Below are 70,982 nucleotides of genomic sequence, written 5' to 3'. Positions count from 1 at the left end.
CTCCTTGGGTTGTGCTTCTCTTACTCTCTCTCCTCCATTGTTGACCTTGAGAAGCTTGCTCTATCTCTCAATCCCTCCATGATTCTTGCATCCATTTGAGGGAAAAGAGAGAGGAGATCTTGATCTACATTTCTACCAATCGAATCCCTCTCTTTGTGAGTGGAATCCTCTAGATCTTGATCTTGGAGTTCTTTGTGAATTTCCTTTGTTCTTCCTCTCTTCTTCCCCCACAAGCTTTGGTAGCTTTGGTGGAAGTTGGGAGTGAAGGATTTGCCATTGCATTTGGTGCATCGGTTTGACTTCTCCGCGGTGATACGTGGAGGTGAAAGTTCGTGTGTATATTTCTTCGGGAGCTTGTTTCTAGAGCTTGTTCCTCTTAGGTCTTTGGACCCTAGACGGCTTAGTGGTCTTTGTGGTGTTCTTGGGGACTCCAATTAAGTTGTGGAGATTCTTCAAGGGCAAGGCCTTTGTGGCGATTTGTTGGAAGCCTCCAATTAAGTTGTGGAGATAGCCCCAAGCTTTGTGCGGGTTCGGTGACCACCCTAAGATTCCATAGTGGATCGAGGTCTCCCCCTTTGGTGGGAAGGGTCGAGGAGCATACGGTGAGGCCTTCGTGGCGTTTGGAGTGCTTTGTCCTCCACACCGCTCCAACAGAGACTAGCACTCGCAAGAGTGTGAACTTCGGGATACATCATCCGCGTCACCTCGGTTATTCCTATACCCGAGCTATTTACTTATGCACTTTACTTTGTGATAGCCTTCGTGTTTGAAGTTATATATCTTGCTATCACATAGTTGCTTGTATTGCTTAGCATAAGTGGTTGGTGCACATAGGTGAACCCTAGTTATATAGGTTTTGTGCTTGACAAATTAAACGCTAGTTTTATTCCGTATTTGTTAAGCCATAATCGAAAGAGTTTTAAACCGCCTATTCACCCCCCCCCCCTCCCCCCCCCCATCTAGGCGGCACCCGTGTCCTTTCATCTTTGATTTCCACCCCTATGTGGAAGGGGAAGATGAGGTTCCGTGGTCCCTAGAGGCCTTGGGTGAGTTCTCGACCAGGTCTATCTATGGACGACTAACGCAAGGGGCGGTAGTAACACACTTCAAGGAGGTTTGGAAGACGAAGGTTCCGCTGAAGATCAGGGTTTTTCCTGTGGCAACTCATTAGAAGACGGTTACCCTCCGGGGTGCAGGTGGCTAAGCGGAATGGTCCAACCAATGGGGTTTGCGCCTTCTGTGGGGAACAAGAGGACTGCAACCACATCTTCTTCTCATGCCATCTTGTGAAGTTGGTGTGGGCGGGAGTTAGGGAGCTCCTGCACTGCGACTGGAATCCGGCAGGGGCTGGGCAGTTCATCAGTCCCATCCAGAGTCTCTCGGGGTCCTTACGTAGGCTAGTTTGGTTCACCTTTGCGGCTCAATGCTGGGCGCTTTGGAACATTAGGAAACTAGCTATGGAAGGGAAACTTATCAACAACCCCGCTGACGTATTTTTTTATGCAGAGATGGAGGGTTCTGGTCAAACCGAAGGACCGAGGGCTGCTGGATGTGGTGATGGGCGAGGTTTGGAGTCTTCAGGCGAGGATGAGATCCGGCGCGTGAGGCCTCGGAGCAGCTGTTGTTTCTTTATCTAGTTGTTGTGTGTGGGTTGGTCTACCGATATCTTGTTGGCTCCTGAGGAGAGCTCCTCCGTGTTTGGGTGGTGTGAGGCAGGTAGAAGCCGCGAACGATGCGTGTATGATTGTATTGCTACTATGGTTGCCGTATGGCTTTATAAATAAAGCCGGGCCTTTGGCCTTATGTTTAAAAAATGGATAGCTTGCTCTTGGTATCTAATTTCCAAAACCTAATGAAACCTCAGCAATTTGAGAGAGCTCGACCTTGACTACGTAACCATATGCAATGATGGAGAAGAGTGGTGGACATCTCTAGCTAAAACAGTCCCTCGTCTTGAGGTTCTTAGCTTGGTGACGTGTCAGCTCTATGGTCCAGTTCACCAATGCCTTTCAAGTCTCAGTTCTTTAGCTGTGATCAGCCCCAAGGAAACAGCAACATTTTTGCTGGTCGGTTTCCAGATTTCTCCATGGATTTTGAAAATTTAACTGTGCTTCAACTTTCTAATAATAATTTTCAGGTGTGGTTCCCTCCTAGGATCTTCCAGTCAAAGAAACTGAGGGTGCTTGATTTGTCCGGGAATATGGATCTTCCAGGGAGTTTGCCAAGCTTTTCTGATGCAAGATCTTTACATAGTTTTAGATTAGATGAGACCAACTTTTCCTTTTAATTTTCTAAACTGAGCTCTTACAGCAACTTTTCATCACTGCAAGAGTTGGCTATTGATGCGAAATTTATTTCTATGGAGTTTCTCTCTTCATTCAATATTCTTGGGTCTTTAAGCCAATTGCAGCTAAGTGGTGATTTTGGGAGGACCAACCGCTGTGAGGTTGGACTGGTAGGTGCTGTTGGCCGTGTAGTTTCCGCCGCTGCCGCAGGCGATTTGATTGCGTTGCCGACGCCGGCATGAGCAGCAGCAGCCGCAACGCGCCCACCATGCTAACCATGTTCCTGGGAGGACCAGCCCCAACTTACGCCTCCTAATTGACTACACCAATGGTTTCTGCCGGCCCTAAATTGTCTATGTTTGTCGTTGTTTTTGTTAGGTTGATCTCTTTTTCGTGTGGGCCCAACGGCCCACCGGGCCCCTTGTGACCTGCGCCCTGATCGGGGGCGCCCAACCCATTATGGTTGGTGGGTCCCTGTCGCCAGCGCTATAAAGAGAGGTGGGGGCCGGCGGCTCGCAGTATGAGGTTCGTCGCGTTGACGTACGCTCCACCGACAAACCAATCCGATCTAGGGTTTAGCGTTGCGCCGACGGGAAGCTCCGCCGCCGCCGCCACGACCTCACCCACGCCACCGCCGTCGCCACCATGTCGACGTCCGAAGGTTCATCCTCTAAGGGAGAAGGTACGCCTCCTTTCCTCGAGCTCTCTCTCTCACAGTACAAGCAGATATTCCAACACAGTAATAGTCAAATACCCGCATAGGATCTACCCTAGTCGTTTCCTACTTTAACATTGGTATCAGAGCCATGCTAGTGTTGTAGATCGTATGTTTTCGGGTAGAAAAGTCACAAAAAACCTAGATCCCGACAGAAACCCTAACCCTAATCGGTCTAATCGGAACCAGAGATGGGGTAGAAGGGAAAAAGTACTCACCGGCCGTTGCTGAGAAGCACGCTGGCAAAGGGCACCGTCTCTGGGTCGCTTGACGGCGGTGCGCCCACCCTCGGGTGCACGCACGCGCCGGCAAGAGGTCCAGGGAGGTGCCGCTCCTATCGTCTCGCCGCAGGCTGCCAGGTTCTGGTGGAACATGCACAGAAAAGAGATAGGGAGGGGCTCGTCGCCGGCGGAAGGCTGGGCGGCACGGTTTTTTCTCCCCGCGGAGCACAGAGACAGAGACGCCGGGCATGTAGGACGCCTGGTGAGAGGAAAAGAAAGAAAGGGAAGCCCCGCTGAGCCGCCGCCGTGGTGGGCTCGCCGTCGCTGGCGTGGCGCCGGCCACGGGCGCTCGGGTTTCTTCTCTCCGCCGCCGCCAGGCCGTGGGAGACGGAGCTAGGGGAAATGATGTAGGGTTTTTCGGGGGGCTGGTCGTTCCAGCCGCTTATATATGGGCCAATATGGGCGCGGGACCGTCCGATCTAGATCGGACGGCCAGCGCGAGCTGCCACTCGCGAGCAGGCCGTGGGCCGCCAGGCGGGCCAGGCAGTGGTGCTGGGCCGCGTCTAACGGGCCGCGAGGAAACGCACCGAGGGGCGTGCAGACAGAAAACGCCAACGTGGGCTGTGGGCCGCGGGAGCAAATGGGCTGCGCACAGTGTTTTACAGCTTTCTGTTTTTAATTTTTTTAATTTTTCAGATGCAGTTTTTAGGCATTTAGGGCTGTTGTTTTTAGCCCAATTTTGTCTAGATTTTTTCTGAATAAATAGGACCAACGAAATATTTGTTCAGGCATTGAAAAGTGAAAGTTATGCCTCTGAAAAGTTTAAAAGTTAATAGTTTAAATTCATAGTTTCGGCGAGCATTTTTAAATGCAAAAGTGATGATTAAAATTCAAAGTTGAATAAAAGTGATAATTGAAACATTTATGAATCTATCATTTTATGACCAACGTTATTAATGGCATGATCATATTTTGTTGAAATAATGTGTGCATTTATCTCTGTTTCTGCCCAACGGTGATATAGTTTTATTTGCATTTTGCAATTGCATGTGTTAATTCGGACCAACGTTGGATTATAATATACAATTGTACTGTTCTCACTTATTTGTGGTTTTCAGGAGGGTACTACTTGATGAGCTGCATCAAGGATGTTCCCACCCTAAGAGGGGATAACTACACTGAGTGGAGGAAGAAGGTGGATTTCGCCTTCGTATGTGCTGAGGTGCACTGGGTGCTTGAAACACCGCAGCCCACAAAGCCAGCTGATCCTGTCAGAGATGACAAGGATGATGATGATGCATGGGATAGAAAGAAAAAGGATCATGGTCGTGTGGAGATGGCCTACACCCTAGAGAACAGAAAGTGACAGACATCCAATAAGAAATGCATTGCATTTATAAAGAACACAATTGAGAACGCCATCGTTGGCTCAATTGCAGAGTGTGCTTCCGTTGGGGAGCACTTGGAAAAGATAAAGAGCCAGTTCAAAGATGCAACCCAGTTGCTCAAGCAGCTGGTAACAGAAAAGTACACTGGAGATGCACATGGCATCAGGGAGCACATCCTCAGGATGAGCAACCTGGCTACAAAGCTGAAGCCCATGAATGACGACCTGGAGCTGAAGCCTGCACTTCTTGTTCACTTAGTCATGGCTTCATTGACAGCACAGTTTGACAACTTTGTTGTCAATTACAACATGAACCCTGAAAAATGGGACATAGAAAAGACTATAGCTATGTGTGTGCAAGAGGAGGATAGACTCAAAGCACATAATGAAGGTTCTCTAAATTATGTGAAGGACAACAAGAAAAGGACATTCACACAAAACAATAATGGCTCTCCTTCCAAGCTATATAGACTTCTGTCTGTGTTTCTCAGAGAATCGATGGCGTTGGAACAAATTAGACTTCTGCCTGCCCTAATTGTCATTGTTTGCCGTTGCTTTCACTTGGAAAAATGCAAAGAAAGTGTGATTATTTATTTCCCGTCTTTGTCAGAGAGTTAATAACTACCTATTCAGGTCTTCCATGTTTGGCACGGCCCGCCACTCATCCTTTACATGTCGCTCGGTCGCCATGGAAATGTAGTGGGTGACCTGGAAGGATGTGAAGAAAGTCTGCAGTGGCTTGCCAGTCTCTTGGCTGTTGCTTTCCAAATAGATATTCTGTTGCTTTAAAACATTTCACTTGACTCATACTCGGTCTACAGAAGCACTAGAATAGAGGATTTTTTTCAACAAAATAGTTTTTGATTAAGTCTAGAATAGACTATATTAGAATAGAATCGATTTCAGACACTGTCCAAATGGGCGGTATACCTCCACTAGATAACCCCCTCTCGTACGTCGTTTCTCTCTTGCCATCGTCATGACTCACTCTGTGCCTTTTCATGTTTACCAACGGAGCACCGTCAGAGACAAAGCAAACGAGTAATGTTTAACAAAATTTAGGATATCTTTTTGACAACAAGTATTTTCTGAATGAGGAAACTGTACAGGGAGGGCTGAATGAAAAATCTATGAGCAATTGTGACGTGAACATACCAAAGAATGAAAGAATCCACTTCATGACAGACCAATCATCACTACGAGGAGCATAAGAGTACTGAAACACTCAATTCACCGCAAATGAGAGATCGAAGATGGATCGATTGAAGATATTGGAGTCCACCAATTAGACTCCAATAACTAGTAGCCTCATCAGTACCCAAGAGATCGATCAAGTTCAGTCGCATAAAGGCACTCAGTAGACACACCATGGCAGTGTGGGCCGGCCACACACACTTTCCATGTCGCTTGGTCCCTTGGAAATACAGTGGATGGCTTGGAAGAATGAACATAATTTAGCAGTGGTCTGCTAAACTAATAGTTAATTTGTGAACTTAAATTTGTTCACTTCACTCACATTTGGTCTACCAGGTCAAGGCTGTCAGTAATAGAATAGAGTTTTTTTTCAACAAAATAGTTCTAGATTAAGAAAGGGAGAAACAAAGGTATCGAAAAACAGCTAATGTACAACTAGCTTGGAAACCTTCTTTCCACTGTAGGGTACACAATCACACATTTGAAACACAACTTAAACTTACGCATTATGCAACATTTATGTTTTTATGAATACTAAAACTGGATAATAAAAGTACATAACGTGGAGAAAAACACTATCTTGGAATTGTGACAGATATGGTCATGTCATTGAAACTGTATGACTCGAGAGCAGTGGACGACTCTTCATTTCCCACTCTTACATTGATATATGCTGGCTGCTTAGGCTCGTCCAAGATCATAGTCCCACTACTTAACATTGAAACAATATCTCCCATTGTTGGTCGATCAACTGCGTTCTCTTGTACACACAACAATGCAATGTTAATGGACCTCATCATCTTTGCTGAGTGACTATCGGGCACCAATGAGGCATCAACGAGATCAATCCACTTTCCTTCTTCCCATAATTTCCATGCCTGTTTGCAATTCCATTACAAAAATTAGGTTGTGTATCAAATGAAATTAAAAATTTACAAACTTAAGTTTGTGTGTATAAGCTCACATGTCCAAGCAGATTGATGAAATCACCACATTGTTGGTGACCAGAATTCCGTTTTCCGCTAAGGATCTCCAAAATGACAACGCCAAAGCTGAAGACATCGGACTTAATAGAAAAGATGCCCTTCGAAGCATACTCAGGGGCCATGTAGCCACTAGAAAGGTATATGATACGCGTCAAGATTACTTTTCCTTGTTAAATTGTAACATGTATAATTGCAATTCGATATTTTTTCTATGAAACTTACTATGTGCCGACCACTCTTCTTGTAGTGTTTCCTTCGGTGTCATTTGAGCTAAATATTTTTGCTAGCCCGAAATCTGAAATTTTTGGATTCATCTCACCGTCGAGAAGAATGTTGCTTGGTTTAAGATCTCGATGTACGACAAGCAACCGGGAGTGCTTATGCAGGTAAAGAAGTCCATGTGCTACTCCCTCAATTATTGCTACAAGTTTTGACCAATCCAGAAATGCTCTTTTATTCTCATCTACACATCAATTAGATATCAATATAACAGGATAAAAACACCCATATAAATGAAATAATTTGTAGAGTTGAATTAACAAGGGTTGAGAAAAAAAAGCTCGAATAATCTTTAGTCATTCTGATGCATGAACAGACGATAATTAAAGTTCACTAAGAAATGCAAATGCATACCGAAGATGAAGTAATCCAGACTTTTGTTTGGCAAGTATTCATAGACCAACATTTTCTCCTCTTCTTGAGAGCAACATCCCAAAAGCCTAACCAAATTCGTGTGCTGGAGTTTCGCTATGAGCTGGATTTCATTTTGGAACTCTGTGAAACCCTGTCCTGAATGTGAAGCAAGTCTCTTTACCGCTATCTCCAAACCCTCTGGAAGCTGGCCCTGGGGAAAAATATCTATTCAAAAGTTAGGCTCTTCCCAGCCTACATGGTAACTAATCCTCCACTCCGATTTAAATTTCATCAGCTAGGTTCAAATTCAATGTAGATAGACTTGTTTTCATACAAGAGGTAGAATTAGGTTGCTAAATAGGCCACAATAAAAGATGAAAATCTCACGAGCCTACTAATTTACCTTGTAGACAGTCCCAAAGCCACCATGTCCAAGTATGTTTTCTTCTGAAAAATTTCTTGTGGCCTCTAGTAGCTGCTCAAATTCAAACAAAGAGAACTCCGATTTTTCCCCCTGCCGCTCCCTCCTTGATCCTTGTGGAACATTATTATTAAGAAATATCATACTCGTAGCGTTATTACCACTAATTTTTTTAAAAATATTACCACCAACAGTAAAGAATGCAGTATGACGAAATAACATTCCACTAAATAATTAGCATACCTTTTCTTTGCCTTTTAAGCCGGCGAGAGTAACAGATGAAGAGGAGAAATGCTGCTACTGTTAGCGGAACTACAACTGCGGGAATTGCCCACATCATGTTCCCTAATATTGACAGACATGTAGACAATAATGCTAATTAGCGTTGAGGCTCTGACCTGTACAGTATTTTATTTGCTACTCCAACTTACTCTTGTGTTTGGTCAGAGTTGGAGCTGGTGCCGGCGGTGATGGCAGACTTAGCAGAGGTTTGGCATCATAGAACTGGTACGCCTCGTACCTAAAATAACACCGTGTGACACCCATCTGTCCACCCATGCGCAGGGCCATGGTGGAGTTGACCATGCTGAGGAGACGGCGCAGGCATGCCGAGCAGTCGTCGGTAGACAGGTCTGGTGTGCATTGCACCTGGGAGTACACCTTCGGGTAGGTCGTCACCCTCTCCATGTCCATGACCCCGGTGGCGTACCGCGTCGGACCCATGCTGACCGCCTTCTCCACGGTCGCCACCAGCAGCTCGCGAGTGAGGCCGACGATGAGGGAGATGTCCCTGGAGACATTCTTGATGTTCCAGTCCTCAAAGGGCGGCGTGCTGTCGCCATATCCTCCTGTGGTATTCGACGGTGCCGCTAGTATGTCGTCGTTGGCACTGTAGACAACGATACAATCCCTGTAGTTGGAGCCAACTCTGTCGCAATTCGTCAGGTTTAGCGCTTTATTGAACCAGTTGTCGATGCACCCGCCACAGGCGGAGCTGTCACCGCGGCATAGCGCGAGCGCATAGACGATATCGGGGGATTGGCCATAGGTGGTGGTGGTGAAATGTACCGGGGAAGAGGAGGCGTTCTTGGAGAGGGTGCCGGCGACGGCCTTCACGTTGTCGCAGAACACATCAGCAGCCACCAGAAACGGTGTGAGTGGGAGGAGCAGGATGATGACGCCAATGGCCGCCATGGCAAGCTAACACAACTAGCTGGCTACAAGACTACAACAAGTACTCGTTTTTCTTCTGCCAGATGATCAACACAGCGCGCTTATGTATCAGCAAATCACCAATAGTCACTTGAAAAAAAACCACTATAATCAGTTGCTTTCAGAACCCCTGCCCCTACTAGTCAATAAGAGTACTACATCATTACGTTGAAACCAAGTCAATAAAAGCACCAATCAGTCTTAATTTCTTTAATAATTCACTTGGTCTTGAGCAGGTCATGCCGGCTTGCGAGAATAGAAAATTTCAGGTTTGTTTTCTTCCTTCTTTCCAAGAAAAAATTGCACACTAATTAGCTAGGCTGTGTACTTTGGTAATTTATTCCTTCCAAATTCTACTCTGTTCGATTAATCTGTTCCTCACTAGTTGTGTTTCCACTGCTTGAAAGGCCGGCCATCAGCCACTTGGAAACAAGAACACAGGAAGTCCGGAACCTTTTTCAGTTATTAATTACCGCACTGGTCATGTCAGTTGTTTTCAGTTCTCACTGGTGGACACGTACCTTAATTAGTTTGAAACAGTCAAGGCAACAATCACGCTTAATGATAAGCATCATTTATATAGCATTTTCTAGCACTGATTATGGCCTTCAAGCTTTGTTTTGGACATAATCCGGGGTGCAAAAGTATGCTAAAATACTGAAAGTTGTCGCAAAGAGCAAGTTACAGTCTGTTTCTATCTTTGTGCAGGAAAGTGTGAAAAGCCATTATAAACTACCAAATTCAGTGAGGAAATGGTCATCGCTGCATCTTGCCCGTGTTGGTGATCTTTTGCTGGAAGGATTATGTATTTATGTGAAGAATAGCAAGAAGCAAGGAAAGGGAGATGAGATCGACACCACAGCTGGTCCGAAAAAGAGCAAATAGCAGAGCATATGACTGCTACAGTAGTCAGTACATAAAAGAGAAGAAAAGATAACTTACAGGGGCTAAAAGATGAAAAGCAAGGATCAATTTGAGGAGAGGAGAGAGATTACAAGGAGTTGACAGCAAAAAGGCTGGATCACGCAATGTGCATGACCTGCTGCTACTCCACCACGCGGCCAGAACTGAAGACGTGCGACACTACTCTTCGTCAGGAAGAAAGGGGAGGTGAAAAGAGGGGGCTGGAGATCATCCATCACCAACGAGAGCAGAGGGCGATGGAGATAGGGTTTTCATCATCGCTCTCACTGCTGAGTCACATCACCAACACGCCACCACTGCTGCAACACGCTGCTTCCCTACATTACAAGGTGCAAGCTCCGTCCCTTGCGTGACACGACCTGCTGCTCATCGCCAACTCCAGCGCCAGCGACGGAGACCATGGCGACCTGAAGCTCTTCTCCCTGCGGTCCCTGCTCCTCCTCCTCTTCAACAAACCTGAAGCTCTCCATACTCGCCTTCCCCTGCTCCGACACCGCACCGGCAACGCTAAGATCAGCTCCAAGTTCTTGGTGACAAAGTCCTGGCCTAATCTTTCCCTTGTCTTACCTTTCTGTTGTATGCACTGGCCTGTGGACAAGAGAAGTTGTCAAAGTTCATCAATGTTTTAGTAGTTGATGCTTGTAATACTGTCATCATGCGGACCATCGTGCTGTGATCTTGTGTTGATTGATGTCGCATCTGCTCAGTTTAGAGCATTTGTTGTTCTCTGTGTTCTTACTGAAGAAAATGCAAAAAAAAAAAAAGTCAGTTGCCTTGTGTTATGTTGGGTTAGTTTTCAGAGACAACAACAAAACTCTTTCCCTGTCTACCAACAATTGCTTATTAGCATGTACCTCATGCTTGCTTGTGATTTGTTAGAATGGTGAGATTCGTCGGTTGTCATGTGATTTCATCAAACAGTTCAGAGTTTTAATTCTTCAAAACCCAATTATTTAGACCTACCTATTAGAAACTGAACTGTTGCTAGTTTGGTCAGTGAGGAAGAACGATAAGAACACTGTATTTGCATCGACCACTTAATTCCTTGAATCCTCCACTTGTTAGAATATTTTTTTAATCTTTTCATTCATTCTTTGTCCTCCTTTCACTCTGCCTCCATTACAGCCTACCCACGTGCAGGGGGTGCTGGTTCCGTTTGGTGAGCTACTGGGCTGTCTGACTTTTTTTTTCCAAAATTCTTTGGATTTCTTCCGCCGCACAAGTACTTCCCATACATCTGAGTAAATCTGTGGGAACCTGGCAAAGGGATGTTAGTTTGGGCCCATGACCTTTTTCACTATTGTGATCTTCCATTGCTGAAATGCGTGTTGCCACAAAGGTCATCAGGACTACCCGATTAACACGCTTCTTGTGTTCGTCCTTGATGATGAAAATACATAGTCCATGATCTCCTTTTGGACAATCTCACAGTGTCTTCGGGACTTCCTTGCTCTCCAGTTCTCACCTCGGTGGTTATATACCCATGGGCATCAGCAAACTTGTGATGTCATGTGTGATTTCCAATTCTCACTCCTTGGATATTTCTTGTAGCTATGATATCATGCGTGTTTTCCAATGCAATGGTGAAATGGATAACTTCCTCTCGGTATCTAATTTCCAAAACCTAGTGTGGGAAACCTCAGCATTCGAGAGAGCTCTACATTGACTAGGTAACCATATATAGTGATGGAGAAGAGTGGTGCACATCTCTAGCTAAAGCAGTCCCTCGTCTTGAGGTTCTTAGCTTGATGGCGTATCAGCTCTATGGTTCAGTTCACCAATGCCTTTCAAGTCTCAGTTCTCTAGCTGTGATTAGCCTCCAAGGAAACAGCAACATTTTTGCTGGTCCGTTTTCAGATTTCTTCATGGATTTTGAAAATTTGACTGTGTTTAAACTTTCTATTAATTATCTTCAGGGGTTGTTCCCTCCTAAGATCTTCCAGTCAAAACAAAACTGAGGGTGCTTGATTTGTCCGGGAATATGTATCTTTCAGGAAGTTTGTCAACCTTTTCTGATGCAAGTTCTTTACAGACTTTGAGATTACATGAGACCAAATTTTCCTTATCTAAACTGAGCTCTTCCAGCAACTTTTCTTTAATGCAAAAGTTGGCTATTGATGCAAAAATTATCTCTATGAAGTTTATCTCTTCATTCAATATGCTTGGGTCTTTAAGCCAATTGCAGCTAAGTGGGTCGGGCTTTTGGTAGGACCAACCGCTGTGAGGTTGGACTGGTAGATGCTGTTGGCTGCATAGTTGGCGCTGCTGCCGCAGGCAATCCCGATAGCGTTGCCGACGCCGGCATGAGAAGCAGCACGCCTCCTACTACACCAATGGTTCTGCCGGCCCTAATTGACTATGTTTGTCGTTGTTTTCACTAGGAAAAACACAAGGGAAAGTGTTACTGTATTATTTATTTGCCAGTCTTTGTAAGAGTCAGTAGCATTGGAACAAATTAGCCTTCTGCCTGCCCTTTGTCTTTGTTTGCTGTTGTTTTCACTTGGAAAAATGCAAAGAAAGTGTAGTATTATTTATTTCCCGTCTTTGTCGGAGAGTCAATAACTAACTATTCAGGTCTTCCATGTTTGGCACGGCCCGCCATGCACACTTTACATGTCGCTCGTCACCGTAGAAATGCAGTGGGTGACCTGAAAGAATGTGAAGAAAGTCTGCAGTGGCCGGCCAGTCTCTTGGTTGTTGCTTTCCAAATAGATAATCTGTTGATTTAAAACATTTCACTTGACTCACACTCGGTCTATAGCAGCACTAGAATAGAGGATTTTTTTTTCAATAAAATAGCTCTAGATTGAGGACAAAGGGTACCGCATTTGGGGATGACTTATTCGAGATCGTTCCTTGTGGCAATCGATTTATATGTTGTTTATCTCTTGCCATCGTCACGACTCTATGCATTTTCATGTTACCAATGAAGCACCGTCAGAGCCAAAGCAAACGAGTAACTTTCAACAAAATATAGAATATCTTTTTGAAGACGAGTATTTTCTGAATGAGGAAACTGTAGTTGTACACGAGGATCGAGGGCTAAATGAGAAACCCATGAGCAATCATGTCGTGAACATACCAAAGAATACACTTCACGGCAGACCAACATCACTCTGAGGAGCATGAGAGTACTGATACACTCGATTCACGGCAGATGAAAGATCAAAGATATCAACATCAATTGCAGATATTCGAGTCGTCCACCAATTAGGCTCCAATAGGTAATAGCCTCGTCACTACCCAAGAGATCAACATCAGTCGCAAGGTGCTCAGTAGACACCATGGCAGTGTGGCCGGCCACACACACTTTCCATGTCCTTGGAAATATAGTGGATGACTTGGAAGAATGAACATAATTTAGCAGTGGCAGGCTAGTCCGTTGACTGCATCTTTCCAAATACTCCTAGTTGATTTGTGAACTTAAAATTGCTCACTTCACTCACATCCGGTCTACCAGCTCCAGGCCGGCAATAATAAAATAGTGTTTTTTCCAACACAATAGTTCTAGATTAAGAAAGGAGAGTCAAAGGTATGGAAAAACAACTAATTATGTACAACTAGCTTGGAAACCTTCTTTTTACTCTATAGGGTACAGAATCGAATATTTGAAACACCGCTCAAACTTAGCATTATACAACATTTATCATTTTATGGATACTAAAACTACACAATAAAAATACATAACACGGAGAAAAACACTATGTAGGTGTTAGAGATAGAGTTGTATACGATAATATAAGTCTTTCTATTGTACGCTAGAGTACCGCAACGTACTCCCCTTCCATATATACGTCAATCAACGATCTCGGAAAGTATCCGAGTAGTTACTCCTACCTGATCGGTGTCTCGTTTAATATGGTATCAGGCCCGGCTCTTCCGCCGATATCCAAGATCGCTTGCTCCGATTGACGTCGCCGCTGCTGCCCAAGATCGACAGCTGCCATGGCGTCTTCGTCTTCCTCCCCACCGATCAATCTCGGCCTGCCCCCGCGTGAACTCCTGACGCGAGAGAACTAACCGATATGGCGTTCTCAAGTGCTACCCGCCATCCGTGGCACCCAGCTTGTCGTCCTCCTTGACGGCACTGATGCCGCTCCGCCGACCCACATCGTCATCGCCCCGGCAGACAAGACCACCGACGCGCCCGAGAAGAAGGGACCAAACCCGGACTACGCCTCCTGGCTGTCCCGCGACCAGATCGTTCTGTCCTATCTTCTCCAATCTCTCTCTCGGGAGATAATTCCCCATGTTCATCGGATTGAACACACAGCTGGGGTGTGGCATGCCATCGAGGAGATGTTTGCTGCCCAGAGCGAGGCCAAAGTTACCAACCTGCTGATTTCCCTCACCAATACAAAAAAAACTTCAGATGACAACCTCCGAGTTCCTCTCCAAGATGCAAGGATTTGCCAATGAACTCGTCGTTGCCGATCATCCTCTTCATGATCGCCAACTCGTGTCCTATATACTTGCTGGCCTCGGCGCAGACTACAACTCTCTGGTGGCTGCTCTCAGTGTGGCGACCATGCCGATCTCTCTGAGTCTGCTGTACTCCCACCTACACGCATATGATCAGCGCCAATTGATGCTCAATGGACCAGCCCAGCCAGAGTTCGAGTCATCTGCTAATGCGGCCTCACGACAGTGGCACCCTCGTCCCGTCAACAACAACAGCAATTACCATCAAGGCAATGGCAATAGCTACAACCGGTCACGGGGTGATCGTGGTGATCGCAGAGATGATCGTCGCGACGACCGTCGTGATCCTCGCCGTGATGACCGTCCACCCTATCATGGTCGCGGTGGAGGCCGCGGAACCCCAGGAGGGGGGCGAGGCCGTGGCTGTGGACGTCGCCGCACTACTCCTTGCACTAGTAGAAAAAAGGCATTCCATACGACCCCTTTAGTCCCCAAAATATTCAAACCGCGACTAATGGGGTCTTTAGTCGCGGTTCTGCAGGTGAACCGAGACTAATGCTCCACCAACCGGGAGTAAAGCCCGTTGTGAACCGGGACTAAAAGCCTTTTTCTACTAGTGTTGGGTTGATGTTGCATGCCAAATATGCAATAAAGAGGGACACCCTGCGAAGGATTGTTGGTCCCGCTACTCCGAGAGTCTGAGGATGATGACTATGGCGACAAAGAGATTCATGATGCGTATGGCGTCGACACAAATTGGTACTAGGACTCCGGCGCCACCCATCATATTACAAGTAAGCTCAATAATCTGACATTCAGGGACACATATAAGGGCTATGACAAGGTCAACACTGCCAATGGACAAGGTATGAATATTTCCCATATTGGTCACTCTGTAGTTCGTCACCCTACTAAAAATTTTCATCTCCGCAATGTCCTACATGTCCCTAATGCCTCCAAAAACCTTCTATATGTTCATCGCTTCACATATGATAACGGTGTCTTTATCGAGTTCCACCCCTTCTTCTGTTTGATTTAGGATCAGGTCACACGGAAAATCATCCATAGAGGACGGTGTGTTGGCGGTCTCTATCCCCTTATATCATCCATGGCGTCTTCAGATCCTCTAAAGCATGCCTTTGTTGCCGCCAAGTTGTCCCAGTCCCAGTGGCATAGTCGTCTCGGTCACCCTTCTCTAATTATTGTTAGGCAAATTATAAGCAAGAATAAACTTTCGTGTGTTAGTGATAGTAGTGCTGTGTCCGTATGTGATTCATGCCAACAGGCTAAGAGTCATCAATTACCCTACCCTATATCCACCGGTGTATCTACATTCCCCTTACAATTAGTCTTTTCTGATGTATGGGGTCATGCACCTACTTCTGTTGGTCATCACGATTACTATGTAAGTTTTATCAATGATTATAGCAAGTTTACTTGGATTTATTTGCTCAAGCACAAGCCTGATGTCTATGCCGCCTTTGTCAATTTCCAAAAACTTGTTGAACGAAAATTTGATAGAAAAATTCTTATAACTCAATCCGATTGGGGGGTGAATATGTCAAGCTCAACTCTCTTTTTCAAACACAGGGGGTTTCTCACCATGTCTCATGTCCACATGCTCACCAGCAGAATGGCTCTGCTGAACGTAAACATCGCCACATTGTTGAGGTTGGCCTTGCACTTCTTGCTCATGCCGGTATGCCACTTAAATTTTAGGATGAAGCCTTCCTCACAGCCACATATCTCATCAATATGCTGCCTAGCAAAGTCATCAATAATGACACTCATGTGCATCGTCTTCTTGGTACACATCCTAACTACTCCTCTCTTCGTGTGTTTGGTTGTGCATGCTGGCCCAACCTGTTGGAGATATGCCCGAGAGGCAATAATAAAATAGTTATTGTTATATCTTAGTGTTCATGATATATGTTTACATCCCATGCTATAATTGTATTAACCGAAACATTGATACATGTGTGTTATGTAAACAACAAGAAGTCCCTAGTAAGCCTCTTGTATAACTAGCTTGTTGATTAATAGATGATCATGGTTTCGTGATCATGAACATTGGATGTTATTAATAACAAGGTTATGTCATTGTGTGAATGATATAATGGACACACACCCATATGAGCGTAGCATAAGATCAAGTCATTAAGTTCAATTTGCTATAAAGCTTTCGATACATAGTTACCTAGTCCTTCGACCATGAGATCATATAAATCACTTACACCGGAAGGATGCTTTGATTACATCAAACGCCACTGCGTAAATGGGTGGTTATAAAGATGGGATTAGGTATTCGGAAAGTGTGAGTTGAGGCATATGGATCAACAGTGGGATTTGTCCATCCCGATGACGGATAGATATACTCTGGGCCCTCTCGGTGGAATGTCATCTGATTAGCTTGCAAGCATGTGACTGGTTCACAAGAGATGACATACCACGGTACGAGTAAAGAGTACTTGTCGGTAACGAGGTTGAACAAGGTATGAAGATACCGATGATCGAACCTCGGACAAGTAAGGTATCGCGTGACAAAGGGAATCGGTATCGTATGTAAATGGTTCAATCGATCACTAAGTTATCGTTGAATATGTGGGAGCCATTATGGATCTCCAGATCCCGCTATTGGTTATTGATCGGAGAAGAGTCTCGATCATGTCTGCATAGTTCACGAACCGTAGGGTGACACACTTAAGGTTTGATGTCGTTTAAGTAGATATGGAATATGGAATGGAGTTCGAATGTTTGTTCGGAGTCTCGGATGGGATCCAGGACATCATGAGGAGGTCCGGAATGGTCCGGAGAATAAGATTCATATATAGGAAGTCATTTTCCAAGTTTGAAAATGATCCGGTGTATTTATGGAAGGTTCTAGAAGGTTCTAGAATATTCTGGAAGAAATCACCATGGAAGGGGAGGGACTCCACCAGCCCTGGCCGGCCAGCCAAAGGGAGGAGGAGTCCCAGGTGGACTCCACCATAGGTGGCCGGCGACACCACAAGGAAAGGGGAGGAGTCCCACCTTGACTAGTTTTGACCATATGGCAAGTTTTGGAGTTGGACTCTTATTCGAATCTTTGGGCAAACCTTGGGGGTTCCACCTATATAAAGAGAGGGAGAGGGGAGGGGGCAGCCACCTCTATGGCCGCACCACCTAGGGCACCCAAGGCCGGCGCCCTAGCTGCCCCTCTCTCCAAACCCTAGCCGCCCCCCTCCTCCCACCTCCCCCGTAGCGCTTAGGCGAAGCCCTGCCGGAGATCTCCACCACCACCGACACCACGCCGTCGTGCTGTCGGGATTCCGAGGAGGATCTACTACTTCCGCTGCCCGCTGGAACGGGGAGAAGGACGTCTTCATCAACACCTAACGTGTGACCGAGTACGGAGGTGCTGCCAGATTGTGGCACCGTCAAGATCTTCTACGCGCTTTTGCAAGCGGCAAGTGATCGACTACATCCACAACGAGATCAAATCTCGTAGGCTTTGGAAATCTTCGAGGGTTAGTCTCATGATCTTCTCGTTGCTACCATCTACTAGATTAGATCTTGGATTGTTATTCGTTCTTGCGGTAGGAAATTTTTTGTTTTCTATGCTACGAATCCCATCACAACCTCCGTCCATATAACAAGCGCAAACTTGCGTTTCGTTCCACACAGTGTGTTTTTCTGGGCTATAGTCCGCGCCATAAAGGAGTTAAGTGCCTTAAGGTTTCCACGGGTCGAGTTTACATCTCCCGTGACGTTGTTTTTGATGAGACGGTGTTTCCTTTCAAATCCTTACATCCTAACGCTAGTGCGCTCCTACAGGAGAAAATTCTTCTCCTTGATCCTACCCTTTGCAATTTTGAGTCAGGGGATAATGCTACTAGTGATTTATGTATGGAAAATACTCATGCTACTAATCCTTCTGCCAGCCCTGTTCCTTATGTTCTACGGGATGCAGCACGTCGAGATACAGATACAGGCAAAAATTTCAGCCAAAACGGTGCTTCCAGTCAATCATACAGCTCATTTCCGTCTTCAGGTGGAAACAACAGTGGCGCACGATCCCATGAAGATCCCTTGACGCAATCTGCTCTGGGATCACCGACGATCGCGTCGGATCGCACGACGATCGCGTCGGATCACGCGTCGGCAGGAGCTGACTCCCAGGCGCACGGACGCGCGCTTTCTCCCGTGCGGCTGTCCCCGGGCGGATCGTCTATGGCCCGCTCTTCACCCGCGCCTTCCTCCGCCACGCAATCGGCCACACCGGAGGCTACACGCGCAAATGACGATCCCACTCCGCCCGTGAGTCCAGAATCTGGCGTGTCCTCAAGTGCTGCTCATAGCGGATCCACGGCAGGATCCTCTGCACCTTCGTCCCCCGTGGTCCGGCCTGCTGTTTCTGCTGGTCCTGCTACACGGCCTACTACACGGGCCTCCAAAGGGATTGTGAAGCCCCGCGAGTACAAGGATGGTACCGTACGCTGGCTTCTGTCGTGTACAACTGATGAACCAACTAATCTTCAATCTGCTCTAGCTGATCCAAATTGGAAGGGCGCAATGGATGAAGAATTCGATGCTCTCATGAAAAATAAAACGTGGAAGTTGGTGCCTCCACGAGAAGGTAAAAATATTATTGATTGTCGATGGGTATATAAGGTCAAGCGTAAGTCTGATGGCTCTATTTATCGGTACAAGGCTAGACTAGTTGCTAAAGGTTTCAAACAACGGTATGGGATTGATTATGAAGATACTTTCAGCCCTATTGTCAAAATTGCCACTGTCCGTCTTGTTTTGGCATTGTCTGTGTCCAGGGGATGGAGCTTGCGACAGTTAGATGTCAAGAATGCGTTTCTTCATGGCGTTCTGGAAGAGGAAGTCTATATGAGACAACCACCTAGGTATGAAAACAAAAGTGCACCACACTTTCTTTGCAAGTTAGACAAGGCGCTCTATGGACTGAAACAGGCGCCTCGAGCATGGTATTCTCGGTTGAGTTCTAAGTTAATTGCTCTTGGTTTCTTTGCTTCCAAGTCCGATACTTCCCTATTTATCTATCGTAAGAGGAATGTCACCATCTTTATGCTTATTTACGTTGACGACATCATTGTGGCTAGTTCTTCTCAAGATGCAACCGACGCTTTGTTGAAGGACTTAAGTCAAGAGTTTGCATTGAAAGATCTTGGTGATCTAAATTTTTTCTTGGGCGTTGAAGTTCAGAAGGTTGACAATGGTACAGTTCTTAGTCAGGCAAAGTATGCTCGTGATATCTTGGAACGTGTTGGCATGCAAAATTGCATAGGTGTATCTACACCGTTATCTTCCTCAGAAAAGATTACTGCGTAAGGGGGAGATTTATTGGGTCCAGATGATAGTACAAAGTACAGAAGCATGGTAGGTGCGTTGCAGTATCTTACACTTACGCGCCCAGATATTTCTTATGCAGTTAACAAAGTCTGTCAGTATCTACATGTTCCTGCTACTGTTCATTGGACTGCAGCAAAGCGTATTCTGCGGTATGTTAAGCATACTATGACAGTTGGACTAACATTTATTAAGTGTAACTCTACTTTAGTCAATGCGTTCTCTGATGCCGATTGGGCAGGTTTTGTTGATGACCGTCGGTCCACTGGGGGATTTGCGGTGTTTTTTGGACCGAACTTGATTTCCTGGAGTGCTAAAAAGCAGGCTACGGTTTCCAGGTCAAGCACTGAGGCAGAATACAAATCAGTAGCAAATGCAACAACTGAAGTAATTTGGGTACAATCTTTGCTTGCTGAACTTGGAGTTCGACAGACACAGACGCCTTGTTTGTGGTGTGATAATCTGGGAGCAACATATCTGTCAGCTAATCCCGTGTTTCATGCAAGAGCAAAGCACATTGAGATTGATTTTCACTTCGTTAGAGAACGAGTGTTGAGAAAGCAGTTAGAGATTCGGTTCATTCCTTCCAAAGATCAAGTTGCTGATGACTTTACAAAACCACTGCCTGAGCCTTTGAAGACTTCAAGCATAATCTCAACTTGTCAAAGTTGTGATTAAAGGAGGATGTTAGAGATAGAGTTTTATACGATAATATAAGTCCTTCTATTGTACGCTAGAGTACCGCAACATACTCCCCTTCCATATATACGTCACTCAACGATCTCGGAAAGTATCCGAGTAGTTACTCCTACCTGATCGTTGTCTCGTTTAATAGTAGGAACCGTGACACATATGGTCATATCATTGATATTGTATGACTCGAGAGCAGTGGACAACTCTTCATTTCCCACGCTTACATTAATATATGGTGGCTGCTTAGGCTCACCCAAGATCATAGTATCACTACTTAACATTGAAACAATATCTCCCGCTATTGGTCGATCAACTGTGTCCTCTTGTACACACAACAATGCGATGTTAACTAACCTCATCATCTTCGCCGAGTGACTATCTAGCACCAATGATGCAACAACGAGATCAAACCACTTTCCTTTTTCCATAATTGCCATGCATGTTTACAATTCCATTACAAATATTAGGTTTTGTAGCAAATGAAAGAACAATTTTACAAGCTTAAGTTTGCGTGTATAAGCTCACATGTCCAAGCAGATTGATGAAATCTCCATGGGAAACACCAGTAATGTTTGTTGACAATAGAGATGGAGGCCGACAAATGTGCGGTGATTACAGAAATAATAGCAATGTTACCATCAAGAACAAATATCCGCTACCTAGAGGGAGTATTTTCCAAGGTAGATTTAAGGTTAGGGCATCATCAGATCAAGATTAAGATCAAGATCAAGAAGGAAGATATACCAAAAACAAGGTTTGTTTCTAGATATGGACATCATGAGAACATAGTAGTGACATTTGGTTCGACCAATGCACCAACAATTTTCATGAATCTAATGAATAAGATCTTCATTAAGTACTTAGACAAGTTCGTGATAGTATTTCATTGATGACATCCTGATATATTCCAAGGACTCAAACAAGAGCATGCGAAACACCTAAAGATAGTTCTCCAAATTTTGAGAGAACATCAACTCTATGCTAAGTTCAACAAATGTGAATTTTGGCTGCATAGCCTAGAATATCTTCTACACGTCATTATTAAAGATGGTATAGCAGTAAATCCTAGTAAGGTAGAATGTTTGTTGAAGCAGCAAACACCCAAGAATGCTAAGGAAATCAGAGGATTCCTAGGTATGGTAGGATATTACCGAAGATTCATCAAGGATTTTCTAAGATAGCAGGACCAATGACCAAGTTACTTAGGAAGGACACACAATTCGTATGGTCGGAACAATGTGAAGAGAGTTTTCAGAAGCTCAAAGAGAAGTTAAATTCGGATGATCCTTGACCCTAGGCAAGGGTTCTTGTAGAAGGAGCGGTGACAAGAACCGAAATGAAGAGTTGGACAAAGCCAGGGTATGGACAGGCTAAGCTGAACACTGATGGCACTTTCAAGCTAGGGAGGGGGCGGGGATTGGTATGGTGCTTCGTGACCATGACGGCGCGGCAATTTTCACCGTGTGTCGTGCTATCGAGCACTGCAGCGATGCTACTGAAGCGAAACTCATAGCAATTGAGGTAGGACTGCAGCTCTCGCTCCAATGGTCTGCTGTGTGTTTTACGGTCGAGACTGATTGTGCAGCCGCTGTCGAGCTAATCAAGGAAGGAACACTAACACATCAATCTACGCTTTAAGAATGAATTGCATTCGTGAGCTCTTGAGGGAAATGTTAGTCATGAGCTTGCTAAGCTAGGTAGGATTCAACACCGAGCAGAACTGTGGCTGAGAGGACACCCTGATGAGGTGGCCAATGCCATGAACATGGATTGTAATCCTATTTGTGGTTAATTTTTTTCCCCCGAAAAAAAAAACAACCCTTTGCAACACACATGCATATTTATTAGTGGGACGTAAAGTGAAAGACTCTGAGAGATACCTAGACTTGTCCTCCTTGTCACTCGCTGACTCGGTCAACATGACCTTGACTACCCCTTCTTTTATAGAAAATACATCCATGCTCATGGGTGCCAAGCACCCCGTACAATTAAAAAAAAATCGTGATAATTCAAAGATGATCAAGTATTGTACTTGTATAAAAATATTCCACGAGTAAATTACTATCATTGTATCCGGGGTAAAAAAGACAAAATCGAATAAACCCCATGTACATGTACTATTCACGCTATATTTGTCATAAACTTGTCTTTTTTGCCCAGGATACCATGGGAACCATTTCGAGCCCAAACAACTTTATACGAGTACAATACATAATCATCTTTTATTTTCAGGAGAATTTGATTCTTTTTTAATATTTAAAATTACCACGAATTTTGGAGTTTATGGAGTGCATAGTACCCATGTGCCAAAAATTCGCGCCCCTCTTTTATATAGTAATGTAGTCCAACATCGTAAGACCAATTACTAACTTTTTTCACCAATGCTACCATGTCGGCATCCCACAAGTGACATGTCTGGGACCGGATGATCTAGCTTGGATACCATTCATCTTCTTGGCACCATCCACTTGGTAAATGTTTCGTAGATAAACTCAAGATATTGTAGTTGTAACGTTTCTGAAGACATCCAACCATTATTTCTGAAACAACTCAACGGAAACGCATCTAGGAAAATCCATAATTGTGTGTTATTTTGTATGTTCCATGCAAAATGTTTTTCAATTATGTAGGACAAAAAAGATAGGGAAAAGATACTACATGCACATATAATGTTAGATAATTTTTTGCAAAATTAAAAGGAAAGGAGAATCAAGTATGGATGAAAGCAGCTAATTATGTACTCCAACTAGTTTGGAATTGGAAGGTACAAAATCTCACATTTGAAACAGCACTTGAACTTACGGTTATACAAACATCTAAGTTTTTGAATACTACAACATGAAAATTGAAAAGAAAAAGTAACACGAAAAAAAATACTATCTTGGTGTGACACATATAGTCATGCCATTAATACTAGATGACTCGGCAGCGGTGGAAGAATCTTCATTTCCCACTCTTACATTGATATATGCTGGCTGCTTAGGCACATCCAAGATCATAGTGTCATTGCTTAGCATTGAAACAACATCTCCCATGGTTGGTCGATCGACTGCATTCTCTTGTACACACAACAATGCTATGTTAATGCACCTCATCATCTTTGCGGAGTGACTATAGGGAACCAATGATGCATCAACCAGATCTATCCACTTTCCATCTTCCCATAATTGCCATGCCTGTTTGCAATTCCATTACACAAATTAGGTTGTGCTGCAAAATAAAAGCACAATTTATAAGCTTAAGTTTGTGTGTTCAAGCTCACATGTCCAAGCAGATTGATGAAATCTCCACATTGTTGGTGACCAGAATTTTGTTTTCCGCTAAGGACCTCCAAAATTATTACACCAAAGCTGAAGACATCGGATTTAACAGAGAAGATGCCTTTCGAAGCATACTCAGGGGCCATGTAGCCACTAAGATGGTATATGATACATGTGAATACTACTTTTCTGGTTGAATTGTAATATGTATAATTGGAATTGGAATTTTTATGTGAAACTTACTATGTGCCAACCACTCTTCTTGTAGTGTCTCCTTCGGTGTCATTTGAGCTGAATATTTTTGCTAGCCCGAAATCTGAAATTTTTGGATTCATTTCGCTGTCCAGGAGAATGTTGCTCGGTTTAAGATCTCGGTGTATAACAAGCAACCGGGAGTGCTTATGCATGTAAAGAAGTCCATGTGCTATTCCCTCAATTATTGCTACAAGTTTTGACCAATCCAGTAAAGCTCTTTTATTCTCATCTACACAGCAATTAGATATTAATATAACAAGCGAAGAACAGCTAGATAAATGAAAATAAATTTATAGAGCTGAATTAACAAGGAAATGCAGATAACCACGGGGTTGAGAGAAACAAAAGTATTGGGAAATATTTAGTCACTCTGATGCATGGACAAACGATAGTTAAACTAAATTAAGAAATGCAAATGCATACCAAAGATGAAGTAATCCAGGCTTTTGTTCGGCAAGTATTCATAGACCAATATTTTCTCCTCTTCTCGTGAGCAATATCCCAAGAGCCTAACCAAATTCATGTGTTGTAGTTTGGCTATGAGCTGGAGTTCATTTTGAAACTCTATGAAACCCTGCCCTGAATGTGATGCAAGCCTCTTAACCGCTACCTCCAACCCCTCTGGAAGCTGGCCCTGGGAAACATTATCTATTCAAAAGTTAGGCTCTTCCCTGTCTAAGTGGTAATTAACCCTTCTCTGCCATTTAAAAGTTATCAGCTAGGTTTAATGTAGATAAGCTTGTTTTCATACAAGAGATCGTATTACAAGATAAATAGGACACAATAAAAGATGAAAATCCTACTAATTTACCTTATAGACAGTGCCATAGCCACCTTCTCCAAGTTTGTTTTCCTCTGAAAAATTACTTGTAGCCTCCAGTAGCTCTTCAAAGTCAAACAAACAAAACTCCGCATTTTTCCCTTGCCTCTTCCTCCAGTATCTTGACCCTTGTGTAACATTATTAGTATTATTAATACCACTAATTGTAAAGAATACAGTATGAGTAAGGAACACCATTCCTCCACTAAATAATTACCATACCTTTTCTTTGCCTTTTAAGCCGACGAAAGAAACAGATGGAGAGGAGAAATGCTGCTGCAATTAGAGGAACTGCAACTACGGGAATTACCCACAATATACTCCTGCGTTTGGTCGGAGTCGGAGCTGCCGCCGACGCCGGCAGACTTAACAGTGGTTGACCAGCGTAGAACTGAAACGCGTCGTACCTGAAATAACAACGCGTGACACCCATCTGCCCACCCATGCGCAGGGACATGGTGGAGTTGACCATGCCGAGGAGACGGCGCAGGCATGCCGAGCACTCGTCGGCGGGCAGGTCCGGCGTGCACCGCGCCTGCGAGTACACGCTCGGATAGGTCGTGGACACTCTCGCCATGTTCATGACGCCAGTGGCATACCGGCTCGGAACCGTGCCAGCCGCCTTCTCTGCAGTTGCCGCCAGCAGCTCGCGGGTGAGGCCGGCGATGAGGGAGACGTTGCCGCCGGAGACATTCCTGATGTTCCAGTTCTCGAAGGGCGGCGTGTTGTCGCCGGATCCTCCCGTGGCGTTCGAGGGTGCCGCTAGGATGTTGGCGGCGGCGCCACCGTACGCAATGATGCAGTCCCGGTAGTTGGAGTCGACCTTGGCGCACTGCGGCACGCTTAGCGCCTGATCGAACCAGTTGGTGATGCACACGCCACAGGTGGAGCCGTCGAGGATGTCGCCGCCGCAGAGCGCGAGAGCGGAGACCACGTCGGGGGCTTGGCCATAGGTGGTGCTGGCGAAGTGTACCGGGGAAGAGGAGGCGTTCTTGGAGAGGATGGCTGCGACGGCCTTGACGTTGTCACAGAACACATCGGCGGCCACCAGAGAAGGTGTGAGTAGGAGGAGCAGGATGGTGGTGACTATGGCCGCCATGGCAAGCTAACATGCGCGATATTCGCGTTTGGCGCGCGCCCGGAGCCGACAGAAGACTGAAGACGAGATTGATGGGTGGGTGGGTGAGGAGGTGCAGCGGCTGGCGGGACGGGGACGGGAGTGTCTAGTGTGCTTGACGCTTTTTCTTCCACATAGACTAAAGCAGGTTCTTGCTTTTTGTCTGCAACGTGCGCTTATGTATCACCAATAATGTTAACTTGGAAAAAAAGAAGGCTCGAACCAGTTGGGAGCTGAATACGTAAGTCATAGTACCAGTTGCTTTCGGAACTCCCTAGTGCTGTAGTCAATAAGAGTACCCATCAGACTTGAGTCGTTCACTTGGTCTTGACGCAGCAGGTCGTGCCGGCTACCGGGAAATAATACTAGAAAATCTGAGGCATATTTTCCTTTTTCTTTCCAAGAAAAAGTTGCATATAATGAGCTAGCACCCGACTGATCAAAGCCATTGGTCTAAACAAGTCCAAGCATGGAATTCTGATCCCAGTGGCAATTTAATCAGCAGAGTTTTCCCATTGGACATGAGACCATACATTTCATGTAAAGGATAGCTAATGTTTTGGAGCTACTGTCCCAGTGGCAAGCACTAGATTTGTCTCCATATGGCCAATAATGCACTTTAAAAATATATTTGCAAGTTGCAGAAGATTCGTTTGTCTCTGTCTTGCCTACACCTTGGTGATTAGGATGGGTACTAAACAGTCATGTATATAAGATGATGGCTATTAGTCAGAAATCCAAAGCAAGATATGCGGGGTCTCAATCAGCTTAATCAACATAATTATATGGGAAGTATGCAGCAGCCTGTGCTAGTAGAAGAGTAGAGCCAATCTGAACAAATACTAGTAGATCGTATCAAATGAATTGCTTTGAAAATTTGACATCCAGGTTCTAATTGGTTCAGCAAGCCCAGATTCAGCAATTTCAAGCTAACAATCCACTCAGAACAAGAACGTGAAAGAGGTTCAATACCTCAGGCGCCGTGCAGCCGCCGTGGTAGCCTCACATCCACCGCCTCCCCGCCCTCTCACTGCAGGAAACTGATCGTTTGCCGTTTGCCGTGTGCCTGCCCACCGATTTGCCATGAGCATTCCCCAAACCCATGGTCACCCACATGAAACGGGATTCCAAATTACAACTAAAATATGTAGAGTGCGAAAGATATTTCCTTCATTCCGCAACAATACACTCCAGCATCTAGCTATGAAAGTTATGCACTACTTGACACAATGATCAGACCACTTGTGAAGTAACGACAATGACCCAAGACTAGCCATGTAGGCTGGGTCCCAGTCCACCAAGTGCAGCGTACATGCATCTCCTGCTAGTCCACGTGAACTGGATCCATCTTCTGGTCGCCTTCCTCGCATGAACCAAATGAACTGTTTTAAGTCAACAGATTATCAGGCAACGGCCAACAGAGTGGCCGGCCACTGCATAGAATATATTCACATTCTTCCAAGTCATCCAGTGCATTTCCATGGCGGGCGAGCAACATGGAAAGCGCACGTGGCGAGCCATGCCAAACATGGAAGAGTTGAATAATTAGTTATTGACTCTCCGACAAAGACTAGGAAATCAATAATCACACTTTTTTTGCATTTTCCAAGTGAAAGCAACAGCATATAAAAACAATTAGGGCAGGTAGAAGGCTAATCTGTTCCAGCATTATTGACTCGATCTCCAAGAAAGACTCATATTAAAGCAAGCACAAACGAAGACAATTTGGGCAACCATTGGTGTAGCAGTCAATTAGAAGGCATTGGGGTCGATCCACCCAGGCCCACGGTTAGCATGGCGAGTGTGCTGCTGCTGCTCCTCCTCCTTATGCCGGCATCGGTAATGGCAATCGGGATTGTCTGCGGCAGCGGCAGCAACTACACGGCCAACAGCACCTTCAAGGCCAGCCTCGCCGCGCTCGCTGACACCCTCCCTAGCAACGCCTCCTCCTCCCCTCAGCTCTTCGCCACTGTCACCACCGGCGTGGTGCACGCGCTCGTGCTCTGCCGCCGCGACACCATCAACACCACTGCATGCAAAAACTGCGTCGCCTCCTCGTTCAAGTACGCGCAGAAGATGTGCCCGGACCGCAAGACCGGCGCCACCGTCTACTACGACTACGACGAGGTGAGCGCTCTGCAACCAGGGTGTATCCTTGGCTTCTCCGGCGACGGCGGCTTCCTCAGCCCAGCATCAAGTACCACTGGGAATGTTACGTTCTTCCAATACTGGAACACGGTGAACATCACAGGCAACGCCCGCGTTGTCGCTGCTGCCGTCCGTGAGCTCCTAGCGGCGACTGCACGGGACGCGGCTGCCACGGCGAGGGGGTTCGCCACTGCGTTCATGGACTCCATTGGAGGCGGCTCCCCAACACTCTACTCCCTGGCGCAATGCACGCCGGACCTATCTGCCGGCGACTGCCTGTCGTGCCTCCAGCGGCTCGTTAGCACGGTCAACGCCACCAATGTCGTGCGCATGGGAGGGAGGATCTTCGTGCTCCGCTGCAACATCAGGTTTGAGGCCTTTTCGTTCTATGAAGACAAAAGCACGCGGCGGATTCCATTTTCATCTCCATCATCCATGGCTCCGGCACCTGCACCAGCTCCAACAGGTAAGAGTCCGTGATGAACAATCCCAGTGTGCAAAACAATTCAAATATGTAGATGATCGATACGACTCTTGATTAACTGGTTCGCACATTATTACCATTTCTTACGCTAATTTTTGCATGGATGATTAATTTTGAAGGACGTGGAATCAAACCTTGGGTAATAGCCTTATCGGTAGCTGCTCCAGTAGCACTGGTGGCTTTCTGCTTCCTCGTTTACTGTCATCGGCTAAGAACAAAGCACACAAAAGGTGAGTAATTTAATTACTGAAATACTCAACATTATGTATATTCCACTGAATATAAAGAGTCATAGTTTAACATATGTCATAGTTTAACATATTGATATGGTTTTAAATAGCCGGCTATAGCCTGGCTATAGCCCGGCTATAGCCTTTCGGGATACATGCCGCTGTGGCTATGCCCTTTATAGGCTAAATAAGAAAAAACCGCTAATAGCCGGCTATAGCCCAATTTAGCCCCTATTTAGCCTTTAATTTAGCCGCTAAACCTCCTGCATTTTAAATTTCTCTTCTCTTCTCTTTTTTATTTCTTGTTTTTCGAATTTGCGTTCAATATAATTAGATAAAACTTGTGAGTTGAATAACTGAATACTTATTTGATGAATAATTTGTATCACGAATCGTATTTGAGTCATATTTTTCCTCTTCTTTTGGTAAGATATGACTGAAATATTTCAATTTTTAAAAAAGGCTAAATGGAATAGCCCGCTATAACCCGGCTATAGCCTTTTATAGCCTCCAAAAAAATTGCGGCTAAATGAAATAGCCCGCTATTTTAAACTATGATTGATATTGATAGTGCCGGTTCATAATTTTCAGGTAAAGCGACCTTACAAGAAAAACATGCTAACGAGTTTCAAGGAGATGAACTAGTTTGGGAGATGGAAGCAGAGTTATCTGAGTTCTCAGTATATGAGTTTCATCAGATATTAGAGGCTACAAGTAACTTCTCCGAGGAAAACAAACTTGGTGAAGGTGGATTTGGCCCTGTTTATAAGGTAAATATATAACACCGTTCTGTACTCCACATTTTCTGGGCAATAGAAAATGCAGCCCAAGCTTCGTCAGAGTACAGAGACAAAATGGATTAAGAGAAAAAATATTATCCGAGGTGGCGTAAATGTACTTTTCCTTGGAACTAGGGAACCGTGCATTAATTTGTGACTCATAATTCATAAAACAACCATTATTATTGCATATTATTCATAAAATATATTTATTTTGTAGGGCCACTTTCCCGAGGGAATCGAGATAGCAGTTAAGAGACTTGATTCAGATTCAGGTCAAGGTTTCATAGAGTTCAAAAATGAAGTTGAGCTCATAGCAAAACTTCAACACAGAAATTTGGTTAGGCTCATGGGATGTTGCTCTCAAGGAGGGGAGAAAGTTCTGGTCTACGAATACTTGCCAAACAAAAGCTTGGACTTCTTCATCTTTGGTACCACATGTTTGCATTTTCAGATTCATATGCTTGATATTATCTGTCATGATGGTACATTAAAATTTTACTTGAATGATAAGATGTTACTTTTCTCTGTTATTCTAACATTGAATTTACATGCAGATGAAAATATGAAAGTTCTACTAGACTGGGACAAACGCATTGCAATAATTGCAGGAATAGCAGAAGGGCTTCTTTACCTACATAAGCACTCTAGGTTGCGCGTTATACATCGGGATCTTAAACCAAGCAACATTCTCTTGGATAGAGAAATGAATGCTAAAATTTCAGATTTTGGGCTAGCAAAAATATTTAGCTCAAACAACAATGAAGGAAATAAAACAAGAAAGGTCGTTGGTACATAGTAAGTTTCCTTTGAATCACTCCATATATGATCATTTCTATTACAATTCAAGCATATAGTAATTGGACATATGTTGTTACTTTATTTTAGTGGCTACATGGCACCTGAGTATGCTTCACATGGCCTCTTCTCTATCAAATCGGATGTATTCAGCTTTGGTGTTTTGGTTCTCGAGATCATTAGCGGCAAAAAGAATTCCCATGAATGTGGAGCTTTCATCAACCTCCTTGGATATGTGAGTGCATGTTTACACATCCATATAGCAATAAAAAAAGGTTTGTTTACTATGTGTCCTACTTAATTATTTTATCAAATTTCAAACAGGCTTGGCAATTATTTGAAGAGGAAAGGTGGATTGAACTCATTGATGCAGCATTACCTCCCAATGATCATTCAGTGGAGATTATGAGGGTCATTAACATTGCATTGTTGTGTGTACAAGAGGATGCAATTGATCGACCGACCACGTTGGATGTTGTTGCAATGCTAAGCAGCAAGACTATGATCTTAGATAAGCCTAAACAACCAGCATATTTCAGTGCAAGTATAGGCAACAAAGAAGAACCCACCGCAACTCGGTCTTGTAGTGTTAATGATGTGACTATAACTATGATAGCTCCTAGATAGTTTATCTATGAACCAATGTTGTTTTTACTTCGATGATGTATAGTGCATAAGCTTTAAGCATTATATGTAGTGCATAAGCTTTAAGCATTGTATTTAGTGCATAAGTTCTTATCTTTATCTTAATTGTAACGTATTTTGGTGGCTATGGATGTCTTAGTCAAAACCATGTTTAGTTTTACCGATTGTAAAATGATAGTATTTACACTTGGTGGCAATGGATGTTTTAGTTTTTTTTAGAAAATTATCAATGTATAATGGCAAAGTGCTTTCTACTTTTGAAAACATCAATATAACGATTGAACGGTGTGGAACTCTTCCAAATCTTGTGGGTATGTACACCACATATTGAGAAGGCATGATGATGGTCGGGGGACGTAATCTGGCTCTCGAGCAGATCTGCTATCTTTTCTTGGACTGTGTAGAAATCTTGGGGTGTCTACGTTTCCGGTTTCCCCCCTATATTACTGAATCGTTAGGGCATCTCCAATCGTTTTGGGCCGTTTGCGTGGCCGCCCGGACACGCGGACAGCGCCCCGCGTCCGCGTGTCCGTTTGGGTCGCACGCGGCGCCAAACGCGGCGACCCAAAGAGACGCCACGTGGTTCGTCTTCGTTGCGCGGCGCTGCGCCATGGCAGGCCTCGACGGGACAGCCATGGTGGGCGGTGGAACGCGCGGGAAAGATCCCGCGCGCACCAAGGTTACCGCGCGCGCGAAAACGCCATTGCCGCGCGCTCGCGCCCAAGTTTCCCGCCAGACCGCCGGCTATAAAAGACGGCGGCGGTCTCACACAGACCGCATCACCGTTCTCTCCCTCCACCTTCTCCGGCGCCATGCCGCGCACCCTGCAGGCCACGTGGGCCAAGCTCTCCCTCGCCGCCCGGGCCAGGTTCCCGCGGACGGAGGAGGAGGAGCGCGCGGACTCGCGGTGGGTCGCCGACGACGAGGCGCTCCGCGTCGCGGCGGAGGCGGCGGCGGCGAAGGAAGGTGTTGTGGGTATACTTCATGGGTGTACCATCGACAGTGCCTAGATCCGGCAAGCCCGGGTGGCCCACAGACGGTGATGAGGCATGTGGCCCATCGGGCGGCCCGATTCTTTGTTGATCATGTAAGAAGAAGTCCAGCCCAGATCGGCGGGCCGGATCCGCACCGACCTAGGAGTGACCCGGATCCGGGGAGGCCCATGAGGAACCCGGATCCGATGCGACGTGTATGGAAGGCGGATCCGTGACGTGTACGGCAAGATATTGTACCGTAGCTAGGGCCTGCTCGTAATCCGGCTAGGACTCTCCATGTAAACCCTAGATCCGTGCGCCTTTATAAGCCGGATCCCGGGAGCACTAGAGGGACAACCACAACTCATTGTAACAACGCGAAAGCGCCCGGATAATTCCGGACAAGCGACGGTAGGCCCCGTCATCGTGCGGGCGTTCCGAAGGCTGGGTAACTCGCGTACCACCGTCCCGTGTGCACTCCGCCCTATGGCCCCTACTTCTTCTCCCCTCGTGAGGATCCCTCCTCCGAGGTACCGTCGATTAGGCAACGACGGTTGGCGCCCACCGTGGGGCCTGTGGCGTACGGAGGCCGGAACCGGGAGGGTTCCGCCATGGGAAGCTACGACGACACCATCGCTGTGGGGCGCGTCCTTTACGCCGGGAATCTGCCGATCGTCCCTCCGGATGAGTGCTGGATTCCGGCTAGGACAAACCCCGTCAAGCTCTCCATCGTACCAATTGGCGGCATACACATCTTCATCGGGGAAACCGTCGATTCCGACGGAAACCCACCGGTAAGTAACGCAGACGCGACCGCCGCAGAGCCGGACGCTGTCGCGAAGATCCGATACGAGATGCAGGAGCTTCCCAAGGAAGATTCCGCCTTGGATCTGGAAATTTCAAAGCCCACCCAATCCGCCCCTGAGCGAGAAACAAAGGTGGAAGACCAATGCGAGATCCGCCCGGGTCTCCCAGTGTTAGAAAAGCAGGTGCCACTTCGTACACTTCTTGGCCCATACCGCCGGAACCGCCTCAAGAAGTCGGAGCCGGTCCTGAGCAGAAGAGGCACCGGAGCACAACGCGGATCCGGATCGGGCTCACCTTGTCGGAGAAAGCGAAGCTCCGGTCGAAGAGTCGATCTTGGGCAATCTGAGCCCAATTTCCGGCGACACCCCGTCCACGGAATCCGATGACTTCGTTCGCAAGATAAGGGAGTACGGATACGGCGATCAGCCTGAAGTCGACTCCGCCCAGCCCAAGCGAGGTTCTCGCAACGATAGCGGCCTGGGACAAAGCGGATCCGGAGACCAAGTCAGCCAATCGACCCCCAACCATCCCATCAAGGATCTCCAATGTCTCGGGTGCGACCCCAAAGGGATTCTCCCTCGGAGGAAATCTTGTCGGCGAGAGGAGGTGGCCGCGCGAGCAGTTCTTAACACACCTATAACCCCGGCGACGCCGCGGATCCTGGAGGCCCTAGAGACCGCCGAGAAAGGAAATGCTGGCCACGGCCAAGAGGCTCGCCGATACCGAAGGCTGCGTTAAGGACGGGAAGGGCGGATCATGCGGCTCGGACGGAAAACTTCGAGAGACGGGACCGCGAGATCGCCGCCACACTCGAGCGGGTCAAGAGCATGAGGGCTGAGTGGGAGGTAAAGATGACCTATGCGCGAGGCGGAGGCCGATCGAATTGTTAGAGAAGCAATTCCGCCTCGCGAGGATACCCTTCAACACGCCCGCGAGATCACCGGCCAGGAAACTCCAAAGGACAACATGCGAAACGGCGGAATTCTTTGAAGAAGACGGACGAAGAAGTTGACATCAACTATCTCCGCACACTCGTCGCTTCGACGGTGCGGCGAGCAAGGCGAATACTTCGCGCGAGTTGGAATCCAATCCGGATAATCGTGTATCTACCGCGCAGAAGGACGATGAATCGCACACCGGATCGTCGGAGCGCGGAAGAAGGGCCGAGGAGCACCCAAATCCGATCCCTGTTCCGTCACGTACGCCTCCGTCGGATCCAAGGAAGGGAAAGGACGCGATGTACTCCGGAAGAGACAAATACCGCAACCCCTCGCCTCCACCCAACGGTTACCCGCGACCCCCTCGCCGCCGTAGTCCAGCCCGGAAACACCAGGCCCATGGGGCATGGTGCGCTTGTTATCCGCGACAACGTGCTGCCAAGAAACGAAACAGGAGCGCTCGCCGGAACCTCGCCGAATCGAACAATGTTCATGAACCCGAGCCCAGAGGAGTCGGAATGAAGACCGCGGTCCGAGCCTCGCCGGAACCGCGATCCGGAACCTCGTCGGAGCCGCGACCCGAGAACCTCGCAGAGCCGGGACCCGAGCCTCGTCGGAGCCGTGACCCGGAGCCTCGCCGGAACGACCGGGGCAGCGGCGCCAAGGCGAAGGCAGCCACAGAGCCGGAGTCGGCACCGGGGAAGGCCGAGGAGATTCGGATGGCGGAAGCAAGAAGTCGGACCGCCCACCTCGCAGGTCTCCTCCCCACCACCTAGCGGTGGAGGCGGAGGTGGAGGCGGAGGCAATGGCCGGAGATCTCGCTCTCGCACAAAGTCTCCTCGCCACGGCTCGCGCGACGCGCGGGACCGCCTTAACGAGTACGAGAACCGACTACATTGGCCCGAAGTGCTTTGGCGGGATGATTCGAGAGGAACCAAAGCCAAGGATGAACCTCAAGCTACCCGGAAATCAAGCACTATGATGGCACCGAAAGGCCGGATACCGGATCGAGGATTACTACAACGCCGTAACCTTCGCCGGAGGAACCCCTAACATCGCACCGCCGCATGCTCCAGCTTGTACCTTGTAGGTCCAGCCCGGATGCGCTCGGTGACCTCGAGAAGAACTCCATCTTTTCTTTGGTTCGACACGAAGAATGCTTTTGAGAAACACTTCAGGGGCACCTACAAGAGACCTGCCACAACAAGCGACCTACGGGCTTGCATCCGTAAGAAGGGCGAAACATCAAGGAATTTCCTTACCCGATGGTTGGCATGCGAGAAACGAGTGCGAGAACGTTGACAACCGCACGGCAATGCACGCCTTCATTGGGGGCTTGCGGCGAGGAGGATTGCCGCGACACAAGCTAACCTGCATGGTCAATGCAAATCAACCGACGTTGGATGACATGATCACCATCGCTAGCGATCACACCGCGCCGACGACGACGCAGCGGTGATCTCGCAGCCCACAAGAATCCCCCGCACCAACAAAAGAAGAACCGTGACAACGGCGGCAGCGCAGCCATAAGCGCAAGAACCACGATGACCGAGAAGAGTGGCGGATCCGAGATGGTCGCCATGGCGTTTCAACGCGGAGGTCCGGGGAGGCGGAAGAGGACGCGGACGCGGAGGCGGAGCCGGCAGGGTCGGCAGCATACCTCCGAGGTCACCGTGCCGGATCCCGCGCACCGCAAACCTATGAGGAGTACGAGAGACATGCCCTGCCTGGCCCATCTGGATCCGGTTACGTGAAAGTCCACTCATACCAACCGCAACCGCAAGTGGGTCAATGATCTAAAGAACGACCCGGAGGCCGGATACAAGCGCGCCGGAAGCACCGCCCTCGCGGAAAAGGTGGCAAGGGCAAGAACAAGGACAAGGAGGACGATAGTTCCGAGGCGATGGATGAGGATGATAACTCGCCGGATCCCAAGGCAGATCCGCAGAAAATCCAACCCATTCGACAAAAAGAGCGTGGGGGCTTACCACACTTTCCTCGGAACCCCAACGATGCGCGCCTCCAAGTCGGCTACCGGATCCCGAACGCCATAGTTCCGCTGTGCCGCGATACGTCGAGGTGGTCGGAAATCCCGTGCACATTTGATCGGAAGGATCATCCCGCAATTGTGCCGAAGGAATGCTACGCCTTGGTTGTAAGTCCCCGCATCGATGGGTATGACTTCTCCAAGTGCCTCATGGATGGTGGAGCTAGCACGAACATCATGTACCTGGAGACTCTAGAGCGGATGAACCTCACCAAGGAACAGCTCAAACACGGTACCACCGAGTTTCATGGCGTGGTTCCGGGTAAGAAGGCGAACTCCCTCGGCAGCATCACACTTCCCGTGGCTTTTGGCGATGTTCATAATTTCCGCGAAGAGAAGATCACGTTTGAAGTTGTGCCCTTCAAGAGCTCCTACCACGTCATCTTCGGCAGGCCCACCTACCACAAGTTCCACGCAAGAGCGTGCTACATCTACAACAAGCTCAAGATTAGGGTCCTAAAGGTATGATTACCGTATCCGGAGATTACAAAAAGGCGATGAGTGCGAGTTAGGCGAAGCCGCCTTCGCGAGAATCTGTGATATCCGGAGAAGAGCCGAAAGGCTACAGAGCCGCGGTGGATCCGGCGAGATGCGAGACCACCAAGAAGCAAATCTCCGAGCGAAAACCTCCTTCAAGCCCGCGATAGAAACCAAGAAGCATGACCTCATTCCGGGTGACTCTTCCAAGCGAGGTTTCGATCGGAGCCAACATGGACCCCAAATAGGAAAGCGCTCGTCGAGTTCCTCCGCGCTAACATGGATATCTTCGCATGGCAACCTTCGACATGTCCGGAGTACCTAGGGAACTCGCCGAGCACTACCTCAACATAAATCCGGGGCCAAACCGGTGAAGCAAGCTATGCGACGCTTTGGAGATAAGAAGCGCCGCGCCATAGGAATGGAACTAGCAAAGTTACTAGAAGCGAGGTTTTGTAATAGAAGTTATCCATACCGATTGGGTCGCGAATCCCGTCCTTGTACCCAAAAAGAACAACTGAAATACTAAGAATGTGCATCGATTACTCGCTTGAACAAACATTGCCCGAAGGATCCGTTCCCCTTGCCGCGCATTGACCAAGTCATTGATTCGACGGCGGGGCGGAACTTCGTGTTTTCTTGATGCATATTCCGGGTATCATCAGATCCGGATGAAGGAATCCGACCAAAAGGCGACTTCATTCATTACCCCCTTTGGTACTTACTGCTATGTTACTATGCCTTTTGGTTTGAAAAACGCAGTGCTACTTATCAACGTACGATGCGGCGGTGCACGAAGGACCAAATTGGCCGAACGTGCACGCTTACGTCGACGACATCGCGGTCATGACCCGGAAAGGATCCGACTTGATCGGCGATCTCACGAAACCTTCGACAACCTCCGCAGGTACAAGATGATGTTGAATCCGGCTGAAGTGCGTCTTTGGCGTGCCCAGGAAAACTCCTTGGCTTCATAGTCTCTCACGGAGGCATTGAGGTTAACCCGGAAAAGATCAAGGCAATCCCTGTGCATCAAAAGGCCAACTTGTCTCAAAGATGTGCAACGACTAATCGGTTGTGTTGCGGCAATCGCAGGTTTGTCGGCCGTCTTGGCGAGAAGGCACTACCTCGTACAAGCTTGAAGAAAAGCAGACAAATTTGTGCGGGACGACGCGGTGATGCACTCTCCGAGGGTTGAAGGAGATACTCACCTCCCCGCCTATCTTGGCAGCTCCGGTAGAGTCGAGCCAATGCTCCTTTATCCGCAGCTACCAACAAAGTCGTCGACCTCGTCATCGTGGTGGAGCGAAAGGAAGAAGGTCATGAATATGACGTCCGTAGACTCGTCTACTACATCGGCGAGGTGCGACGGAATCAAAACAGAGATATCCTCACTTTCGAAGCTAGCTTATGGCGTGTTCCTAGGCGGCGGAAGGCGAGGCATTATTTCCAAGAGCATCCGATGTGATCGTGAGCAAGGCTCCGCTGTCAACAATTCTCAACAACGCCGACGCAACAGACGTACGGCTAAATGGGGCATCGAATTATCCGCCTTCGACATCGCTTACAAGCCAAGGACTGCGGTAAAATCCCGAGGTTCGGCGGATTTCGTTGCGAGATTGGACGAAGCTCCGGATGCAAGTCCTGGAGCCGGAACCGAGACATGGGTCATGCACTTCGACGGATCCAAGCGGCACCAAGGCTCGGGAGCCGGAGTCACCCTGAAGTCCCCTACCGGAGAAGAAGCTGCAGTATGTTCTGCAGATCCACTTCGAAGCTACCAACAATATGGCGGAATATGAGGCTCTACTACACGGCTGCGCATCGCTAAGGAAATAGGGATCAAGCACATCATATCTTTGTGGAGATTCCGACCGTGGCACGGCAAGTAGCCGGAACCTGGAACGCCGAAATTCCGTCATGGCGGCCTACGGAGACGAAGTTGACGAGATCGCCAAGAGCTTCCTCGGATACGAAGTCAAGTACGTCGGGAGAGACGACAACACGGCGGCAGATATGCTATCCAAGCTCGGATCCGGCGAGAAGCCAATTCCGCTGGCATTTTCCTGGAGCATCTCCGGATACCCTCGATTAAGGGCGCTAACCGGAAAACCCGCAGGTGGCGGTGTCTCCGGCTAGGGAAGTGATGGCTATCATTCCGGCTTGGACCCGGCCTTTCCTGGACTACCTCATCGATCGAAGTTGCCGGAGGACGAGGTCCTCGCACGACGGATCGTCGACGAGCAAGAACCTACACAATAGTTGACGGACAGCTCTACAAACGAAGTGCGGCGGGGGTATTTCTTAAATGCGTCTCCAATCAAGATGGCATTGAAATCCTCGAGAGATCCACGCGAGGGACTGCGGGCATCACGCCGCTCCCGGATCACTCGTTGCAAAAGCTTTTCGGTTAGGTTTCTCTTGACTTCTGACTAAAGAAGACGCCGATAAAATAGTCAAGACCTGCCGAGGTTGCCGGTACGCTACTCAACCAAACGCTCCGGCCCAAGAGCTGAAGACCATACCTATCACCTGGCCATTTGCGGTGCAGGGGCTCGATATGGTTGGTAAGTTAAAAGATCATCTCCTGGCGGTTTTGAGTACCTCCTGGTCGCCGTTGACAAGTTCGGCAAATGGATCGAGGCTAAGCCGGTGAGAAAAGCCGACGGTGCTACGGCACTAAAATTCGTCTGCAGCCTCGTGATGAGATTCGGCATCCCACACAAGATAATCACGAGATAATGGCACAAACTTCGCTCAAGGAGAGTTAAGGGATTATTGTGACACAATGGGGATCCGACTGGACCTTGCATCTGTGGCTCATCCACAATCTAACGGTCGGGTTGAAAGGGCTAACGGTCTAATATTATCGGGAATTAAGCCGCGCCTCGAAGAACGGCTGCGACGAGCAGCCGGAGCTTGGGCCGACGAGTTGGAAGTCGTTTCGTGGAGTTTACGAACCACCCTAACAGATCAACAGGTTTACCCCTTTTTTCCTGGTATACGGATCCGAAGCCGTGCTTCCTCCGACATCATCCACGACTCACCGCGAGTTTCCGCCTACAATGAAGAAACAAATGACGAGGCCAGACAGCTATCTGTGGACCTGATCGAGGAAGCTCGGAACTTAGCGGAATCGAGATCCGCCATCTATCGACAAAAGCTCCGACGTTATCCACGATCGTCGAGTTCGGAAACGCTCCTTTATGGCAGGAGACCTGGTCCTCCGCCTTCGACAGTGAAAGACCATAAGCCGCAATCTCCATGGGAAGGACCCTTCGTCGTTAGCAAAGTGCTTCATAACGGGTCGTACTACCTTGTCGATTTCCGCGAGTTAAGGGATAGACACGCTAACTGGCACCGAAACGCAAGCGTGAGGATCCGGATGACATCTACGATGAAACAGATCGCCCTTGGAATATCGCACAGCTACGTCCTTTCTACACTTAGCATATATTTTCCGAGTTCTAAACTACGTAATAGTTATACATGATCAATGAAATAAAGCTTCTGGTTCACTCTTTTGAGTCTTTTACCTCCTTTACTTGTTCATTTTAGATCGTGTATGTTTTTTCCAACTAAAACCGCAGAGCTGGATTTTTTCCGCCTAGGCGTGTATGAAAGTTGTGATTTTCAAAATCGTCCTTTAGGACGTAAGCTTAAGTTTTCTGATAAAGTTGTTATCTCATTGCGAACTCGTGGATTCCTAGTAGCGATTTCCGGCACCTATGCACGGGGGCTTGTTTCCGCGGTTATGGACGGATCGCCATTGGGCTTAAATCGCCGGCGGCGCGTTTCGGCTAAGGTTTTCCGGCTCGTGGAAGGTCAAGCGAGCAAGCGGAAAATAACGAAGTCGACACTTGCTTTCCGACATAAAACGAAACATGCACACAATATTTAACGGATAGCGCAGGATAAGTTTTTCCGCCCCATGCATAATCGTTTCGTTCCTAGCTACTTAAGAATTTAAAGTCTTATTACAAACCCTCGTGGGCCAAAATGATGCATTGTTTTTCCCGCAGAATAAAGTTTTCACTCCTGTTCCTTGGCCGGAGAAGTCTTGCCCTCTGGATCCTGTTCCTTGGCACCTTCGGCCGGCTCTGGATCTTGTTCCTTGGCACCTTTGGCCGGAGAAGTCTTGCCCTCTGGATCCTGTTCCTTGGCACCTTCGGCCGGCTCTGGATCTTGTTCCTTGGCACCTTCGGCCGGAGAAGACACGTCTTCTTCACTTCCTTTTCCTCGAAGCGGCAGTGCTGGTCTTGGGTTCCTCTTGGGGAGCATCCTTGGAGCCGGTCCAGTAAACCGGGCTCCGGATTCCGCAGTCGCGCCTTGGCCTCGAGTTCCTTTTGAAGTTCCGCTTCCAAGGGCTCGTCACTGCGAGGACGACCTTGTCGTAGAATTCCTCGTGCCGGATCTGCGCGCGATACGGGTGTCGTAGCCACTCACCGCATCCAGCGACAAGCCGACATCCGCATCCGGGGAACGCCCGTGGTCACTTCATCAAGATCAAGACCCGGAGTGTGTGCCAGGCACATGGTCAAGGCCATTGCAGCTGCGCCGCAGGCCGAAGATGCTTGCAGATCTGTCACCAGCTCCGGCAACATCCATCTTGCCAATAAGCTTGCGCACGTCGCAAGTGCGGCTCCTCTTGATGTTCAAGTTATGGCATATTTTGCGGGAGGCGGAGATGAGATCCTTACGGTCATCACCCGCGAGTTGCGAGAAGATCGTCTCGTGGGAACAAATTCCGGCATTAGGGTACCCAAGCGGCTCTACATAAAAAGATAATCGGGATATAAGCACGCAATTTGAGCGCAAAGTAAAAAAAGAATCGGAGCAAATATCTTGACAAGGTTCCGATATCATACCCAAGATGTTTTCATTGAGCAAGTCCCGGTCTTTGCTCCGCTGTCTCCATAAATTTCCGGAGTCCGTTGAGCTCTTTTGTCGCCTCTGATGGTCTCGCTATCGCCTTTCTTTTTCAGCTCCATTCGCCCTTCTCCCCGATATGCTCGGAGTTTGTCTCCGCCACTGCTTCGGCCTGCTCCCTCTTAAGTTCCGCCTCCTTTAGCTTCGTCTCCAATTCTTGGTACGAGGAGCGCAGGTTCTCAAGTTCGATCGAAGCTGTTGCAAGGGAGGAGGATGCGCCTATAATAATATACGTTAACAAATTTGAAGTCGAAATTTGGTTAATAACGAAGAAGGCGGAAACCAACCTTGGGCGTCCGCCGATTGTTTAGCCATTCCGCATTCTCATCCTTCAAGGTCCGGATATTTTCCGCCCGACTCGTAGTAACGCGGCGCCGCAAGGCAATGTTCTTGTGCGGCTCGTAGTGCGGCGCCTTTGTTCTGTAAAATTTAAACAAAGTCAGAGTTAAAATTCCGCCTATCGCAATGGTTTCCTTTAAAGCATCATTGCCTAACTTTTCCGCCATAATGCTTGGGGCTACTTGGTCCATTCTAAAAAACTTTCCTAAGTAATCTCTTTCTAAGCATTTAAGCGCTAACTACTTTTGGAGTTTCCGCCTACATGCTTGGGGGCCTCTTGGGGAGTACCTTTTGCTTGCAGATAAGTTGATCGCGAAGCGGCCAATGTTTTTCTTGAAGTCCTGGATTTCCGATGTCCCGGAATCCGGCTTCCCCCGAGCGTTGTTCATCATGGCGTTGAGCAGGTCTTGTTCAAGCTCCCACTTCTCCGCCTCGATCGGCTTGTTAAAAAACTTGGTGGCATACGCCTTGGGGGTGGAAGTGGTGTCCGCCGGATCTCCGAAGTTCTTCGGAAAAACGACTATGTCGCCGGCGCCTTCTCCGGCCTTCTCGGAAGTGACTTCCGCATCTCCTTGGCCTTGTGTTTCCGCCTCTTCTTGGGCAGGGCCTTTGGCCTTGGGATCTTCTTCCTCCGCATGCCGCCGCTAACCGGAATTATTTCCGGTGGAGTGTTCGGCAGCGGGGGAGATGGGTCACCGAGGAGGCGATGGTTGAGGAGTTGGGTGGGAAGCGCCGGGTGGAATCGAGTAGAGGGACCAACAGTAGGAGATTTCTTCATGTACTTCGTGATGGGCTCTGGCTGGTGGTCCGCGTGGCGCGGTTTTCGGATTCCTGCAAACAAGTGAAAGGGTTTAGACAAGAAATAGTTTCGCTAAGTTGAAATCGCATCATGCTCGGAAACTTACGGGCGCCGGAATGATGGGGCGTGTGCCCGGCCGGCGTCGAGAGCATCCGTGAAGCGCGCTCGCTCCGCTTTCCTTGAGTCAAGCGGAGGTGGTTTCGTCGTCTTTGGCTTCTTGGCGGAGGCCTCGCCGCTAGCTCCGGCCCGAGCCGGAAGCCTTGGCGCGGGGACGCTTTGTAGGTCGAGGGCCGCCTTGCGGGTGCTTGGTCCTCTTCCTCCTCATCATCTTCCGAGCCTCCTCCGCGGTGTCGCTGGTGTCGGGGACGCGATTGTTGGTGCGGAAGTTGTCCTCCGCCTTTGTATTGAGGTGGAAGGAATTTGTACAAAAGTTAGAGTTAAACATCAAAAAACTTGTGAAGTTTGAAGTAGCGGAAAGAACAGAAGCTTACCGGAGGACACCGATCGTTCGTGTAGATATCCTTGAAAAGTTCCGGACCTCGTTGGCCCCTCGGAATCTTCACCGGCGTCTTGATCCTTCTCTTCGAGAGAATCGGTAGGAAGATCATGGCGGGTAACCCGGAGAAGATCGTACGCCCGGTATAAGCGCACATCGGCGCGCGTTGTAGCGAAGAGGTGGATTCTCCGGGAGAACCAGCTAAGCGTGAGTCGGGCTCCGGTCGATCCGTCGTGGACTAGCCGGGAGATTCTCCGCGCGGCTTTCTCCAAAGTTGGGGTCGGGCGAGTGGAGGCACGAAGCTCCGCCTTGCAAGTTCTTACGGAGGTTCGTTCACAAATTGGGGAGGCCTTCGTGGACACCGGAACGGAAGCATTCTTCTCGTAGAACCATCCGGCATTCCGATGCGGACGGACTCGTGTGAATCATGGGGAGGATACATGCGATTAGGGCGGAGCATGAACGTCATGCTTCCGCGATTCACCATTGCTTTGTCCTTAGTTTCTTTCTTCACTCGGAAAAAGAATTGCCACAACTTGACATCCGGCCGGATCCCAAGATGTCCTTCGCGAGAGTCACGAAGTTGGACAAGAGAAGGTATGAATTGGGGCAAATGTTGTGGGCTGGAGCCCGTAAGTGTTGAGGATGGAGAGAAAAATTCCGAACAAGGGAGTGAAAGTCCGCGTTCCACCCAAGCCTTGGTCATGACAACTTCTCCGGCTTCGGCTTGGGGGCGTCGGAGTCACGAACGAAACTCCGGTGTGTGGAGATCATTCCCTCGTTACGGGAGCTCTCTAAGCTCCACGTCGGTGGTTGCGCAAGGCCACCATTGACCTCGTTCTCCTTCACGGATCCGGGCCTTGGACGCCCTCTTGTTTTCCGCCTCCTGCACCTTTGCTGCCATCCGAGCTTGTCCCTCGAGTTCTTCTTGGAGCTCTTGGAGGGTAGGGATCCGGTTGGGAGCGGTCTTTGGAAGATGCGGAAAAAGGTTGAGCTAGTCGATGTCGGAAACATACGGTGGCGGGAATGATATAGGATCCGGCATATGGGTTCTATTTGGTTGGGATCCGGGCTACTCGAAGAGCTACCGGTGCAAAGTGACGATTCGAGTGGCATGCTTCCGCTGCACCCATACAAAGTGTCTGAGTACCGGATCACTAAGCCTATCTTCTACACTAGGTTGTCTTCTACAAGTCCGGCGTACTTACCGCTAATGGCGCGGTGGTGCGACGAAGCTCCGGCGGAAGATGAGGTCGCCGAACTTGAAGGAAATTGATCCGCGTGACCACAAATTGGCGGCGGAGCGAGTTTCCCGATCAAACGTGAGAATCTTGGTGCGAGGGGAGCCTCGGTTCGGCGGCGCGCGAAGTGCGCGGCGCGAAGCTCGCCGGAATCAAGATCTGGCGGGCGGCGCGGCGCGAGGAGGAAGACGATGTGGTGAGAGGGGGTGAAAGAATGAATTTTTACCGGGCCGCGGGGTATTTATAAGCCGCGCTCGGAGATTCGGGATCCGGATCCAACGGTGGAAACTGAACGGTCGCGCCGTTGGATGGATGACACGTGTTTAGGTCAAATGCGGTAAAACGACGTGGAGGTAACTTAACCATGCACTCCCGAAAATTCCGGCTGAAGATTTGCATCTGCGAAAATTTAGCGCGGGAAATGAGGAAGTTGTGCGCGGGAAATACGGAACTTCCGTTGTTAAGCATAACCTAAAGGTGAAGGATTTCGAAGCCGTTTGAGTCTTTTAAGACTCCGGGTAACTCTGTGAAGATAAGATTGGCTTTGATTCGAGCAGGGAGTAACCCGGAAATGTTCTTTGGAACGTCGATGGATGAAGTCCCGCGGGATGGGAGCATTTTCCGGCTATAAGTTGGAAAAGGAAGAAAATGCAAGGTTGGAGCTCTTCAAGTTTCTCCGCGTTACCAACGTTTGCCGGAGATCATGATGGACCCGACAAGGCGGAAATTGCAGGGAAACTCGGAGAACTCGGGGCTACTGTTGTGGGTATACTTCATGGGTGTACCATCGACGGTGCCTAGATCCGGCAAGCCCGGGTGGCCTGAGACGGTGATGAGGCATGTGGCCCATCGGGCGGCCAGTTCTTGTTGATCATGTAAGAAGAAGTCCAGCCCGGGATCGGCGGGCCGGATCCGCACCGACCTAGGAGTGACCCGGATCCAGGGAGGCCCATGAGGAACCCGGATCCAAAGACGACGTGTATGGAAGGCGGATCCGTGACGTGTACGGCAAGATATTGTACCGTAGCTAGGTCATGCAGAATCCGGCTAGGACTCTCCATGTAAACCCTAGATCCGTGCGCCTTTATAAGCCGGATCCCGGGAGCACTAGAGGGACAACCACAACTCATTGTAACAACGCGAAAGCGCCCAGATAATTCCAGACAAGCAGCAGTAGGCCCTGTCATCGTGCAGGTGTTCCGAAGCTGGGTAACTCGCGTACCACCGTCCCGTGTGCACTCCGCCCTATGGCCCCTACTTCTTCTCCCCCTCGTGAGGATCCCTCCTCCGAGGTACCGTCGATTAGGCAACGACAGAAGGCGATGCGGAGATGGTGGAGGCGGCCACGGACGGATGGCACGAGACCGCGGACGGCTGGTACGAGGCCGCGGAGGAGGGGGCGGCCGCCGCGGAGGAGTCCGTCGACGAGGAGGACCTCGCGCTGGCGAACATCAACGCCGCCATCGAGGAACGTCTCGCCGACCTCACGCGCGTGACGAAGGAGCACGAGGCCACCTGCCGGGCCGGGCCGATTAGGCGACCTCCTCGGGCAGAAGAACCAGCTGCTCGCTATGCGAGCAGCCCATCACCTCGTCCAGATGCCCTCGCCCGAGCGGCGCGCCGGGAGGCTGGCTGCGTCGGCGGAGCGCGGCCGGCAAGAGCGCATGCGCCGGCGCACAGGGAACCACGAAGCCCGGGCCGCCGGCCGCGTCCGCCTGGAGGCGCGCACCGCTGTGGAACGCGCGGCCCTGCAGGAGCTGGAGCTATGCGGGAAGCGGATGGTGCCGCAGCAGGAGGCGGAGCGCGAGCGCGCCCGAGGCGCGTGGACGGAAAGGAGGAGGATGAAAGCCTCCGCCGCCGCCGCAGGCACCGCACCACCCAGCTCGTGAGCTGGAGTGGAATCCTCACGCGTACAGGCCGCCCGCGTCGAGTGAGAAATCCACGGCCCCGACGGCGAGCCGGCGAGGAGCCGCCGGCGAGGCCGCCGGCCCCGTACGTAGTAGGATAGAAGTAGTAGTTAAAAAAAATGTAATAGGTTCTTCTAAATGAAAACAAATGTTTATGTCTATGACACGCGGGCCAGGGGCGGACAAGGGGCGGACGCGAGCGACCAGCCTTCCACGGCCACGCAAACCCGGCCCAGATTTGGGCCGGATTTGCGTCGTTCCGGACGCTGCGGCCATCCGCTTTTGCGGTGCGTCCCCGCGCTGGGCCGCGTTTTTGTCCGGCTCGACCCATCCGGACGCGCGGGCGCGGGATGGGTCGGCCGGTTGGAGATGCCCTTATACACTGGAAATACATTGTGCACACATATAGCGTGCAGAGATACTCTTCAGCCTATTTCACATTCTCCCTGGAGTAAACAATAGAAAACCGCCACTTCCGAGGCTGAATCACAATTCTTTGGAACACTAGCATCTGTTCAATGCAGGGGCTTGACATTTCATCAGCTAGCCTAAGGCCTATGTCAGTCGCCACATTCTCAGATACAATCAGGTAACGTAAACACAAGCGAGATAACATCCGACTGGTGAGATTATTACGTATCCTTGGAATTTAGCTACCGAATCAAGCAGGCATCGCACGAACAAACGGTCGAACGAAGGTGGAACTGGATAATAATAATAGTTGGGCGGATCAGGTGAGAACGTCGGAATTGAACACATCTCGAACAAAGGAGCGGACATCACATAGACTGAACTGAAGAGTAGTACCTGCGACGACGCAGCGCGAGAAGGAAGAAGCAGCCGAGCCCCCACCCAGCCTGCGCACTCACGGAGCAGAGTGAAACCCAACGGCGATCTGGTGTGTGGCGGCGAATCGACCCTGCTGCCACTGCCACGGGACACCGCACGCCATGGCGAAGCAGCGGCTTCGCCTAAGACCGGAGCCTGAGCGGCGGCGGAGAAAGTGCGGCGAGCGGTGGCCGGTGAGAGCAGCGAGGGGCTCCGAGACGAGAGTGAGAATGCCACAGCGGCCTTCTGGGCATCATTACTGGAAACTGGGCTTTCAGTCCACAATTGTGGCCGGCCCCAGAATCCCAGATCATGTTTTTGTAAGTCACTGACACTGTCTAATCCAATATACAAGACCCAATGATTGTATAAAGCTAGTATTTCTTTTGGAACCCTAAAAAAAAGCTATTTCTTTGGAACCTCTCTGCAAACCACATAAGAACATCCAGGCTATGATTTACAAGATCTAGCTAGTCCATATATCAAGTCATTTACCGCGAAAAAAGAATCAAGTCCTTGATTGCAGCAAATAATTAAGGACATTGATGTATGTATAATATTGCTCCAATCAAACTATGCAATTGTTGTGTAAAGTAAAATCAGTGATGGAGGATTCAACATTTCGAGTAAATTATCATTGATTAAAATTCAACTTTATCTGAATCAATTCCCGACATGGCTTCATACATACCGTAGCGATAACATATGAACACGTGTCTCTAGGTTATTTGGTAAGATCTTGGCTACTTTAGTAGCAATCGACCTGTCAAAATTTCATTTGGTGCTGCCGAATTGCTTGTAAAACTTTTTTTTTCGCGAAAACGCAAAAGATTTGCGTTTCGATGCATTGATAGAAAAGAAGGTTAAGTATGTACATGCCCCCCCCCCCCCCCCCCCGTGGAGGGGCCAACACCCCGCACTACAACTCGACCCAAGAAAGAGACCCTATTCTAGGGGAGTAGAAGGCGAACACCCCGGGCTCCCGCGTCCGCCCATTGCCGCGCCTCAGTCCTGATGTCGTCGAATAAGGAGGGCACCGAGGGCTGTGCGTTGTCGAAGATCACAGCGTTCCGATGCTTCCAAATCCACCACGCCGTGAGCATGATGATTGACGAGGTACCTTTGCGCAGCTGGCGAGGGGTAGTACGCACTGCCAGCGACCACCACTCCACGAAGTCGCCCTCCGAAGGAGGTCCCGAGGTGGATCGAATCCACGAGAGGACCTCGAACCAGATCGTCCTGGAGAATGAGCACCCTGTGAGGAGGTGCGTCATGGTCTCCTCAGCCTGATCGCAGAGTGGGCATCTAGACGCATGCGGGAGGCCCCGCCGCGCCAGCCTCTCACCCGTCCAGCACCTGTCCAGGCAGGCCAGCCAAATGAAGAACTTCACTCTCGGAGGCGCCCAGGACTTCCAGTTTAGCTCCCAAGATGCTGAGACGACCGCTCCCTGGAAGAGGGCCTCATAGCAGGAGTGGGAGGTATACTGGTCATCCATCGTCCATCGCCAGGTCATCCTGTCTTGCCCCACCGAAAGCTGGAACCCTCGTAGCCTGGCCCATAGCTGCACGTACTGCCACATCGCGAGGGCGCTTGGTGCTCCTGCTATGTCTGGGATCCAAGCGCGATCGAGCAGCGCTTGGCGTACCGTACGCACCTTCCTGCGTCGCTTAGATACCAGCGCGTACACCTCCGGCGACATCTCCTTGATGGATCTGCCGTCCACCCATCGGTCCTCCCAGAAGAGGGCGGACTCCCCATTGCCCACCACCATCGAGGTGGATGCTGCAAAGATGTCTAGCTCCGCCTTCGAGAACTGCATGTCCAACCCGCGCCACGGTCTCAGAGGGTCTGTGCGCATTCTCCACAGCCAGCGCACCCTGAGGCTGGTGGCCAACCGTGCAAGGTCTGGGATCCCAAGCCCGCCTAGGGTAATCGGTCTGCACACCCTAGCCCAGTTCACGTGGCAGTTGCCACCACTGGCCTCAGCCCTACCCAGCCAAAGGAAGCCTCGCAGGATCTTGTTGACCTGCTTGAGCGTCTTTTTGTTTAGGCCCAACACTATCAGCTGGTGTAGCGGGATAGCTGCGAGCACCGAGCGTATCAGCGCCAAGCGTCCAGCACGCGGCATCATCGATGCACGCCATGTTGGCAACTTGTCAGCTAGTCTCTCCACAAGGGGATCAAAAGCCACCGCCGTCAGCCGCCTAGTAGACAAGGGGATGCCAAGATACTTCACCGGAAATGGCGCTAGCTGACACTCCATGAGTTCCGCAGCGCCAACAGCCTCCTCGTCAGTGCAGGCAATGGGGGATACCGAGCACTTAGCGAAGTTGGTGCGTAGGCCAGAGGCCTCTCCGAAGAGCTCTAGGATACCCCGGACTGCGTGCAACTCAACCTCATCCGGGTGACAGAAGATCACCACATCATCCGCATAAAGGGACACGGATGTCGCAAGCTCCCGCCGCGCTAGCCGTCGCAGAATCCCCAACTCAGAGGCCTTGTATAACACCTTGTTGAGCGAGTTCATCACCAGCACAAACAGCGATGGCGACAGGGGATCACCCTGTCTCAATCCCCGCCGATGCCAGATCGGGGGGCCTGGCTCGCCATTGAGCAACACCCGGGTACTGGCCGTGGCCAGCAGCAAGGAGACAAGCTCCCGGAATCTCGGCCCAAACCCAACCTTCTGGATAACCTCTAAGAGGAAACCCCAGGACACTGAGTCGAAGGCACGCGCGATATCCAGCTTGAGCATCACCCTCGGCTCCTTTTCCCTGTGCAGGAATTTGGCAGTCTGCTGAACCAACATGAAGTTTTCATGGATGCACCGTTTGCGGATGAAGGCGCATTGGTTGCGATCCACCAGCGATTCCATCCGGGGAGCCAGCCTAGTGGCCAGGATTTTTGCCACCAGCTTGGCAAAGATGTGGATCAAACTGATCGGTCTGTAGTCAGTTAGCCCTGCAGCATCTGGGCGCTTGGGCAGCAGGACTATCAAGGCTTGGTTGAGGCCTTGAAACCCGCGCCCACACATCGTGTAAAGTTTGTCGAAGGCCGCCATAAAGTCACCCTTGACCACACCCCAACACCTTTGCAAGAACTCAGCCGTGAACCCATCAGGCCCGGGGCTTTGCCCAGAGGCGGATGTCGATGACATCCCGGACCTCGTCCTCGGTGAATGCCGCCTCCAGGTCGGAGAGATCCTCTGTGGCCGTGTCTAGGAAGTCTAGGTCCAGCGAGTGTGTCCGCCCCACCTCGGTGCCAAGAAGGCCCTCGAAGTGTGCAAAGGTAGCTCCAGCCATGGCCGCATGGTCCGAGGTAACCGCGCCATTCACCCGTAAGTTGTGTATCACGTTCTTCTGGCGCCTATAGGACGCATGCTGGTGGAAGAAGGCTGTGTTGGCGTCCCCCTCCCGAAGCCAAGCAATCTTTGCCCGTTGGCGGGCCATCGTCCTCTCCAGAGAAGCCAGCCCTAGGTAGGCTTGCTTAAGGTGCGCCCGGAGTCGACGCTCATCAGGGGATAGCTGTCGGGATTCCATGGCGATGTCCAGCCTCAGCACTACCTCCCGCCCTATCATGAGCTGCAGCTTCACGCATCCAACTTTCTTATCGCTCCAGCTCATGAGTCTGCGTGTCGTTAGTTTCAGCTTAGCGGCGAGCCTCCTGAAGGGTCGGTGTCCCCCTGGACCACTTCCCGAGCGCTACGAACCACCTCGCTGAACCCATCAACACTAGTGGAGAAGAGGCCTTTGGTCCCAAGCAAATGTCCCACTGCTGAACCAAACCGGGTCCAATGTCCCCATTGGACCCGGTTCGTTTCTGCCCAGGACGACCCCACCCGCTGGCGCCTGTCCTATAGCAGCCTTTGGACCCGGTTTGTCATACAAACCGGGACTAAAGGGTCCACCGCAGGGCGCGGCAGGCCGTGTCGGGCCTGGGGACCCCTTTAGTCCCGTTTTGTTTAAAAACCGGGGACAAAAGGCCCCCCTCTGGCTATATAACCTTGCCCCTGCCCAAGTGTGAGCCACACTTAGCCATTTTTTCACTATCTTCACAAGAGGGGTGTATTGCTTTCCTCTCTTCTTCACATGCACAAGAGGTGTTCGATGAAATGCTTAAGAGGATTTGCCACTTGAGTTTACACAAATCAAGCCACACTTAACTTGCTTTTTTCTTCTTCATCGAGGTTAACAACTTTATCCTTTTCATCTGCAATTGATAAAATGCATGTGTATATATACATCGTGATGTTCTGTAATGGTTTTGATCAGCTTAATTATATCATGCAGATGAATCGGCAATGGATGTACATTGACCGACGGTTTGACGAGTTCACTGCGGGCCTGGATAATTTTATGGCCGTGGCGGAGGCAAACAAACATGGTGGCTTCATGTATTGTCCATGTGTGGACTGCAAGAATACCGTAAATTACGCTCACTCGAGTCTCATTCACAGCCACCTTCTGCGATCCGGTTTCATGCCCGATTACTATTGTTGGACCAAGCACGGAGAAAGAGGGGTTATGATGGAAGACAATGACGAAGAGGAAGAGGATGATGACGGTTATCCCAATTTCCCTGAATACGATGATACTGCAGAAGGAAATGAAGACAATGAAGTAGAAGATCAAGAGGCACCAGATAAGCCTGCTGATGATGATCTTGGCCGGGCCATTGCTGATGCAAGGAGAGAATGTGAAACTGAAAAGGAAAGGTTGGCCTTCGACAAGATGATAGAAGATCACAACAAATTGTTATACCCAACTTGCGAAGATGGCCATAAAAAGCTAGGCAGCACACTGGAATTGTTGCAATGGAAGGCAGAGAACGGTGTCACTGACTCAGGATTTGGAAAGTTGCTGACAATAATTAAGAGGAAGCTTCCAAGGGGTAATGAATTGCCCGCCAGTACGTACGAAGCGAAGAAGATTGTCTGCCCTCTAGGATTAGATGTGCAAAAGATACATGCATGCATTAATGACTGCATCCTCTACCGCGATGAGTACGAGAATTTGGATGCATGTCCGGTGTGCACTGCATTGCGGTATAAGATCAGACGAGATGACCCTGGTGATGTTGAGGGCGAGCGCCCCAGGAAGAGGGTTCCTGCCAAGGTTATGTGGTATGCTCCTATAATACCACGGCTGAAACGCTTGTTCAGAAATAAAGAGCATGCTAGGTTATTGCGATGGCACAAAGAAGACCGTAAGAAAGACGTGATGTTGAGGCACCCTACTGATGGCTCCCAATGGAGAAAAATCGATAGAGAGTTCCCAAACTTTGCACAGGATGCAAGGAACTTACGGTTTGGTCTCAGTACAGATGGCATGAATCCTTTTGGAGAGCAGAGCTGCAGCCATAGCACCTGGCCTGTGACTCTTTGTATATATAACCTTCCTCCTTGGTTGTGCATGAAGCGGAAGTTCATTATGATGCCAGTGCTCATACAAGGCCCGAAGCAACCCGGGAACGACATTGATGTGTACCTGAAGCCATTAGTCGAAGAAATTCTACAGTGTGGTCCCTAGCAGGTGTACGTGTGTGGGACGAGCACAAGCAGGAGGAATTTGACCTAAGAGCGATGCTTTTCGTAACCATCAATGACTGGCCTGCTCTTGGTAACATTTCAGGACAGTCAAACAAGGGATACAATGCATGCACACACTGTTTACATGAGCTCGAAGGTGATTATTTGGAAAAAGGTCAAAAGGTCGTGTACCTGGGGCATCGTCGATTTCTTAGGCTTACCCATCACGTAAGAAAGAAAGGCAAGCATTACAACGGTGAGGCTGATCACCGGAGGAAGCCTCCCCATCGTGATGGTGTTGATATATTTGGTATGGTCAAGGATCTAGATGTAATATTTGGAAAGGGTCCTGGCGGACGGTCTGTTCCGAATGACGATGCCGGACACGCACCCATGTGGAAGAAGAAATCTATATTTTGGGATCTACCCTATTGGGAAGTCTTAGAGGTCCGCTCTTCAATCGATGTGATGCACGTGACGAAGAATCTTTGCGTGAACCTGCTAGGCTTTCTGGGTGTGTATGAGGGGTTGGTGCTTGAGCACCCTGCAGGTGAAGATGGGGAAATCAAAGAACTGGGAGAAGCCCGTAGAACCACCTTGCAATGGCGGAAGGAGAACATTGTGTTTCCAGGTGAGAAGCCAACAAGCAGGCCACCTCCGCCTCCTCCGCCACCTGTGCAGTCTCCTCCGCGTGATGATTCTCCTCTGCGCGATGATGATTCCCCTATCCATGACCAGTCTCCTCCGCGTGAAAATACTCCGCCGCCTCCTCCTCCTCGTCAGGAGACTCCGCCGCTTCCACCTAAGCAAAAGAGGAAGCGGTCCGCGGCACCTCCTACAGCTCCGAAGAGATCATCAACTCCAATGAGGGCACGGACTCCGAGTTGTTACCACATGAAGCAGATCGAAGATCAAAAGGCGTTTCTTGCGCCGAAGAATATGTTTATTCCACCGCAGACAGTGAAGCACTTTGCCGAGACGAGAATGAAGAGACCTGAGCTGAGAGCTGATTATGACCGCTCTCTTGGACAGTCCTCTAGAGCGAGCAAAGAAGCAAAAAGTCGCCCGGCTTGGACGACGGGACATTCGAGCCGCACCCCACTTCATCGTGGAGCCATATCATGATCCAGAGACGGCATCGATGATCGAACGGGCGGCTAGAGCTCAGGGAGCATCAGTTGAGTACGAAGATTACTATCCAACGGCTCAAGTGGTAAACAAGTATAGATACGGATCTGATCTCGTCAAACCTGGCGAGCTCGCGCGTCTAGGGACTCAGATGCGAAGGTTGCATATTTGGTACCTGAAAGCTTTGTCGAAGATGTGAAAGCTACATCACGGTGTATCTTAGAGATGAGCATTACTTCCGGGGGAAGACGAGATAAACCTTGAGTTAGAAGAAGCTGTTTCAGTTATTCAATCAAGACGCCCTCGACAAAGGCTGTCATCGATTTACTGCACGTAAGTGATTTATTTGTGTAATTAAGTTTGTAGCTCATTCATTTGCACTAACAATTATCCTCATTATATTCTTTGTGTACGCTATACATTTAATTATGCAGAATGAAGAAGCTGGAATACAAAAGAGGCAAGCTCCTACCGCTGGGGTTCATAGACCCAAACACGGTTCATGAAGTTACGGTTCGACGGTACCCCAAGGACACAGAGGACAACATCGTAATGTTTTTAGAGAAGCAAGCGAGACAAAGAGGATATATTCTTTCCCTACAACTTCAAGTGAGTGTTATATATAACATACATTATGCTTGTGCACCTTCCACTTTATTCTCGTAATCATTGAGCTATGCTTGTGCAGTTTCCACTTTATTCTCCTAATCATTGATCTTCACCTTGGAGTCGTAAACGTCATGGACTCGAAACGTAAAGAATATGCGGAATGGGCGGACATGGCTGCCATCCTCCAGAGGTAGTTTCAATCAATTTCGTATTGGCATCTTCATCTGCTCTAATTCGAAGATATCATCAACTAATCAATTACTCATTTACTCATTATTTTTTGCCGGGCAGGGCTTGGAAACGGTTCATCAATACTGTTCCGGGTGAATGGAAACCGGAGCTTACATTTAGAGATTACCCTGTAAGTAGTACTATATATATAGCTATGTCCGTGAAACTTTATATATGATATTTACTTTCAATACGATGCTTGATTATTAGTTTGATCGAAATATTTTTTCGTAAAGTGTATGAGGCAGGAACAAGGGAATAACTTATGTGGATACTACGTCTGCACCTTCATGCGTGACATGTCCTGTCCCAAGGGTGGGGATGCCCAAATACACCACACTCGTGTACGATAACAAATTTTCACAATTAATCTTAATTAGTACCATCTACTGTATTGAGTTCCATTCATATATTGATCTCCTTTTTTAAATATAGATGACACGCCTGCGGGACACTCTCATAACAGCGGATCAAATAAAAGCAATTCAAGAGGAAATCGCGGGATTCTTTATTACCGAGGTCCTTACCCCAGGTGGAGAGCACTATCGGAAGATCATGACGGCGGAGGATATTCGTTCAGGAGATGTTGTAGTGTCAATATGCATGCATTACGTGTACTTTGTGTTGACTATGTCGTGTACGTTGACGATGTCTATATATATTCATGACGATTTTTTGTGGTTTCTTGAATGATATATATATGCATTGCTGAAACTCTGCCGCGGCAGAAACGCTCTGTTTCTCTGCCGCGCGGCAGAAACGCCGGTACAGCCTAAATCTGTGCCGCGGCAGAGAAATAGCAATTCTCTGCCGCGGCAGAGAAATATAGGCCCGGTTCGTACCACGAACCGGGACCAAAGCCCTTCCACCGCGAGCTCCCTGGCCGCACCACGTGTCGAGGCCTTTAGGCCCGGTTTATCTTTGAACCGGGACTAAAGGGTACCCCCTTTAGTCCCGCCTAGTTGGTCCCGGTTCGGGAACCGGGTCTAAAGGCCCAAATGGACCGGGCCTATTGCCCCGTTTTCCACTAGTGCAAGCTTCAACCAGAATCGCTCATAGTGGAACCTCTTCCTTCCCCTCTGCTGTTTGGTGCTGTCATGGAGGAGGGGCGGTGATCCACCACAACCGTCGCCAAGCAGCGCAAAGTGCAGCTACTATGGAGTTCCTCCCATGCCACCGAGACAAATACTCGGTCCAGCCGGACTAGGGTAGGAGTCTCACGCTCAAACTTGTAAAACTTTTTAAACTGCATGTATTAACTATATAATCATTTTAAGTTTTTATTAATTATAACATGTCTGCGAGAATTTGGCGAGTTGACTAAAGTACTTAACTACAATCACTAGACCTGTCTTGGGACCAAATATAAGATTTAGCGAGCTTATTTTTTTGTTTCTTTCAGAAGTTACTCGTTCTTATTTTCAGCTATTCGAGGAAGCATTAATTGGATTCTGCACATATGATGCTCGAACAAAAAAATTCACACCATACAAGAGCAAATTTAGGCTGTGTTTGGCATTGCGACGGATCATAATATAAAATATTGTAATAAGCTTTAGCCTATTTGGCTGTTTTACTAACCAGCATTTTCTGCTACTTACTGTTAAGTTTAGCATGAGAAAATTCAGCAACCACAGTCCACACTGAACATTCTGTTTCGCAGGAAGTCATTTTGCTCAGATTTTTATTGAGAAATACACCGTAGACTTACAAAAAGCCTCGCAATGCAAAATAAAGGTAGCAAGCTCGAACCGCTCCACTTCTCCAAAAAACAAACAGCATGGTATGGTAGGCTCTAAAATTAGATTACACTGAAAGCTAGAATCCTAGTAGAAAAGGTACACAAAGCTATTACCCATTCTGAATTCTCCTCACTGCTGGCACTCATCCAAAGAAGCTGCAGTTAAATGCTCTGGTTATGCGCATTTTCCTTCGACAATCCAGCTCAAAATAAATCCATCATCATAGCTAGCAGATGGACAAAGTTGGCACATAACCTGACAGATCATGCCCCGGATAAATCGTGCCCCCTTAGAGTATTCGATCCGAAGATTCTACTTGGGAACAACCCTTGGAGATTTTTCCAAGCAAGCTGAAGAACACTTGAATGGAGAAAATTTATGAGCAACTCTTGAGGAAGAGTGGCAGACGTGTCAAAGTTATCTTGGAGGTTGATCACAGTTAGGGAGTGCAGGGTTGAGAGGGACGGACAAATAGAAACAGCGAGATTACAATAACTCAAGCTAAGAATTCGGAGCTTTGGAAGAGACTTAGCAAGAGCATTGCACCAATCATCTGCGCTGCTAGACATATCAACTCCATCAAGGTAGAGCTCTGTCAGATTGTTGAGGTTGCCAACTAGGTTCTGAAAGTTCGGTTCCTACAGCCACAGCCAATTAGTAACGCCAGGGATGCTGGTAACATAGCCATCAAGAGAGTCCTCCTGAGAGGCATAGCAAAGAACTGAAAGATCCAAGGAGATAAGGTTGGAAAGTTTGCCGATACCAATAGGTATCTGGCCTTGAAACCCTGACTTGGAGAGATTGAGATGGGTGGGCAAGGGGAGCCTCTCAAACCCATTAGCTGGGAGACTGTACTGGCCAAAATAATTCATGCTAAGGTCGAGTCGTTGGAGTGAGGTGAGGTTGAAGATCGAAGGGTTAAGGCCTTGACTGTACAAGCCACGCCCACTGAGTTCTAGAGCGGTGACATGGCCCGAGGAGTTGCAGCAGCCAACACCTTCCCAAAGGCAACAGTCAGTGCCATCCTGCCATGACGCAAGGGCGCTGGGGTAACGGAAGAATGAGAAGGATTTCTTTAGTTCAAAAAGGCTTGCAGCCTGGTCTGGATGGCACCGGAGAGTGAGGTTACCGTCACCGTGGACGACAGAGGTGGCTAGTGAATAGAGCACTGCAGGTAAGAGTAGTAGCACCCAACTGATCAAAACCATTGGTCTAAGTCCAAACACAACAGTGTACGTTCTTATCTTTTTGAGAGAACAGGCAGGAACACTGCCAGGATTTATAGCGAGAACAACCAAAGCAAAACAAAAACAAGTGGCTCAGAAATAGTTTAGTGACGGATTTGCTGCAAGTCATATTTCTTCAAGCCATTCAAATACGGCAATGGCCAGGAAGAAAAGCTCCAGTAAAGCAAGACTTCCACCATTCGTGTGGGACGGGCTACGTGTAATTGTGATCCTTGCAGAGTTTTCTCATTGGACAGAGACCATACATTCCATGAGATATATCCATGATAGCTAACTTTCTGGAGCTACTGTCCCAATGGAAAGCACTAGACTGTGACTTGTGAGTATGACTCAGTAAGAGTAGACAGAGACCATATGCAGAAGAGGATGGAACTTATTTCACTGTCGGAGAGAGAGAGAGAGAGAATCAGCGTTATATTAGTTTTTTTTTAGCCTCAACTGGGATACGAGTTGTAGCATCTGTTCAGACGCACGCCCAGAGACACACACCACACTCAAGCACACCACGGCTCACACCCCACCTATGCGTCTAACAAAACCTGCAACCTACTCCAGTTAATGTGCTTGTTAGTAGCATATACTGCCGCAGGTTAATTACAACAGCAGTAATTTAAAAAAAAAATTGCAGCGGCAGCTTCTTTTGTTTGCGAAAATTCCACTATCTATTAATGATCATCAACAGCAATAAAAAGAGCCAGCAAAAGTAATAATATTACAATTAGGTCTTTGAACCACCTACCGACGGCTACAATAACTAGCGCGAGCCGAAGGTGCGCAGCCATTCTCGCCGCTCCATCACCGGAACCGGACAAAGCGTGTCGTAGTAGAGCTTGTTGTGGTACACAAACGAGAAGTCATAGTGCTAAGCCTCCAAAGGACCAACTCGCTAGAGCAGCAACAATCGCCAACGATGACAACCATAGATAAGAAGGGACTGACATGAAACCACACCAACGAACATAAAAACCGACCGAATTATCCGATCCGCCGGAAACAAAACTCCACGAGCCATCCGTCGGCACGAGACGCACTACTGGAGCGAGGATAAGACGGGAAGGACCTTATTCAGATTTCAGGATGTAGTTTCCGCCTCAGCATCCCAAGAAGACACTGAAAAATAATCTAAACAAAGATCGGGAACTCTCCCGCGGGCGAGGAGCCGTGGTCCGCCACACCTCCAAGGCCCAAAGGCCACCGAGGCAAAGCGGACTGGCGGCGTTACCCGTGAGGGGGAGGGAACCCTAGATGGGTTTTATGATGACCTCCAGAACGCCTCTCTCCCATACCTCACATAGCGGTTAGGTTTCGTCTATAGCCTGTCTTTCTACCAAATCAAGCAGGCACAAAAACAATCAAAAGTATTTTGTCAGATCTGTTTGGTATTACTGGAATTAAAAAGTTGGAACAATGGTAGGAGCACACTGATCAAGCTGTGGAACTGAACAGTACTTCATGGAAGTCACACAGGCTGAACATACCTGTGACAAAAGGAAAGCAGCAGCCAGCAGACGAGCCAGCCTGCACCGTGAATTAATCCGGACGGCGATCTGATGGGGGCGGATGAACTCAAAGAGCAAAGGCACATTTGTCAGCCACAGGACCCGGCAGGCGTATGATACAGACTTTTCATATACACCACAATGGAGAAATAAGCACATGAGCCTTTAATTGCAATAATTCAACTGTCATCGTTGTAAAAACAACACCAGCCACCACCGCATGCATTACCTCATGTATCAAACTGGTTTGTTTGCGGCTTTGCCCATAATCTCAGGGAACTCTGAAATATGTGTTCTTGGACTACAGATAGTAAATGTCAACAAAACCAAAGGGCCTAACCATGAGCATAATCTCAGGGACCTCTGAAGAATGCTGACAAATCAAGGGGTACAAGCTACTTGCAATTAAACCAAGGGCCTGCCCACGAGGTGCTCGCTCGTCAATATTCTTCAGGACACCTGGGAGTGCATCTGAAGCAGCTTTGTTTTGTAGGAGTAGCTAAAGAATTAACGCATAAGAAATCTGCGGGAGAGTGAAAACAAATACGACTACATTTGAGGAAACAGTGGGTACTGAATAAGAAGAGCATGAAATGATTATCTGAAGGAGCAGAATAGATCAATCAAAGAGCAGACAGCCTCATGCATAAATCAAGCAAAGTGCAGTCAAGAATCTGGAGTTTGATCTTCTTTTTTCTTCTAGAAGACGTTAACGTCCTCAATTTCCATGAAAAAGTTACATTGCCCCAGACTAGGCAAATTATCCAATTCAGTTAGTTCCTGGAAAGACAGCAAAATCCTTGTATGTACTGATCGCTGCAACCATGAACCAAAGCTAGTAGAAACCTAAGGACCGTCGCTGCTGGTAGAAGACTACCATCAACAGATAGCCGGGTGAAGTGGTCTATGAGAGGAGACCTTGGAGGAGGGCCAGCGCAGCAGGAGGTGTCGCCACCGGAGGTTGAGGGGTAGAAGAGCACTCGGCGTTGGGCTCCGCTGCGCTGTGTATTAGGGAACTCTGAAATATGTGTTCTTGGCCTTCAGATAGTAAATGGCAAAAAAAAAAAAAAAACGGGGGGCCTGGCCATAAGCATAGTCTCAGGGAACTCTGAAATATGTGTTTTTGGAGTGCAGATAGTAAATGGCAACAAAACCAAGGGCCTGGCTATGAGGATAGTCTCAGTGAACTCGGAAATGTGTGTTCTTGGACTGCAGATAATAAATGGCAACAAAACCAAGGGCCTGGCTATGAGCATAGTCTCAGGGAACTCTTAAGAATGCTAAAAAATCCGGTGGTATAAGTTACGTGCAATTAAACCAAGGGCCTTCCCACTGGGTGCTCCTCAACATTCTTTTTAGTTTTTGAGGGAACACTCGTCAACATTCTTCAGGAAATCTGAATGTGCATCTGAAGAAGTTTTGTTTTGTAGGAGTAGCTGACTAATTAACACATAAGAAATCTGCAGAACAGTGAAACAAACACGGTTACATTTGAGGAAACGGTAGGTACTGATAGTAGCAGCATGGAATGATTATCTTAAGGAACAAAATGTAACAGATCAATCAAAGAGAAGACATGCCTCATTCATAAATTAAACAAAGTGAACTCTAGAACCTGGAATTTGATCATCTTTTTTCCTTCTCTAGAAGACGTTAACATCCTCAATTACCATCATGAAGAAATACCATTGCCGCAGAACAGAATAGACAAATTATCTAATTCAGTTGGTTCAGCAAATTCCTTGTAAGTTACTGATTGCTGAAACAATGAACCAAAGATAGCAGAAACCTAAGGACCGTCGCTGCTGGCAAAAAAACTATCATCAACAGATAGTGGGGCGAAGGAGTCTATGAGGGGAGACCTTGGAGGAGGGCGGGCGCAGCGGGAGGCGTCGCCGCTGAAGGTTGCGGAGGAGAAGAGCGCTCGGGCTCGGCTGCGCACTGCCCTGCGTCCAGCGGCCGGTCGCGCGCGGAAGAAGGAACAGCTCCATCCCGACCACGGGCCGATTCGAACGCGCTGGAAGCTGCCGTCAATGGCACGCCCGTAGAACTGAACGGCGAGGTGGCGCTGCCCGGCGGTGGCTGTGGCGGCCGTGAGAGTAGAACGGAACAGTGTCGCACTGGTGGGTGCTGTGGGCCATGGCGATAGGCTATGGGCCAGATTGTGGCCAAGGAGAGAACTGATAGCTACGCGGGGGCGTTTCGTAGTGCACGCACGTACGGGCCTTCGAGGTGGGCCAGCCTATTTATCGGGCAACGTATCCTGTGCACCCAAGCAATTGGTGCACCCCGTGCACCCAAATGGCAATGGGTACCCATGATCTACGTACCCGCTGGGTAAAAACCCAATAAGATTACGGGTATGGAATAAAATATTACCCATGGGTTCGTAAATAGGAAAATATCATACCCATTGGATAGGGCAGGTACGGGCATGAGATCTTAGAACCCATACCCACATACCCATGTACCCATTTAAATTTGATAAGTAGGTTGCTGTAAAATTTCGAAGTACTTAATTTCCCCCCTAATCACACCTTCACTAGGATGAACCTCATGCTTCCGGTCTCATAATTGCTGGTAGGTTATTGAGGATTAGTCCCCTATTTAGGATTGTTTCACCTCATGTCACATTTTTTGATCAATTTGATGTGTTGTAAGCGCGGGTATTTTTACCCGCATGTACCCATTTACCCTGCCGGGCGACGGGTATGGGAAAACGTTATACCCGCTGACGGGTATGGGTACGGGTGATGGGTAAGATTGAAGGTGACGGGTATGGGTATGGGATGGCTCTACCCGTACCCATACCCTGCGGGTGTCATCCCTACCAACTCTGGTTGACAACTTTAAAAGTTTTAAAAAAAATCTGACAAAAGCTTCGGAAATGGATAGTACTTATATCACATGTCACAAAATTTCAAGTCTAAATTTGAAACACAACTTCAAAATAAAAAATAACAAATTTGTCAGCAACAGTGTTAATGGACCAAATTAAGCCCAACTTACATTTGGCACTATTTGTTTTCAGGTTTGTTTATTTTGTTTCTTGATATCTGTCGCCAATTATTATTTGGAACTTGACATGTTAGATTTGAATACTATCTATGCACATACCCTTTATCACGATTTTTTGAAGCTTCAAAAATAATCAACTGGAGTTGGGTGCACCGGGTACAACAGTTCTATGGGTGCACTAGATACTTTCCCCTATTTATCGAGGGTACAGCTACGATTTTATCTTGTTTCCTCCTATCTGGCTGGTTTTCACTGGTGTTTCCTATTTGATGCCCGCTGCGCATGTTAGCGCGCCGACGCGCACCTTCCGATGTACATCGTGGATAAGTGGGCTTGGCCTCTTAGGCAGCCGTCAGGAGGAAGAAGAATCACGGGACGAAGAACATCCACGGGGAAGAAGAAGATAGGGGACCGGATATGAAGAAGGTAACCACACGAGAGCAATCGTCGATAACGGGGACAACACGGCTGGCCACAGCGTCGTCGGCGAAGACGAGGAAGGAAACTTAGGGTTTCGGGTCCTGGGGGGTGACGGCACTAGTTCTTACGGTTTCAAGTGAAGGGGGGGTCGCTGAAGTTGGGGGAGGTTGGTAGGTTTAGAGAGAGGTCCGGGGTGCGGCCGACCGGCAGTGTGCGGAGGGTGTAGGACGGTGCGGCGACGCTCCGCGGGAGTGGGGCCGACCGCTGGTGGTGGCAGCAGGCGGTCTAGCCGGCGCTAGTGGCGGGGGGTTGATGAGGTCGAGTGAAAACAGACGGTGGGAGCGAGGAAGAAGACAACTGTGGAGGTGAGAAGGAAGACGATGTTGCTGGGTCGGCCCATGTTGTTATACTGCGGCGTCGGTGGCGTGGTCGATGCTAAACGCGTAAAATAGGACCCCTCGTTTTCACTGGTTCGGTGGTTTTGCATGTTTTATTTCAGAGTTTCTTTTAAATTTTTTTGTTTCATCATTTTCTATTATGTATTTTATTTAAAAAAATTGAACATTTTTTAAAATTTAATAATTTTGAAATCTGAAAAAAATTCAAATCCAAAAAAATTGCAAATTTGAACGTTTTTCACATCTGAACATTTTGAAATTTGAACCATTTTCAACTTTGAATAATTTTAAAAAAATTGAAACTTTTTTAATCAAAATAACTTTCAAGTTTGCACATTTTCTAAATGTGAACTTATCAAAATGTGACCTATGTCTATGGGCTTTGCCGGAAGATGTCGCGAGAACGAAATGAGGAAATTAACCACATGAAGTCGCTATTCTCGTCAAGCTTAGAATTAACTTAGTACCAACTACCATGTCAAGTGTAAAATCTACATATTTGTTGCAACTAAGATTTTCAGTTGCAAGTCGTATTGCATCTGAGAATTTTGAAGTTACAAATAGGTTGGAACTGGGATTTCAGTTGCAAGTCTAGTTCCAATTGAAATAAACTCAGCTGCAAGTCGGGTTGAAACTATTTTTTCAAATTCAAAGTAAGTTGAAACTGAATTTTTTTGTTGAGGCGGTACAAAATTGTGGGAATGATATTAGTTGACTAAGAATTAAGCTCAGTCACACCCTAAACCACACACACAAGGTTCGCTTGCAAAATGTTGCTTAGACTTGGGCATGCTTTAGGGCGAGTTTGGTTGCTCGCAAACCCCTTTCTCGGCTCCAACGATGCAAAAAACAAATTGGGTGTTTGGTTGCTTGCCAACCTGGTGGCGGGAGCCAGAAAACTTTCTCCATGGCTTGAGCGCAAAATGTAGCCTTACCGTTCTCTTAGTTGGTCACCACCAATGAAGAAAAAATCCATCCTCACTTTTCCTGAAGATGAAGGTCATGGCATTTTGTTCTATAAATACCTCCTATTTGCGTGTATAACAGAAACTTGTTAGTACCTCGGTAACGTTGAAAATATAAGAAAATTATCATATAATTTAATTTGAAATAATAACTGATATAACATGATCATACAAACAGTAATTAAGCTAATCATGCAAACTAAGAGAGTAGATGAATAGGACATCACATCTACTCCAAACACTTGAACTAGAAACTCTAGCTAGATATGACGGAGAGGTTGTTGACTGTTGCCTCCCATGTTGAGGTTGCCGAATAGGTCGTTGATATCCAGGAAGAATTTATCATTGGGGAACTCATTGCCGGATGACGTGGTGTTGCGAGTATTCGCGCTTAGATGCTCCCTAAAAACATGATCGTCCATCACCCGTACATTTCTATGAGAGCCTATTGTACGATCCTTCGGTGCATGCCGGAAGGCGGAATGCGGAAGACGGTGACGTCGACACAAGGTTGTGGAAGGTGGTAGTTACTTATACGTCTCAAACGTATCTATAATTTTTGATGCTCCGTGCTTGTTTTACACTAATTCATATGTGTTTTGTTTACACTTCATTACACTTTTACATGATTTTTGGCACTAACCTATTAACAAGATGACACAGTGCCAGTTCTCTGTTTTCTGCAGTTTTTGTATTTTAAAAAAGTTGTACAGGAAATATTCTCGGAATTGGACGAAACAAAAGCCGAAGTCAATATTTTACCGAAACAAAGACGAAGTCCGGAGGGGGAACGAAGAGGCGCACCAGGGCGCCCACACCTGCCCTTGGCACGGCCTAGGGCTGGCCCGCGCCAAGGCATGGTGTGGGCCCCAGACACCCCACCGACCTGAATCCTCCGCCTATTTATACATCTTCTCGGAAAAACCATGGATATCTGAGCCAAAATCCATGAAAAGTTCTGTCGCGGCCGCCATCGCCGAACCCATCTCAGGGGGTTCTGAAGCTCTTCCCGGCACCCTGCCGGAGGAAATTATCGCCGGAGGCATCTACATCTATGCCCACCTTCAAAGTGATGCGTGAGTAGTTCATTCCTGGACTATGGGTCCATAGCAGTAGCTAGATGGTTGTCTTCTCCACCTTGTGCTTCATGTATCGATCTTGTGAGCTGCCCTACATGATCAAGATCATGTTTATGTAATCATCTATGTTGGTTTGTGATGCGTGTGGTTGGCACGTCCGTTGGGAACCCCAAGAGGAAGGTGTGATGCGCACAGCGGCAAGTTTCCCTCAGTAAGAAACCAAGGTTTAATCGGACCAGTAGGAGTCAAGAAGCACGTTGAAGGTTGATGGCGGCGAGATGTAGTGCGGCGCAACACCAGTGATTCCGGCGCCAACGTGGAACCTGCACAACACAACCAAAGTACTTTGCCCCAACGAAACAGTGAGGTTGTCAATCTCACCGGCTTGCTGTAACAAAGAGTTAACCGTATTGTGTGGAAGATGATTGTTTGCAGAAAACAGTAGAACAAGTATTGCAGATGGATTGTATTTCGTAAAGAGAATTGAGAATTGGACCGGGGTCCACAGTTCACTAGAGGTGTCTCTCCCATAAGACGAACAGCATGTTGGGTGAACAAATTACAGTTGGGCAATTGACAAATAAAGAGAGCATGACCATGCACATACATATCATGATGAGTATAGTGAGATTTAATTGGGCATTACGACAAAGTACATAGACCGTCATCCAACTGCATCTATGCCTAAAAAGTCCACCTTCAGGTTATCATCCGAACCCTCCGGTATTAAGTTGCAAACAACGAGACAATTGCATTAAGTATGGTGCGTAATGTAACTAGTGACTACATCCTTGAACATAGCACTAATGTTTTATCCCTAGTGGCAACAGCACAACACAACCTTAGAACTTTCTCACATCGTCCCGGTGTCAATGCGAGGCATGAACCCACTATCGAGCATAAGTACTCCCTCTTGGAGTTAATAGCAAAAACTTGGCCAGAGTATCTACTAGTAACGGAGAGCATGCAAGATCATAAACAACACATAGCATAACTTTGATAATCAACATAACAAGTATTCTCTATTCATCGGATCCTAACAAACGCAACATATAGAATTACAGATAGATGATCTTGATCATGTTAGGCAGCTCACAAGATCCGACAATGATAGCACAATGGGGAGAAGACAACCATCTAGCTACTGCTATGGACCCATAGTCCAGGGGTAGACTACTCACACATCACACCGGAGGCGACCATGGCGGCGTAGAGTCCTCCGGGAGATGATTCCCCTCTCCGGCAGGGTGCCGGAGGCGATCTCCTGGATCCCCCGAGATGGGATCGGCGGCGGCGGTGTCTCTGGAAGGTTTTCCGTATCGTGGCTCTCGGTACTGGGGGTTTCGTCACGGAGACTGTTTATAGGCGGAAGGGCAGGTCAAGAGGCGGCACGGGGCCCCACACCCACGGGCCGCGCGGCCAAGGGGGGGGCCGCGCCGCCCTAGGGTGTGGCCCCTCCGTGGCCCCTCTTCATCTCTCCTTCGGACTTCTGGAAGCTTCGTGAGAAAATAGGCCCCTGGGCTTTGATTTCGTCCAATTCCGAGAATATTTCCTTACTAGGATTTCTGAAACCAAAAACAGCAGAAAACAGCAACTGGCACTTCGGCATCTTGTTAATAGGTTAGTTCCAGAAAATGCACGAATATGACATAAAGTGTGCATAAAACATGTAGATAACATCAATAATGTGGCATGGAACATAAGAAATTATCGATACGTCGGAGACGTATCAGCATCCCCAAGCTTAGTTCTGCTCGTCCCGAGCAGGTAAAACGATAACACAGATAATTTCTGGAGTGACATGCCATCATAATCTTGATCATACTATTTGTAAAGCATATGTAGTGAATGCAGCGATCGAAACAATGTATATGACATGAGTAAACAAGTGAATCATAAAGCAAAGACTTTTCATGAATAGCACTTCAAGACAAGCATCAATAAGTCTTGCATAAGAGTTAACTCATAAAGCAATAATTCATAGTAAAAGCATTGAAGCAACACAAAAGAAGATTAAGTTTTAGCGGTTGCTTTCAACTTGTAACATGTATATCTCATGGATATTGTCAACATAGAGTAATATAATAAGTGCAATATGCAAATATGTAGGAATCAATGCACAGTTCACACAAGTGTTTGCTTCTTGAGGTGGAGAGAGATAGGTGAACTGACTCATCATTGAAAGTAAAAGAATGGTCCTCCATAGAGGAAAAGCATCGATTGCTATATTTGTGCTAGAGCTTTGATTTTGAAAACATGAAACAATTTTGTCAACGGTAGTAATAAAGCATATGCATCATGTAAATTATATCTTATAAGTTGCAAGCCTCATGCATAGTGTACTAATAGTGGCCGCACCTTGTCCTAATTAGCTTGGACTACCGGATCATCACAATGCATTGTTTTTACCAAGTGTCACAAAGGGGTACCTCTATGCCGCCTGTACAAAGGTCTAAGGAGAAAGCTCGCATTGGATTTCTTGCTATTGATTATTCTTCAACTTAGACATCCATACCGGGACAACATAGACAACGAGATAATGGACTCCTCTTTTATGCATAAGCATATAACAACAATTAATAATTTTCTCATTTGAGATTTGAGGATTGTTGTCCAAAACTGAAACTTCCACCATGGAGCATGGCTTTAGTTAGCGGCCCAATGTTCTTCTCTAACATATGCATGCTTAACCATATGGTGGTAGATCTCTCTTACTTCAGACAAGACGGACATGCATAGCAACTCACATGAAATTCAACAATGAAAAGTTGATGGCGTCCCCGGTGAACATGGTTATCGCACAACAAGCAACTTAATAAGAGATAAAGTGCATAATTACATATTCAATACCACAATAGTTTTTAAGCTATTTGTCCCATGAGCTATATATTGCAAAGGTGAATGATGGAATTTTAAAGGTAGCACTCAAGCAATTTACTTTGGAATGGCGGAAAAATACCATGTAGTAGGTAGGTATGGTGGACACAAATGGCATAGTGGTTGGCTCAAGTATTTGGATGCATGAGAAGTATTCCCTCTCGATACAAGGTTTAGGCTAGCAAGGCTTATTTGAAACAAACACAAGGATGAACCGGTGCAGCAAAACTCACATAAAAGACATATTGAAAACATTATAAGACTCTACACCGTCTTCCTTGTTGTTCAAACTCAATACTAGAAATTATCTAGACCTTAGTGAAACCAAATATGCAAACCAAATTTTAGCATGCTCTATGTATTTCTTCATTAATGGGTGCAAAGCATATGATGCAAGAGCTTAATCATGAGCACAACAATTGCCAAGTATCACATTACCCAAGACATTTATAGCAATTACTACATGTATCATTTTCCAATTCCAACCATATAACAATTTAACGAAGGAGAAACTTCGCCATGAATACTATGAGTAGAAACCAAGGACATACTTGTCCATATGCTACAGCGGAGCGTGTCTCTCTCCCATAAAGTGAATGCTAGGATCCATTTTATTCAAACAAAACAAAAAACAAAAACAAACCGACGCTCCAAGAAAAAGCACATAAGATGTGATGGAATAAAAATATAGTTTCAGGGGAGGAACCTGATAATGTTGTCGATGAAGAAGGGGATGCCTTGGGCATCCCCAAGCTTAGACGCTTGAGTCTTCTTGATATATGCAGGGGTGAACCACCGGGGCATCCCCAAGCTTAGAGCTTTCACTCTCCTTGATCATGTTGCATCATACTCCTCTCTTGATCCTTGAAAACTTCCTCCACACCAAACTCGAAACAACTCATTAGAGGGTTAGTGCACAATATAAATTGACATATTCAGAGGTGACACAATCATTCTTAACACTTCTGGACATTGCATAATGCTACTGGACATTAATGGATCAAAGAAATTCATCCAACATAGCGAAAGAGGCAATGCGAAATAAAAGGCAGAATCTGTCAAAACAGAACAGTTCGTATTGACGAATTTTAAAATGGCACCAGACTTGCTCAAATGAAAATGCTCAAATTGAATGAAAGTTGCGTACATATCTGAGGATCATGCACGTAAATTGGCTTAATTTTCTGAGCTACCTACAGGGAGGTGGACCCAGATTCGTGACAGCAAAGAAATCTGGAACTGTGCAGTAATCCAAATCTAGTACTTACTTTTCTATCAACGGCTTAACTTGGCACAACAAAACACAAAACTAAGATAAGGAGAGGTTGCTACAGTAGTAAACAACTTCCAAGACACAAAATAAAAACAAAGTACTGTAGGTAAAAACATGGGTTGTCTCCCATAAGCGCTTTTCTTTAACGCCTTTCAGCTAGGCGCAGAAAGTGTGTATCAAGTATTATCAAGAGGCGAAGTGTCAACATCATAATTTGTTCTCATAATAGAATCAAAAGGTACCTTCATTCTCTTTCTAGGGAAGTGTTCCATACCTTTCTTGAGAGGAAATTGATATTTTATATTACCTTCCTTCATATCAATAATAGCACCAACAGTTCGAAGAAAAGGTCTTCCCAATATAATGGGACAAGATGCATTGCATTCAATATCCAAGACAACAAAATCAACAGGAACAAGGTTATTGTTAACGGTAATGCGAACATTATCAACTTTACCCAAAGGTTTCTTTGTAGAATGATCAGCAAGATTAACATCCAAATAACAATTTTTCAGCGGTGGCAAGTCAAGCATATTATAAATTTTCTTAGGCATAACAGAAATACTTGCACCAAGATCACATAAAGCATTACAATCAAAATCTTTAACCTTCATCTTAATGATGGGCTCCCAACCATCCTCTAGCTTTTTAGGAATAGAGGCTTCGCGCTCTAGTTTCTCTTCTCTAGCTTTTATAAGAGCATTTGTAATATGATGTGTAAAAGCCAAATTTATAGCACTAGCATTAGGACTTTTAGCAAGTTTTTGCAAGAACTTTATAACTTCAGAGATGTGGCAATCATCAAAATTCAAACCATTATAATCTAAAGCAATGGGATCATCATCCCCAATGTTGGAAAAAATTTCAGCAGCTTTATCAAAGGCGATTTCAGCTTTTTAGCAGTTTCAGGCAGTTTTTCGCGCTTTGCATTAGAAGTGGAAACATTGCTAACACCAATTCTTTTATTAGTATGAGTAGGAGGTGCAGCAACATGTGTAGCATTAGCATTACTAGTGGTGGTAATAGTCCAAACTTTAGCTATATTCTTTTCTTTAGCTAGTTTTTCATTTTCTTCTCTATCCCACCTAGCACGCAGTTCAGCCATTAATCTTATATTCTCATTAATTCTAACTTGAATGGCATTTGCTGTAGTAGTAATTTTATTATGATGATTCTCATTAGGAAAAACTTTTGATTTCAAAAGATCAACATCAGCAACAAGACTATCGACTTTAGAAGCAAGTATATCAATTTTCCCAAGCTTTTCTTCAACAGATTTGTTAAAAGCACTTTGTGTACTAATAAATTCTTTAAGCATGGCTTCAAGTCCAGGGGGTGAACTCCTATTATTGTTGTAAGAATTCCCATAAGAATTACCATAGCCGTTGCCATTATTATAAGGATATGGCCTATAGTTGTTACTAGAATTGTTCCGGTAAGCATTGTTGTTGAAATTATTATTTTTAATGAAGTTTACATCAACATGTTCTTCTTGTGCAACCAATGAAGCTAACGGAACATTATTAGGATCAATATTAGTCCTATCATTCACAAGCATAGACATAATAGCATCAATCTTATCATTCAAGGAAGAGGTTTCTTCGACAGAATTTACCTTCTTACCTTGTGGAGCTCTTTCCGTGTGCCATTCAGAGTAGTTGATCATCATATTATCAAGAAGCTTTGTTGCTTCACCAAGAGTGATGGACATAAAGGTACCTCCAGCAGCTGAATCCAATAAATTCCGTGAAGAAAAATTTAGTCCTGCATAGAAGGTTTGGATGATCATCCAAGTAGTCAGTCCATGGGTTGGGCAATTTTTAACCAAAGATTTCATTCTTTCCCAAGCTTGAGCAACATGTTCAGTATCTAATTGTTTAAAATTCATTATGCTACTCCTCAAAGATATAATTTTAGCAGGGGGATAATATCTACCAATAAAAGCATCCTTGCATTTAGTCCATGAATCAATACTATTCTTAGGCAGAGATAGCAACCAATCTTTAGCTCTTCCTCTTAATGAGAAAGGGAACAATTTTAGTTTAGTAATATCACCATCTACATCTTTATATTTTTGCATTTCACATAATTCAACAAAATTATTAAGATGGGCAGCAGCATCATCAGAACTAACACCAGAAAATTGCTCTCGCATAACAAGATTCAGTAAAGCAGGTTTAATTTCAAAGAATTCTGTTGTAG

General features: G+C 47.5%; 3 protein-coding genes and 1 long non-coding RNA gene across 8 annotated transcripts; 2 read left to right on the top strand and 2 right to left on the bottom strand.

Annotated features, from left to right (window-relative positions):
• Positions 1-6,377: 6,377 nt before the first annotated feature.
• LOC127340904 (putative cysteine-rich receptor-like protein kinase 20) lies at positions 6,378-9,207 on the bottom strand. The gene is made up of 7 exons (XM_051366679.2): positions 8,274-9,207; positions 8,086-8,187; positions 7,825-7,955; positions 7,422-7,632; positions 7,011-7,251; positions 6,767-6,917; positions 6,378-6,680 (listed from the first exon to the last, which is right to left on the bottom strand). The coding sequence occupies exons 1-7, from the start codon at positions 9,034-9,036 to the stop codon at positions 6,378-6,380; spliced, it is 1,902 nt and encodes a 633-aa protein (XP_051222639.1). The 5' UTR covers positions 9,037-9,207.
• Positions 6,792-9,921, top strand: LOC127340905 (uncharacterized). 4 transcript variants are annotated; one of them, XR_007875006.1, is made up of 4 exons: positions 6,792-6,925; positions 7,036-7,174; positions 9,291-9,323; positions 9,763-9,921. It is a non-coding gene; the product is annotated as an uncharacterized lncRNA (long non-coding RNA). The 4 variants fall into 4 exon arrangements; XR_007875007.1 differs by having other exon boundaries at positions 7,036-7,680; XR_007875005.1 differs by lacking the exon at positions 9,291-9,323.
• Positions 9,922-23,205: 13,284 nt separating this feature from the next.
• Positions 23,206-26,078, bottom strand: LOC127340903 (cysteine-rich receptor-like protein kinase 10). The gene is made up of 6 exons (XM_051366678.2): positions 25,006-26,078; positions 24,775-24,911; positions 24,387-24,597; positions 23,952-24,192; positions 23,711-23,861; positions 23,206-23,624 (listed from the first exon to the last, which is right to left on the bottom strand). Exons 1-6 carry the CDS (start codon positions 25,880-25,882, stop codon positions 23,325-23,327), a joined length of 1,917 nt encoding a protein of 638 aa, XP_051222638.1. The 5' UTR covers positions 25,883-26,078; the 3' UTR covers positions 23,206-23,324.
• A 1,616-nt stretch (positions 26,079-27,694) lies between these two features.
• On the top strand, positions 27,695-31,210 carry LOC127340902 (cysteine-rich receptor-like protein kinase 10). 2 transcript variants are annotated; one of them, XM_051366677.2, is made up of 7 exons: positions 27,695-28,514; positions 28,652-28,762; positions 29,354-29,532; positions 29,762-29,972; positions 30,099-30,339; positions 30,430-30,574; positions 30,664-31,210. In XM_051366677.2, exons 1-7 carry the CDS (start codon positions 27,695-27,697, stop codon positions 30,964-30,966), a joined length of 2,010 nt encoding a protein of 669 aa, XP_051222637.1. In that variant the 3' UTR covers positions 30,967-31,210. The 2 variants fall into 2 exon arrangements, with proteins under 2 accessions (XP_051222637.1, XP_051222636.1); XM_051366676.2 differs by having other exon boundaries at positions 27,695-28,520.
• The last annotated feature ends 39,772 nt before the right edge of the window (positions 31,211-70,982 follow it).

The sequence above is a fragment of the Lolium perenne genome, chromosome 3 (assembly GCF_019359855.2).
Source record: "Lolium perenne isolate Kyuss_39 chromosome 3, Kyuss_2.0, whole genome shotgun sequence".
In the NCBI taxonomy this organism is placed as follows: Eukaryota; Viridiplantae; Streptophyta; class Magnoliopsida; order Poales; family Poaceae; genus Lolium; species Lolium perenne.
This window is presented reverse-complemented; position numbering and strand designations above follow the sequence as displayed.

What these genes read in the sequence shown, in the direction of transcription:
- LOC127340904 (XM_051366679.2), bottom strand. Translation starts at nt 9,036, where the DNA reads ATGGCGGCCATTGGCGTCATCATCCTGCTCCTCCCACTCACACCGTTT. An exon ending in GCTTAAAAGGCAAAGAAAAG is followed by an intron (nt 7,956 to 8,085) that starts GTATGCTAATTA and finishes ATGTTCCACAAG; the next exon opens with GATCAAGGAGGGAGCGGCAG. An exon ending in GCTTTGGGACTGTCTACAAG is followed by an intron (nt 7,633 to 7,824) that starts GTAAATTAGTAG and finishes ATTTTTCCCCAG; the next exon opens with GGCCAGCTTCCAGAGGGTTT.
- LOC127340902 (XM_051366676.2), top strand. Translation starts at nt 27,695, where the DNA reads ATGGCGAGTGTGCTGCTGCTGCTCCTCCTCCTTATGCCGGCATCGGTA. An exon ending in AGAAAGGTCGTTGGTACATA is followed by an intron (nt 30,340 to 30,429) that starts GTAAGTTTCCTT and finishes ACTTTATTTTAG; the next exon opens with TGGCTACATGGCACCTGAGT. An exon ending in TCATCAACCTCCTTGGATAT is followed by an intron (nt 30,575 to 30,663) that starts GTGAGTGCATGT and finishes AATTTCAAACAG; the next exon opens with GCTTGGCAATTATTTGAAGA.
- LOC127340903 (XM_051366678.2), bottom strand. Translation starts at nt 25,882, where the DNA reads ATGGCGGCCATAGTCACCACCATCCTGCTCCTCCTACTCACACCTTCT. An exon ending in GCTTAAAAGGCAAAGAAAAG is followed by an intron (nt 24,912 to 25,005) that starts GTATGGTAATTA and finishes ATGTTACACAAG; the next exon opens with GGTCAAGATACTGGAGGAAG. An exon ending in GCTATGGCACTGTCTATAAG is followed by an intron (nt 24,598 to 24,774) that starts GTAAATTAGTAG and finishes AATGTTTCCCAG; the next exon opens with GGCCAGCTTCCAGAGGGGTT.